Raw genomic sequence first — 72,089 nt, 5'->3', positions numbered from 1 at the left:
TGCAGTAATTCAGGCAAAAGGCGCCCCAACTAAGTCTTGAGTGCTGTACATGCTCATACTTTTAATTTTTATACTTTTTAGTTGGCCAAGATTTCTAAAAATTCTTGGCCAATTTCTTTGTATTGGTCTTAAGTTATATTCTAATTTTCTGAGATACTGAATTTGGGATTTTCCTTAGTTGTCAGTTATAATCATCATAATTAAAAGAAATAAACATTTGAAATATATCAGTCTGTGTGTAATGAATGAATATAATATACAAGTTTCACTTTTTGAATGGAATTAATGAAATAAACTTTTTGATATTCTAATTATATGACCAGCACCTGTAGATCAATTTGTAAAAATAGGCATTACCATGTAACAGATCCTGTAACTGTTACCTGACTTCTATGTTTAAAGTAAGTGATAAATTTACTCCCAGCTTATAGACAATCAGTGCAATAATAAAATTGCTGTAGCATAATATATTGCTTCCACCTCCCTCTCATTGGCAAAGCCACTAGGAGGCAAAAACCTGCAACCTTGAGCCAAAAAAGTGTCACAGCTAATGCTAATGCATCCGCTTTGGCAATACAAATGGCTAAAGCTAACATTTCTATTTTGGCAGCATGATGTCAATGGAGGAGAGCTGGAGGATTTTGGGGCATTGTGGAAACACAGGAAATTTCTAAAGACTGACGGTAAGCCTGTTCTAAACCATGATAAAATAGCAGCATGTGTGTCTTTAGGTAACAAACGAGCTGATACAGCGGCAAAGGACACAGCTATAAGAATAGAGCCTTCTTTGACCTGTGTAACAGTTAACAATGACTCATTCACACTCCCTACTGATTCTCTTACAGTCATGCAAGCTTTTGCGACAGCAGAGGAGAAGAAACAATGGGTGAAGACCGAGTGCAATTAAGAAATTAATGAAGTCTGTGTGCAGACAGGTTTGTCTTGGGTAAAAGCACTCCCCATTGTGTTTATGTACATGAGAATGAGAAAAAGAACATCTAACTCAAAATCTAACTTGAAATTCTGTTTGGCAGGCCAGAATCCATTGAAGTGGGACCAGAACCAAGACCACTGCCCTCTACAGCCTTGTGTGAAGAGGACATGCTAAACTATTGTCGAAATTTGTCTATTGTTCTCTCTCAGATATCTCGCAGGTCAAGGACGCTCTGCCCAAGCCAGCTAAAGGAGTCTTGCATGATATCAGGCCCAGCAATTTCGTGGTAATTAAGGATTTGAGAAGGAAGCATTGGAAATCTAAGAAGTGGAATGGCCCGTTCCAGGTCTTGCAGATAAACACAGTTGCGGTAGGTACACGAAAGTCACTGCAGGAAGGTTCCAGCACCAACTGGGGAGACGCTACAGACCAGTAAAGTGATTGAACAGCTGCCCCCTGGTGATCTATCTCCCGTCATTTTCTTTATTAACTTATAAAGAAAAAATTAAATTTTGATATCTTTTTCTGAACTTCTAAATGTGCGTTCACACCAGACGTGTATGAAGCGTTAAGCGAGTGATTTACATGTTAAGTCAATTGCAAAGACGCGATAGACATCCTGCGGCACGAATTAAGTGTTTCGGGGCATTTGACTGCACGTAAATGATGCAAATTATTTACAAAAATTAGAATTGTGGATAAACTTTAAAATGATATATTCATTTTTTAACATTTAAAGGGAAATAACAGAAGAAATAAGAATTTTGATTCTTTTACACATAAATAAGACGTACTAACTAAAAGATAAAGATGCTTATTACAACATAAAGAGCACTGGATACAATGGCCAGGAATGTAGTTAATTGAAACCAATTCTGCAAACGCATCCTATTGTTTGCCATCAATGAAGATGTTTATTAGTTGAACACCTGCGTGTGCTTTTCAGTGAACAATTCCACAGGTCTACACATCGATTTCATTTCATACAGATAATACATTTTTACAACCAAACAGATTGTGCCGGATGTGTAATAGGTGATAGTCTTATTAACCAATTGATGTATGCTGATGACTTGGTTTTTCTGCCCCCTTACAGTTCTGGGCTACAACAGTTGCTTTGTGTATGTTCAAACTATGGTGTGCAGTAATAAATGTAATACTAAAACGAGTGTTGTTATGATTGTTAAAATTAAAGAGGATTGTAAGCAAAATGTCCCCTCTTTTTATTTAGGTGACAAATTATTAAACTTGGTTAATAAAATTAAAAACCTGGGTCACATTATTAGAGATGATTTAAATGATGGTGATGTGCAGCACCAGTGCTGTAAGTTATATGGACAGGCAAATATGTTTGGCTAGTAAATTTTACTTGTGCACTGATGATGTTAAAATAGAACTGTTTAGAGTGTAATTTATTTAATTTTATTTGTCACATTTATGGTGTAGTTATATACATAAAGCTAAATTGAAAAAGCTTCAGGGTGGCATTTAATCACACATTAAGAATTCTGCTTAAGCTCCCAAGGTGTGCAAAGTGCAAGCCAAATGTTTGTATCTAGTGATGTTCCTACTTTGCATGCTGTGTCAGGGAATTATATGTATAAGTTTTATGTGTTGATTATGTGATTCAAGAATAGAATCATAATTGTCTTAAATTATCCCACATTAAGTGACACAAGGTTTCCCTCCTTGTTCTGGAAGTATTGGAATTCAAGTTTGTATGTTTTTTATATAGTATTTGTTGTAAAAATAAGATTTACATACAAACATACTGTCATGTGTGTGGTGCGTGCACCGTGAAGCAGGTCGAGGAGGAGCCAGAGGCGAAGACAGAGATCCGATGAGCTAGGGGCAATAGGGAGGATCCGGAGGGCAAAGGAGGAGCAGATGGCGCCACAGACAGAGGTGGAGTGGTGGTGATCTGGAAGGGCCGTGGTGGAGCCGGAGCGACAGAGGGCCGAGGTGGAGCCGGATGGAAGGAGGAGCCTGACAGAGCCGGTGGCATGCAGGGGACAAGGTGTAGCCGGAGGAGTGGAGTACCGAGGCGGCGGATGGTCAGAAGGACAATGGAGCCCGGCGGAGCTGGTGGACTGACAGGCCACTGTGGAGACGAAGGAGCTAGGAGTCATGGTGGAGTTGCTGGGTCGGCGGGCCGAGGCGGAGTCAGGGACTCCGAAGCTGGAGGAGGAAACGAGGGATCCTCCAGCCACGATGCTGATGGAGACTGGCAGACCCGTGACGATCCAACCACACAGACGGTGAGCTCTGAGGGTGAGCAGAGGGGCTGCCAGGCAGCAGCAGCAAAGGGGCAGAAGATTGCGGTGCTGAGGTGAAAGGAGGATTTGTGAGCGCCAGGGTTTTTAGGGATGGTTTGTGCTGCCCATACACACCACAGCAGACAAGGGAACAACCTCCGTGGTCGCAATAGGACAGATAGACAGTTCACAAGATGGTGAGAGAAGAATGGGCATGTCCACATATAAATTCATATCAAAGTTTATAAAATCCCCAGAATCTTGCTTTCCTGGCAGCATGGCTCTTCACTACTAGGCTGTTGCGCTCCCTTACTTCATCCACTGGCGCGTGCTCTGTTGCCGGCTCTCACAACCTGGTCTCAGACGTCACATGAGGCTCTGGCTCTGGGGCTATCATCAGCTCTGTCGTTCTCTTTGACGATGGCTCATCATTCTTGGGTTGGTTTGTTTATCTGTGTTTGGTGGTTTAACGTGGCAGGCTCTGACTCTCCGTCTGTGGTGGGCTCTGACATCAGTTCCATACAGCAGGATGAAGGCGGTCTTCCTTGTCCACAGTCAACAGTGATCCACAGGACATCAGCACACCCACAGGGTTTTTCCTGCATAGAGAATTTTGAGGTGGCCACCTACACCCAAATTTTGTACCGCCGCCTGCTGGTTGTCGACAAAACTCAGGCAGGCAGTCGCATGCAAGGATTACTGAATTGCTTTCATTAGAGCTTTTAGTTCATATTTGGAAAAAATACTGAATATTTTTATACAAGTTTACTTACTGATATTTCGTTACACAGAATCATAATTTCTATAAATTTTCCACTGATGTACGGGATCTGATGAGCATTAACTCATATTACGCGATCATATCTCTGTATGAATGAATGACGCATGGTTCTGTTTACTACACACACACTGAAGTGATTTCAGCATCTGTCGTCTCACTAAATGAGGACATAAATACACAAACAACATCTCCAGAACTGCTCTGAGAGTCGCTTCATGAGTATTTTACCATTTTAAAACTAGTATCATATGATTTACACACAGAAGGTATTCACGGCAACCCGTCAAAATAAAAGTCTGGTTTACCTTGAATACATTGCAGCAGAAATATATGACTATTTTTTCAGTAGAATGTACGTACAACTACTACTACTAAAATTATTAGAACTTTATTTATAAGGAATAATCACACAATATTTCTTCCATGTTTTAATATATGACTATTTTTTCAGTAATTTGTTTCCGCAAAAATAAAGTTCAATGTTCACTAATTTAAAGATAAATTAAATTAATGTTTTATACCTTCATTTGATAACCAGAAACCAGATACACAACAGAATTTCTGAGGAAAAATAAAACATTTCATAAGGCTATTTTAAGAATAAATGTGAAGAAATTAAGTTGTTTTTATGCATTCAAATAATTAGACATGCTACAACAGAATTTGGTAACAATAAAACATGGTGAAAGAAATAAAATTAATTAATTGGACCCTAAACATGTCAATTTTGTCAAACTTTTTTAATAAACTAATGTGACATTGTATAAGTTCCATGATAGACATGCTTTTGATAATAAAATGTAATTTAACTATAAAAAGGATTTTAGAAAAATTAGAACAGAATTTTTGAAAACATGAAACAGGATAAAAAAAAAAAAAAAAAAACTAATTAATTAATAAAAATAGATTTCATAGGGCCCTATATTTAACCACACAATTACAATAGTATATGGTTTGTTTTAATGAGATTTGGGATGTTTTCTTAACAATAAAGAAAGTTAACATGAGAAATGCCATGCTGGTAGCTTAATCTAAAAACTATAAAGTTTATTACAAACAGTCGAATGCTGAATTTAAGTGAGATTTGAGTAACGACTTTTCTATTTATTTTATAAAAAGTCTTAGCTTGGTGCTAATGTTAGCTCTAATGCACCTGTTTACCCTGCTGCGATTGCATTTCATGATGTATCAGAAGAATTCACCTAAGGTTGTAAGAAAATATTTTGTTTTCTAGAAAGACACTTTAAGTGGATAAATGTATATTGGATCAATGCAGGGTGGACCAGGAGACCATAAGGAGTGGATAAAGATTTTCAGTTTCATGAAACGTTTAACAACCTAATGTTATATGTTTACCTATATTACAAAAGGGCCCCTTTTAGCTGGTATGTGTTTATTTAATTTCATGTTCAGCAGCTTTGTTTTTAACTTTAACTTTAGAATTGTCATTTTTTTTACAATCATTTAATTATTATAGCACCTAAAATATGTTGCGTGTAAAAAAAAAAGTGTTTTCAGCCAGTTAAAGGGTGAGTACATAGTGTGCACATGATCAGGATGGTACCACCTCCGCCTCATTTGAGACCCAGGAAAAACCCTGACCCACTCCAAAAATGTGGCAAAATTCCCCCAAGCACCAACACCAGACAACCGCGTTCTGCACTCGTCGTTCAGGCTAGTCTTGTAGAAAGTGCAGAGGCAGTAGTCCGGGTAGTGGGTAAGGTTGGTGATTTCCATGAATAGTCTCGTATGATCCTCGAGGGAAAGGCTCCTCTGCCCCAGCATGAGGAAGCAGGCCGGGTCATTCATGACAAGAGGAGAAAAAAACTTTCAAAACAGAAAATAAAATAGAGTAATGGTGGCACGTCCACATGCAGTGGCTTCTCTCTCTCCTGTCAGAATGGTGTTTTCATGTTTTTTGTCTTTGTGAGTGCGGGAACTTTTGTCTGCTCCGGAGGCCTACACACCATCACCGACCCCCAGTACTGCATCTCGCCCACAGCGGAGGTGTCACAAGCGGCGGCATGAGAGGAAGCAGAAGAGTGGTAAGCGTGGAGGTATCCGGGCTAGGCTAACGGCTAACCCTCACAAGCCAGCTATCCCCACCATCATACTGGCTAAGGTGCGCTCTTTGGACAATAAACTGGACTACATCCGATTACTACGTCAACTCAGAGGACTGTAAGAGACTGTTGTGTTTTTGTGTTCATGGGAAACAGGGCTCAACAACAGTGTTGCAGACTGCACCATCCAGCTCGATCAGCTGACATGCTATCGAGCGGGAGGTAAATCACATCACTGAGGTAAATTACACAGCTTTGTGTTTACATCAGTGATGCGTGGTGCCACAATGCTGTTGTGGTCTGCAAACACTGCTCGTCCCTGATGGAGTTTATGATTATTAAGTGCCGGCCATTCTATCTGCCGAGGGAATATTCAGCCATACTGCTCGTTGCTGTTTACGTTCCCACCCCAGCTCCAAGAACAACAGGAGTGAGGCACTGAATGAACTGTTACTAGCACATCAGTGAGCAGCAGACAGCCCACCCTGATGCTTTTCTCATCTTGGCTGGGGACTTTTTGACCACGCAGACTTAAAGAGTGTTGCCCTAAAATACACCAACACATTAATTTTCCAACAAGAGGTAAAAACATTTTGGATTTTTGTTTACACCAACCAAAAAGGAGCTTAATGATGAAATGATGAAGTTGATAGGCAATCTAGGTGTGAGACGGGGCACCACAATGGTCCGAATATATTAGCAGACCAAAAGAATAATGTTTAGCACAGAACCATAAGTTAGAGTCAAGTATCATGTTTGCAATCTACAAAAGAACCATAATCAGTCCTTTATGGGAAGTGTGAATGTCTCATAATCTGTAAAACTTTAGCATGATTACTTATTGTGATAAAAAAAAATATCTCTTTCTGGAGTCAGTTTGTTACTTATTATATTAGTGTTCATTTTATTATATTAAACTGGATGAATTGTTACACCTTTTTATATTTTATGTGGTGTCCTGATTACTTATTTAAAAAACTCAAAAAAAGTACCCGACAGAACCTCGTGAATTCATGTGCTACGGTAAATGATGACATTAAATAGAATTTTTTATCATAAACGGTAATTAGAATTAACTATTAATTAATAGCCTAATTAAATGCAACATTTGACATAAACGGTCAAAACAGTTTATAATTATCGTACAAGACTAATTGTTTTCACTACCATAATTTGTAACTGGAACAGTACACAAATATGTAGTATCTTTATACCATGGATAAACACATGTGGCGTACCGTTACTTGATAAACGTTTATGACTATCTTTTTTTCCCCACGGATTTATCACTGAACAAATATCCTGATGTTAAAGGCAATAATTATTCATTTCAAAACTAGAATTACAATCATCTATCAATTAGACATCATGACAAAATGTTTAGTGATCATTTGAACACTACTGAAGGATTCATAAGGGCGCAACACTTTCATTACGCAGTAATCGCGTAAGCGCGTCTTCAGTTAACTTACTACACAATTACGTAACATGCCACGCAAACCAGCAAAAGATAAGAAGGCAACAGAGAAAATTTATCTGCATCTAATGATTTATTACCCTACATTCTAAGAGAGACTGGTTTGTTTTTCTGAGAGACGGAGGCGACGCAAACGCGAGCTGTTTGAGTGGTGAGCGCGCGCTTATTTCCAATTCATTCATGATCTCATTTCGAGCATTACGGTTTCAATTCTTGCCTTTAAATATATACAAAATAATAGACCGTGTATGATGTATATTATAGGTGGATATTATTCTTGGCCAAGCTCTGATTCTCGAGAGCGCATGGAGAGATCCACATGCTTGCGTTTGCTGTGTGCTCTTGTACGTTCATAAGTATTACATCATTCACGTTCACAAACGACCAACACTCTTATTTCATAGACTTTAGGTCTTGTATAATTTGTGGGCTGATCCCCTGGATCAACTGTTATCTAGCAAACAGCAGAGTGTGCCGCCGCAGACCGAATATTCAGGCACATATTCTTATCCTTTATTTCGTTTTATTCCGCCCTTAGCCGTGCAATTTTCGACTCGTTCGGCACACCCCTATAATTACAATTACGAATATTTTAATTTTACCTAGTCACAGAAGAAAGTGATAGAAGTACAGCTACACTCAATATTGGTAATCCTACAGATCAGTGCGGTGGAGCCAAACTGGTCAGTCATTATGAGAATGCAGGCTCGAGTAGAGTAGTCGATGAGTTTTCACAGACAGACACCGCTAAGTATATGGTAGTATCGTCACAGACATCACGCTATCGACACGAGATCTATTACCCCTAGTATGGTGTAACATTTGATTAGAAACAGGTATTATGGTACTTAAGCTCCTTATATCTTTACTCTTTCCTATTTCATCGATTTCAGTGGCGTTGGAAACATAAACTTAAATCTCTAGTGATGTTTCTCTGCATTGTTTTTTGTGCATAACTCCGGGGTCGTCGACACCAAGCTTCATTGCTATTCGTATTTCTTTTCCAGAAGTTAATGGCTCTCGTGCGATGATCTAAGATGCTCTATATCTGTCAGCTCGCTATTCGGCACTCTCGCAGTGTTTCTTGTTGCGTATGACTAGGCCGAGATATGTTTTCTTCATTTCCGTGACCTACCGTTATGAACGAAGAAAAAAAAATACCCGTCAAAGAGGTGGAGTGGCAGAACACACCCACGGCATTGGGTAACGCATTCAGGTACGCAAATAGAAACTCAAAGGTGTTTAGGAGCCGAAACAAACTCCCGCCAGAAAGGTTCAGCGGTTGCAGTGAGCTGTTGTGAAACACCCAATGCCGAAACGAACTCAAAACAAACATTGCGTTTCGGCCTGATGTTGTTCGTTTGCAAATGACGTCATGACCAAGTCATTCTTCGATAGCGTTTGAAGTATAGCGGGGCCGTAACAGTCATCACTGTCCAGCCCAACCAGAAGCCGTGGCATGACAAGGGGAGGTCTACAGACTCCTGAAGACGCGGAAGGCGAACGCTGCCTTCGAGAGCTGCGAGATGAGGTAGGGCTGAGGGACAGCACAGGGCCCAAACCTGTCCTGCGGGCATCACGCGAGGTCATAGAAAGACAGTACTCCAGGAGGACTGGCCCATTCAATACAGTGACATCGAGAGACACCCAGTAGCCTGTGGCAGGGGATATACAACCAGTACGAACTACAAGCTGTCCCCACTTCAGACCCTGTGACAGTCACCATCTCCTTCCACTGCAAGTGATCGAAGTTGAACGCCTTCGTTTGCTCACTTTGAGGCACAAAACCGCCTCTGCTGCACAGACGCCACCTCCTCCACGCTCCCTCCACATCCTCGTCCGGGCGACCAAAGTGATCTCAATGCATCATGCAAGAGCTCCGCTTGGTCCTGTAACAACTATCTTCCTGGGGCGGTGACTCGACTGAGAGAGAACTGCTGCATCAAGAACATCACTTATGTCTTCACAGACATTTTTGCACCATCTCGACTTAGTATCAGGCTGGTCTCAGGCCTGTATGTCACATATGCTTCAAAGCTACACACGACATTCCAAGTACTTAACGAAGAAAAAGATAAGCAAGTCTCAGACGATTAGTCCCTGGCACAGTGACTACCCGTCCAATTGCACTTACCCCTATTTCTCATGCAGTGCGTTTGAGCGAGCCTAGATGCATGCCAAACACATCAACGTCTATCCTCCCCCCCTCCCTGGGACACCTTCCGGTTTGCATATCCAGACCGCTGCTTTCCGCTCGAGCCGATGATCCCACTCCGGCAATACCCTCCCAAGTGCAGCACTCATCACATCTAAAGAAAACAAAAACGAAGTCAGACAGAATGCTGTTCATGTGACTTCAGTTCAGCATTCCACACAATCATCCCTCAACAGCTCATTCAACAAAATGGATCAGGGTGGCCGTCCCGCCTACAATACTGCGCTGATACAGCTGGCTGTTCTGACTTTCTGAGCTGGAAGACCTCAGCCGATGCGGATTCGGCAGCAAACACATCCAGCACCATCACACTGAACACTGCAGGACCCCCAGGATTGTGATGCTGAGAGCCCCACCCTCCTACTTCACGTCTGCTGACCCAACGATGTCTGCACACCGGCACACAACTCCAACCTCTTCGTTAAGATTTGCAGATGACACTTCTGTATGAGTCTCGGTAGCAACAGAATGATGCCCACAAAACTACGGGAACTGCCGATGGTGGTGAGCCACCTGGCCGGGCGTGGTGCTGTGACAGCTATCTCTCTCTGCAACGTGGAGAAGACGAAGGAGAGGGAGATTGTTGTTGACTTCAGGAGAGTGCACACTCAGCATGCTCCTCTGACCATCAACCAGTGCGTCTGTGCCGAGGGCAGGAGTGCAGCAGCACCAAGTTCCTGGGTGTGCACATCACAGAGGAGACGACCTATCTCTGTACCGACAACACTGCAGCATTAGCCAAGAATGCACAGCAGCCATCTTTCTCTCTTCCTCCCTCGCAAACTGAGAATGAGCCTAGACCTCCTAGGCCCCATCATGTGCCCCACCTTCTACAGAGGGACACCTCATCAAACACCGCATGATACTGACAAGCTGCAATCACTGTGTGGTATGGGCGCCTGCAACAAACTTCCTGCCCGAACGAAGACCCTTCAACGCCATAGTGAAAAGCAGCACGAGAGAGATCGTTGGTGTCTCCCTCCCCATCCCTCCAGCGACATTTAATGGAGCCAGTCTAAAGCCCGTAAAAGCCCTGCTGCATTGCAGCGTGATCCCAACTATCACCAGTCCACACAGCTTCTTCAGTCTGCCCTGCCTATCAGGGGAGGAGAATTGCGGAGTCTCAGGCCAGGACCAGGCAGACTGAAGGCCGACCCCGGAGCTTTATTCATACAGGCTGTTCAGAGAAGCTGAACTCGCCTCCTGAACCCCACCGTCCACTCCCCTCATGCCCCATGCACCACTGAACTCTGAACCCTCAGTCCCAACTCCCCGCACCCCCACAGCTCCCATAGTGTAACACACTGGTCTTCATAATCATGACGGAATGCACCAAGACAATTTGGTGGCACCATTGGTCTTAGTCTCACTACCTCATTCAACCAGCATTAACTGACCCATTCATTCAACCACATCTTCTTGTCAGTTTATAAATAAACGAACTGCTCTCTGAGGATTTTTGACACACTTATTCCAGAGTGAATGTAAACTATTTTGCACTAAAATCATTATATGTGCACTGTGCTTTACCTTAATTGACTGCGTTTGCACTCTATCCTACCATGTGGCCTTGTGCTGCTATTTACTTATCTTTCTTTTTTCTTTTACAGACCATATTGACCTATTTGTATATTTGTATAGTTGTACTTTAGATATTTTCATTATCTGTAATTGCTTCCTACACTTCTTCTCTTTAACGTATTGATACCTTCTTCTAATGTTCTATCGTTGGTGTATTATCTGCTTAGTGCACCAAGAAAGGGTCTGAAAGCTCCTAGCGCCCAATTTCAATTCTCTGGCCCATGCTATAGCTACAGTGTAGCATGTGCCGCAAGAGTTGAGCAATAAAGCCCAGAGTTGATCTTAACTAAAATGAGAGAAAACGCACAGCTAGTCACAGCAATACTCTCTGTCACAGTGTGGTGCCCGATAGGAGCAGACGATAGTTCTTTACAGAAAGCAAGAAGCCGAGGTTCATCACATGAAGGTCTTTAATAATACGACTATAAGGGTTACTACAGATGAGATCCCAACCGGACAAGGCAAAGCACTGAACCTGAAACACACTTCTTATATATCGGGTGCTGCTGACAAGCGACAGACAGACGGTGAGGAGGCATCAACTAATAATGACAAACAAAAAGAACAGCGTAACAGAACCAATAATTTTTTTTTCTTGGGGGGCAGAGAGGGCGCAACTAGAAAACGCAACAAAACAGTCCATAACTGCTGGAACATACGATTTTTATGTTTAGATATTAATCTTATTTTTTACTTTTTACTTTTGAGAGATAAATCTAAGGGGTCTGAAAATAGAATAAATAATAATATACTTATTTAAATATAAGTGTTGATATTATCTAAATTTTATATAGGATATAACTATCATATATCGGGGTATATGACAGTTGGTAATTAAACCTGTTAAATACAGTCCCAAACATAATTCTAAATGCGGACAGTTTGAACATAGCAATTGTTTTGAGGGAAATTAAAAAAGAAAAAGTATTTATAAAAATGTGCAGATGACACTTACTTGAAGAGAGTGTAGTAGGGCTGACAGTATCACTGGCTTCACTCACTCCCACTTTACCCACTATCCTGTAGCGGATAAGGTACTGCTTTTCAGATATCAATCCAGTCAGTAAGTCTTCATCAGCTGTGTCTACGACAAGCCACTGTTCCTCAGCTCCAGAATCTGCTTTCATCTGCTTGTACTCTACTCTATACTTCACTGTTTCTCCAGTTGGGGACTTCTGCAGTTTCAGGGACACAGTTTGGTCCAGAACATTCTTCACTTCTGGTGGGGGTGGCTTGGACACGGGTTGGAACTGTGTATCTGTCAGATTTCCTTTTTCATACAGATAGATCGAGGAGCCTGGACTAGAGGAATCAGAGATTGCAGAAATAATGAAGCGCATTCTCGTTTCATCTTTATTGGTCTCTGAAAAACTTCTGAAGTGAGATACGTTTTGTCTCATTTTTGAAGTGGATTTATGAGGGTCGAATGATTTTTGGACAGGAGATGTCAGGGAAAACTTGTTTTTCCCATCTAACTCTTTAAAGGGATTAGATTCTAAAAACTCATTCAGGGTTGAAAGATATTCGTCTTTATATTTCAGAGATGTGAAGGTCAAGCACACCACAACATCAATATCAGGGTCAAGGAGGCTGAAGAGACGATCTGAATCTTCAATTTGGATCCCCTTCAGTGTCTTGGTGTAAACACTCAAGAGGTCAAGTTGTAACTCTGTGTCATGTAACCACTGGTTAAGTATGCTAGCATTAAAAGAGGAGCTGTAGTGGATCTTCAGGATGTCTGCCAGTGACTTTTCCTCCATCCCTCCTCCTCGAATAGCAGGCAAGACTCTGGCCAGTGCTTTCTGGAGCACCATCTTGTAAACGCTAAATGAACCCTGAAATGAGTCCAGCCTCTCTTTGATGTCACTGAAAAAATTTACCATTGGTCTTCTGGACAGGTCTTTGCATCTCCTCTCTACTTCTCCCAGCTCCTCTATTATATCTTCAGTGTTGGAAATAAGACGTGTGCTGATATCTCTCACCAACCGAGCTGCTTTTGAATCCAGTAGAGAAAGAGGATAGAGCCAGACTTTTACTGGCACTGCATTCTCTGGAATCTCCCTCAGTAGAGAGGGGAGCTTCTTGTACACCTCTAGGGCCTCCATGTATGTGGTAGGGTTCTGCTCAAGATGGAAGTCACCATGAAATATGCAGGTGATATTCTCAGCAATTTTCTTTTCATCATCTGTCATTTTTACCATGTATGTGGTAGCAATGGAAAATGCAGGGATCTTCTTGACCATGACATTCAGTTCTCCCTCAATCTCCTGCCTGTTTTCATCTTCTACAAATGACCGATCAAACACCATGAAGGCCTGAGCTCCGTACAGCACAGCTGTGACCACATGAGTTGCAGTTTTTTTCTGCTCAAACACCTGAGGGTAGGTGAACTGGCCCAGATGAGTCATTGTGAGTTGTTCGAATCTTGAAGTTTCACTGTAATGCATTGTTACTCTGGACTGTTGATTTGAAGATTTAGTGTTCCGCAGGTACTTGGCAGATCCTCCCACCTCAACTAACCCTCCCAAAAAGCTGGCTTTCAGGGAAGCACTTACATCCAGGAGACTGGACTTATCAGAGAGAGAGTCCGAGCTACTGAACTTTAAATCTGTCATGAGCTGTGGACGACTGTCCAGATCTTCACTCAGTGATTTCTTATCCCACAGAGTAACACCTGAAGTGAGAAACAATTTTAACAGTTACGTATGAGCATACAATGTACAACTGAAGTAAAAATGCATCCTGTATTTGTAAGAAAATTTTACACTAATTTAATATTTGTGTGCTTAATTTTATTCTCTCAAATTGTCTATATAAGTACTTTTGGTAACACTTTATATAATAACTTTAAGTTATTAACAAAAAATTTATTGACAGTACATTAGTTAATATATAGTCCTTTAACTACAAATATGAGATAATGTGCTTGTCAAAATGTTTGCTAATGTACTCATTGGACATTAGTTAATAATGTTATAAAGCAGTCTCTCTTTAATAAAACACACACATTCAGTGGGTTTGCTTCTTAATATCCCTCCTCGTTTCCTCGATCCTCTGTCCTCCATCCCTCCTCGTTTCTGTTCACTGCTGTGCACTTTGGATGGGTTAAATGTAGAGCACCAAATTATGAGTACTTGGTTGGCCACCATACTTGGCTGCATGTCACGTCACTTTCACTTTCATCCTATGACCAGGAAATTGATCGAGTGCAGCCATCTTGAAAGACATCTCAGTTCTCTTAACTGCACCACGAGGAGGCGAGGAGTGAGAAGGCTTCCTGAGGAGTCATGAGCGAGGATAAAGCTAGGAGCACAAAGTATATCCTTTGTGGAAGTGTTTTTTATTGAAAAACCTGACGCACCTATAAATTCTCCTCCCCTTTCACATCTGCTGTAATAATTTATGAAAAATTCACGTTCAAGAGATATTCGAACACACACATACTAAAAGTGTCCGACAAAATATGGAGTTGAGCAATGGAGTGTCATTTAGAAGTCTTTTTTGAGTTCATTTTGGTGAAATTTCAAAAATGTGCAGTGCTGTGGGGCTCCATTTACATTTACAGAGGTTACTGTGGAAACTGCTCTTTCCATAAGCGCCACCTACTGAAAGACAGTGGATCCAGCCTGGGAGTTGATTTACAACATCTGCTGTTTTTGTTCAGACCAGTGCAACTTTTTTTGTTGTAAATCTTAGCTGGTGTTTCTGGAGCAGTTGAAATGCCTATAATGAATACTTTTTGATTCATCATTTTCCTATATAAATAAATCTCAAAAAAAAAGGCTGAAATGTGAGGTTTGTCATTTTATTAAAAAAACTTTTTTTTGTCAAAACTTGAACATTTGAACATGTTATGTTGTCACCCTAGCATTATGTTTGTTTGTTTAAAAATCAGTTTCTGTTTGACATAAAACCTGTTGAAATTACTTTTTAGTGTGTTTATCAGCATATGTTATTTGTTTAACAGTTTGACCTGTTGAAATTATTTTAGTGTGTTTATCAGCATACTTTGATATGTTTGCACCGATAGCTTGGTGGGCAGCGCGTCTACATATAGGACTGTTGCGCTTTGGGCGGTCCGAATTTTGAGTACTGGCTTGCGGTCCTTCCCCAATCCTGCCATACTTATGTCATATAATCACCATACTTGCATTTATGTATACTAAACTTTGCCAACAAAAGTAACAAATTAATAAAATAATATTCCTTATGGAATGACATGCTCTGCAGCAAGATGAAAACATCTCAACTTTTCAGAATGCAGCAAGCGCACCGCAGGTCATGTGACAAGAACAAATCAATCAGCTTCATCCTTTCCGTAACAACTAGGGATGGGCCATACCACTCATTTCGTTTTCGATACGATACCGATACAGTTTTTAAAGACCATTATCATTGATACCAATACGATACTTCTAAACTGAACTCTTTAATTATGAAATGTATTAAATTACTAAAAGTAAAATGGGTAGTTATCCACTTAACTTTATATTTGAAATGTATTTTAACATTCAAAATGCCTTAATTGCAACTTAGTAAGTTATTTTTGTTTACACATGGTTAAAATATATTTATTGTAGTGGTAATCATGGAAATCTACAAATACTAATAGTTGAACTACGGTTGCTTTAGTAAAACAATGGTTCCTTTTCAAAAGGGACTGCCAGTGACAAGCTGTTACATGCATAAAATGCAGCCTTTTTATTCTGACAGTGTTTGATTTATACTAACATTACAGAATAGAACATGATTAATATGAACTTTTTAACATTCAATTTAAATAAATGTAATTGCACAAATGTAGACTACAATTTCAGTACATTTATTGTGAAATAGCTCAAACATGTTTTTCTGTCCTCTGATAAGAATTTTTCTGTGATTGATTGGTTCTGTCTTGCAATATTTGCGTGTGTTCAGATGAGCAGGAAAATAATTCTATTCTACACAATTATTCACTAACATAGGTTAATCATCCAATTCAATGCATATTGTATGAATTTTTTTTTTTTTTTTTTTGTTAAATAAAATCACTGGTAAATACAACACCTTATTATCAATATTTCTTATTTGAATATTAATACTTTCATTACTCAAATCTTGTGTGTCACGGCACGGTAGAGAGCGCCATGGAAAAAACAGGGTCTGGGTCCAAGTGCAGGAAAGCACCTTTCTTTTAATAAACAAAAAGCCAACAAGGCAAAACAAAATAGGTTCAAACTCGGTGACAGCTAATCAACATCACATACATAACTAGAAACATACTAGCACTCGAAATACAATTCGCGATTCACAATTAACAATTAATTCAGCCAGGCAGAGTGGTAAGTGAGAGGAGAATATATAGTCCTTGACAATGGGCAACACCTGTGTGTGTGAGTATGTGACCAGGTGTGTAGAGTTTGGGATAAATGAGTCCGGGAAAATGTGAAATGGCACCCTCTGGTGGTGAGAGGGAGAAAACACCGGGTCCGGACTTATGACAACATCATTACTGATATATCAATACTTCAGGATCGATACGCCCATCCCTAGTAACAACACTGAAAGCTCAGCCAAAATGGAGGAGCAGCTGATCATCGCTGTACAGAGATAGCGGAGCTACTGCAAGTGATTTTCAGTACTGGAAATCCATTTATCTTTTCCTGAAACTTCTGTGTCGTCATGGAGAGCATAGGTTCATGGTTGCTTAACAATGGCAGATGCCACAGGTGTGTTAAAGGAGCCAAGCTGAAAAGCATGTCTGAATAAAGTCTATGATCACCCTGCTCGCATATTAAATTTTATCTAGAGTCATTCTTTCATCCATTAAATTTAAAAAGCATTTTGTGATGTTTTATTAATAAGAAGTCAAGTCAGACTATTTATTATCCATTTAGTGAGAACTTGATTGTTACAAAAACAGTAACGTGTTGATTTTAAATCAAGTTCATGGAATAGTCAGTTAAAAAGCATAGTTTATATTGGGTTAAAACTGAGACTAAAATAATGAACAATATAATGATTAAAAGAGTGGTAAGACAAACTCAGTAATCAATACAGATACAGTAATCAATGCTGGAGTATGTGAATGTGTGTATACTAAATTGTCATCGTCATGCTTATGAGTATAGAGTTTGAGCATTACTTCCCTGAATCTGTTAAAGCAGTGCAATCTGATTCTTTACTGTTATTTGTTATACCTACCCTCTGTGTCATGTAAGAGAGAGCACCTAATCTGTTCACATTTATTTTGTTTTAGTATTTAGAGCGGGACACCTGTTTCAAGAATAATGTGTCCAGTGACATGTATAGTATTTGCAAATACATTTACATTATAATATATATTGTTTTGATTCTTGGTTAAAGAAAGTTGTTACAGTAGTAATAGAGTTTCAGCGTTCAATATGTGCTGAGTGAGTTCAGGTGTACAAAAAGTGCTCCCAGTCTAAATGTTTTCATATTTCTTACAGAAATAAATGTTGTACCAGTGACGAGCACCTCCTTATTCTTAACAAGTGTAACAATATTAACCAATGAGCTGTTAAAATTTTATAATGTTTAATTAATATAATTATTAATGAAAATCATTATAACATGTTCCCATACTTTTTTTGTCGATTTAAAATTAGTTTAATTAGAAACAAAAAGCATTTTTTAAGTAGGTAAATCACCTGGAATGAAGGAATCTTCACGGCAGTCATACAGCATACCAGGAAACAGAGGTCTTCCTAGGGCTGCCATTTCAATGGGTTTTGATTCCATGTCTGTAGTAAAAACAAACAAACAAACAAAAAACAGCGTTCTGATTTGAATGTCAACCAACATCTTGAAGGCTTTGCTAAATAATGCATGGATGGACATTTAAAGAGAAGTGACTGCTTTGAGTCACAATTTTTTAAATGAAATGGAAGGGAAAAAACTCAGTTTATAAAAGAAAATACCTTTTGTACGTGTGGACATGGCCTTAAAAGCCATGAAACAGGAGGTTGTTGTAACTCAAGCATACACAATGTCCAAACTTCCCAAAACTTCACGTTTAATAACAGGGCTGCCAACTCTCTTTTCCTTTCACTCGCTTCCTCCATCCTCTCCTCCCAGGGCACTGTTAGCTCCAACAAGATAACCTGCTTTGATGTTACTGAGAAAAAGAGAAGAAGAACCATCAATGGGGTCTAAGGCTGGTCTCCACTATGTCTCGAGGGGAACTTTGAGTTTGCGAAACTTTACATGGAGTCCACCCTTAGCTGCCAGTCACTGTTCCCAGCAGGCCTGTCTGAACTGTTGGTTGGGAAGGTGGGGGTTCTCTCCTCTTAAGAACAAAATTTTGCACCTTGGTGAGTTGTATGGCAGCTTGCTCTGATTGATGGCAGTAAGTAGTGGACTCAACAACCACTAGCACTTGGTCATGGCGCCAGCGTGGCGGCCTTTACAAGTGCTTTAGGACAGCTGCTGAGGATGTGTTGTAGCGATCCTCTTCCCTGGCTTCACAAGAAGCTACATGCGAGGTCCACCTTGCCCCAACAAAGGGTGGATGGAATGGGCAAGGTGTCATAAAACTGGATAGAAATTTGTTGTGCAATAGGGCTGAGGCACACACACACAGCTCTGCCCATGAAATCTTTCTCTCCATGGCATCTTCCCAGCATCTAGTCCATCGCCCCTCTTGCCCTCCAATCCCTGGCATCTATGGCTTACTGCGCTGCCCCCTCGATCCCAGCTCACCACTTCTTTTTTGGACCCAGGTCCGCCCAGCACCCTTACCCTTCAGTTTGTTATAATGAGTTGTTAGGGGTGCTTCCCAGTCCTGCATGGCCAATAGCCACCCCAGGACCCACCAATTCCCCTTATGGCGCAGCCGTGAGTTCCAGCCTGAGTCCACACAGCTTCATGCTGCCCTCACTTTCTGCCAGTCCCTGAGCCTCAATGCCTGGCTTAAGATACTCTTGGAGTCCTTGGGAATTCCTGTGCTGAAGCACCTCCCCGCTGCTCTAGTAACCATGAACTCCTACGCTGGGAATACATTGATAGAGTAGCGGTGGCTTGTTCTGCTTCTTGCCATGAGGGGCAGTGCTGCTCAGCAGACTTCTTGGCAAAAGCCCAACCACCATCCAAAGTGAAATTACTCCACCCTCCTCTCAAAATCCAACACCACTGGGAGGTGGAAGTCTTACAAACAATGGGCACTACCATATATCCTGGAGGTAGGATTCCATTTTGGTATAACCAAGCTTTGAATTTCCCCGGTAGGCCTGACTTGTCAACTGTCGTCAGCCATCTCTCCGGTTGTTCATTTTTTGCCCTGATAGAAGCGGTGCCCTTAAGAGAGCAGTCAAGGTTTCGAAACGCTACAGGCTTCTCTGTGACTGATGGAATGGGGTACCTTCAGGGAGAAGTGTAACTAAGGTATTTTTACCTTCCCTCTCTTTGCTACATGGACCTGGTTTTTCGACGAAATGCATCCTGCATGAGTGGTTGCTTACTCTCTAAGCCCTGGAGAGAATCCATCTGCATCCTGGGACTGCTACAGTTAGCTTACTGTCCAGGTCATCCATGAATCCCCGATGGAGGGCTGGCCGGATCCCTGAGACTTGGTTTTTGGGGCCTCTGCATTCCGGTTTACCGTATTTGTGCTGTTCATAGCCAAGAAAAAGAGAATCACTGACACGGTGCATCCAGTGATGATCCCTTTTTTTCCAGACGATGCCGTTCAGTATGTAACTTTGCCAAGAAGTGAATCTCAGAAGTTAAAGTTAAAATAATCCATTATGAGGATCTTCATGCTGCTTTGGAATGTGATGTCTCCCCCCAATGCCACCTCCACCAGCTTGTGTGGGTATTGAGCCATACGCATTAGCTGAGAATCCAGCCATGAGTACAGCCAGGTTTCCTTTCCCTTCACGAAGCCTCTCTAATCAGTTGTTGTTAGCACCGCTACATCTGTGTTCGAGGGCACCCGGAACCCCTGGGATCCCTCCCTTCTCCAATAGAGGGGTCAATGTACTGGTTCTTTGGGGTGTAGTCTGACAGCCGTTGGGAAGAAGGGATACTAAGAGAATATCTTCCCTCTCGACGTTTAACATCGAGGAGATGGTCCTAAACTGTTCTATAGTGGTTGACTTCTTCCTTCGGAACCCACACCCCCTTCTGCCGATCTCCCACATTGTTAGACAGCTTCCCCCTCACTCCAGATGACCCTCAAGATCTTCCACCAGACGATGCAAGAGCTTGGGGCACCTCTTATACACTCAAATATGGTACACCATTAGGGTCCTGGTGCTGAGCTGGAATTTAGTAGCCTTAACCCTCTAAAGTCGACATTTACCCATACGCCGCTTATGAGGCATTTTCCCTGATAAACCGAAAAACTTAAATTACACTCTTCTAGCCTTTGATCAGACAGATAAGAGCAATACATCAATCAATCTGTAAAGAGTCTACTTTTTTGTATACAGACATAATTACAACAAAACTTTGTGCACTTATAAAAATAAAGATAACAAAACAAGTGAGTGCTTGTCTGCAGCCTTTGTTGCGCTTGATCTTCGTATACAAATAAGGCCATTAAATTGAACTTTCAGAATCAAAAGTGAATACTCAATCTAAGAGATATGAGAGAGATATCTATAGAAAGCCTGACATGCCCAAATTCTAAACTAAAACAAGTGCTGCTGGTTAAAGAGTCTTCAGTGATAAAGCGCAATCCATATGAAAACAACGCCATGTCCGCTTTTTTCACGCCTCCTTCATTATCTTCTAATGCTTATCGATCGCCAACAGCTTAATCTACAAACATTAAAAATATATACATTTATTTTGTCCTCACATTCTTTCTGTAACTCTTCCCCTCTCAGTCACACAGCTGACTGAATGGTCATTATGCAGCTCATTATGCAGGGCCTGTCTTCTCAGGTGTGAATCACAATGATATTCATGATAGTTGACGCCTACTCGCATATTACTTTTTACCAACAAAAAAGTGTTTTAGAAAATTTAAATCAATATATTGTTTTCTGTAAGTGAGTAAACAAGATGATTTTCACATAATTTAGAAAGAAAAATTCTGGGCTACACAGCTCCAGTTCTCGAAAAAGTCCCGGGAACCAATCTTCTGTATGTGTTTTATTGCCTTATTCAAGTGATTTAACATTTTTAGTTTTACACTAACCACGCATAAAAATTTTTTTCTCAAAAACACAATCATGTACATACATGCTGCTCACATATTATTATAGCCCAGTTTGTGCTGATTACAGTGAGATTAGACTTTAGCCATTTAGATATTTATAAGAAACTGAAAAAAAGCACAAATGTCAGGGCATGACAAAACTTCTCCAGGCCCCAAAAATACCCGTAGACTGGGTACTTTGATGTTGAAGTCAATGGTTGGTGTAGGTGGCTGAATTAAGGGTCAGAAGGTTCGGAAGTTCTGGAACCCCGAAGTTCTGCCAGCCCTGGCTTCATATCCTCGGTTGCCCCCTTGAACTGCCTCTTCAAGAGTCAGAGTTCCTGTCACAGCTGTGCAATCTTCTCTGCCCTGCGGTTCTTAGAGTCTGGTTTTGTAGCAGCGTGCTTCTCTACCAAGCCAAACCTTTCGGTGGCAATGCTGGTTATCATGGTTGTCATTGTTTGGAGTTTTCCTGTCTGCCATTCCCTTCATCGTAGCTTCCAGGATACCCCAATCCACATCATCATCAAATTGCTGCCACTCACTCCCTTTGCTGGCTGGAGGCCACTTAACCCGCTGTTGGTGTTGTGGGATGCCTGGTGCTTGGGCTTCCGGAACGGGGAGGTTCTGAGCGCTGTGGGGTGATTCCCGGCTCGGCTCCTCCTGCATCTCACCAGGTCTTTCAGTCTTTAGGTGTTTGCATTTATGAAACAATATGAACCAAAGGAATAAATGTCATTGAAACTAATAAACATTTTAGTCTAAAGATTCTTGGCATGGTATCTTTTCTGCAATGATGAACCAGCCATTAGGGACTTGCATGTGGAAAGCTATATCTGATTATAATGTGACGAAAGCATCTTCTAGTTCTTATCAGCCCTACTCTAATTATAGCCCTAATTATTTTCTCGCAGATCATATTATTATTTTCACCAGACCATAATAATAACAAATTCTCAATTGATAATTAATTGTTCTTTTCTTGCAAAAATCATTGTTATTTGTGAACGTAGGCGTTTGAGCCAGGCTTTAAGACCAAGCGGAATCCTCCGTCAGCTGCTCCCGCTTCACAGCGAGCGACTCGCGCTAACTGACCCAGCTTCACCATCCGCGGTTTGATTTTAAAAAATCAGTTTGAGGTGAATACAACTTATTGATCATGAGCCCAACATTTTAGCAAGGCAGGAAAACATTCATTCAGTCCACCTGAAGGAAGACGTATTTTCATTGTAAGTTAATGCTGTTAAATAGAGAGAGAGAAAAGTACACTGAAAAAAAAACAACCAAAAAAAAAAAAAAAACTAATGACCTCATTATATTGAAGTACACATCCAAACACCAGAAGCAACCTACACTCTCTTTAAGTGTTCTTTCATTATAAAGTATGCATTTTTATCATAGACCTTCAGGGTTTTTTTTAATACTAGATTCAAATTGAATCTCAATACTATTAAACTGACTTTAAAATCTCAAGGCGTTTATAAGTGCGTGTTAAATAGCCTAAATGAACTTGATCTTGTATAGTAACCGAAGACCTTGATTGCATGTTACCATGAAACTAACAATTTGTTTTTTTAAATGAACAATTCCTGTATAAAATGGGACCCCAACCTTTATATCAAACATTTTTAAATCATCCACAGCTGAGCAACGCGGGAGACAGGTTCTGCACCAGAACGCACAAAGTGAATATGCATCCACAATTTTTAGGGGGAGGCGGCTTTTTTGTTTCTTAAAATAATTTACAGAAGCAATGGAAAAAAAAACAGGATAAACACAAACACAAATCTTGTAAATAGTTAACAACATTGCCATGATTAACCCACAGTGACAAATTTTAACCGATTAATCACCTATTTTCGTTTGCTGCATGTTTTTTAAAAACACGCTAAAAACAAATAAAATTTTTGAGAGGAAAAAATGTCATGTATAAGTCGCATTTTATTACATTCAGAAATAATAATGACAGGCCTAATAATGTTATAATGTACCAACAGGATATTTTTAGTTCCCCTCACTTTAAAACAAATCCTTTAAATTAAACCATCAGAACTGAACATTAATTAAAAATACATCATTCTAATGGATGAATATAATTGCAGAATATAATAATATAGGCTTAGCTGTAAACAAAAACAACAACAAAAAAAAAAATAATAATTTAAAGCGAAACAAGGTAAAGTTGGGTTTACCTCTTTCATTCGGGACAAATCCAAACATTTCCATATTCGTGATGTTGTCCATTTGAAGCTAAACTATTATTCATTAGGTAAAATAGGCTTTGTAGTTCACGCGTGTTTCAGTATCGATGAAAAAAAAAATCATAATTAGCAAAAATATGAAAAAGAGGACCGCTCCTCGCCCAGGACGGCACGGTGAACGGCTGTGCCGTTCCCTTTGAATATACACGCGTGAGGAACTGGCGCGATCAAACAGCTGAAACAGAAAATACTAAATTTTTGGTCACACAGTAAAGGAATAATTTGAAAATGCAAAGTGTTAGCAGTTTGAAAAATCAAGAATAATAACAGAGTTAATTGGAATTATTTCTAAATGCTGGGCCGTTCCTTTGCGCCACCTGGCGGTAGTTTCGCAAATTTTAACACGTGAATGACTTGCAGACTGACCTGCGGCGGCGGTACACATGGCGGTATTACCCATTCTGGTTGTCCACCAACTATAAATATAAAATATAAAACAAAACAACCCCCCCCCATTGGAATTCTCACTCCAAGTTGAACTCAAAAGTTGGCAGCACTGTTTAATAATGGTCCTGGCCTAAAGACATCTACATGGCAGTATTCAGTTATAGTCATAGCACCACCTGCCGACAACGGGAAGTTTGGCACATCAGAAACTTGATGTGAACTTGGCCACATTTCTCCTGTTTACCCACTTAAATGCGCCATCCGTTTGCTGAAAAAAATCTGTTTGCTTATAGCAGTACTTGTAACTGTATAGAAAGAACACAAAGTAACCCCAGTTTTGCACTGTGTATGTTTGCGCCATGGCGCAACTGGTAAAGCGAGTGTGCTTGTGTGGCAGCGACCCAGCTTCGATTCCAGTTTGTAGTGTTTCCTACATTACATGTATATATGCCTGTTTCCAGTGTGTCCCTGATGGTCTCCGGATAAGTGAGTTAGCTGGTATGCTGGGGGTGTTGGTAATAATAAACGCAATTTCATAAACTGTGCTATTATTTATAAAGATTAATTTATTGCATTGGAAACACACAATGATGATGCCGTTAGCACACTTCAAGTTTACTTTGAATGCCATTACAATGTGTTTTAAAGTCACCAAAAATAAAGGATAGCATGACCGCAGTTTGATCTCAGACTGTCAGTTTGCCATCTTACGTCACCTCCCCTCATCTGCTAAACAGTACAGTCTGCAGGCAACTTTTTTGACAACACTGACAACCCTTCAATGTGTGGGTGAAGCAGCTCACTCAAAGACAGCAGTGATGTCCTTGACAAAAATTCTCTCGCCATCCTTCAGCAACAACCACTTTGTTCTCAAAAGTTGTCCCACTAACTAGAGGTCTGATCTGAGGTCAGGTCTCGTCCAAAAACAGCGATGACGGTGGTGAGGTCTGTGTCGGGGGAGTGTTGTCACAAGCAGTGACCTGTGTAGTATTGCATTCTAACGCCTCTGTTTCACAATATAATGGGAGAACTGTGCATGTATCTGTACACATGTTATAAGCCCTGTTAGCACAGTTATTAGCAACAATATTTTGGCTACGCCCACCATTGCAAAGACTCGTCTCATGTAAACAAAGGAGATAGCAGGGCACAATCTGATGTCAAAGGTGATATCAGCATGCACTCTGACATGACAAAGCCAAAACACGACAACACTGCAACCGGATTTTCTGGAAATCTTCACCATGGCAGGAGTTTTCAAAAAGGTTCCGTTTCATTGACCTGATACAGCATTTGCATTTGGACGAACGGGCAAACTGCATAGAAAAAGCTGCGGTTTTGAAAATACCAGTTTTCCTGTGAGCAGGGCCTTAGACACCTCTATGAAATAATGACCTCATTAAAACACTAGTCAATAAAGAGAACCAGGTGATTCAAATAATAATATATATATATATATATATATATATATATATGCAACGAAATGCCACAAACCATTTCAATTTCACATAGTTTTCTTTTTGTTAAGAAGAAAATACTAAACATAATAATTAAAACATCTGAGAGGAAAAAGGGTAGTCTTTGAATTACTATAATATTCAAATCATCACTTTTGTTGTTACTGAAGTAATGAGCCCTGCACATGACATAGCCGCGCACATCGCGTCTTTTGCATGCTCAGGTTGGTTATTCGAATGTGGCAAGTGCCTACACTGCACACTTCTGCACTGCATTACGGCTCTGACGAGGTTTTGTTTCGTTGTCCATGCAATAGGTGCAGATTTATGTTTCTGCCAATCGGTTCCCACTGCATAACACGCACTTGTAATATCTGAGAGAGAGGGGGGCATAGATTACAAAAAGATTAGAAAGCTAGTTAGATTTTTTTATATATAAATATATATAAGTTTAAATGGCGGTAGCCTAGTCCATCCCCTAAGCTCACAGAAATTAAAGACTCAAATGCCTCATACCCTACTATCTATTATCCACAGAGGTGGGTAGAGTACCCAAAAACTGCACTCAAGCAAAAAAAAAAGTACTCATAGAAATATTTACTCATGTAAAACTAAAAGTAATAGTCTAAATAGTTACTTGAATAAGAGTAAAAAAAAGTATCGGATAAAAAAAACTACTCAAGTAGATAGTTACTAGTTACTTTGGATCATATACTGTAGTCTACTTTTATTTAGATATATAGATACAATTTAAGTAATGTATGTGTGTGTGTATGTATATATATATTATATATATATAATCATCAGCCTTTACGCCAGTCTTAAATGTCATAATCCTTCAGAAATCATTACAATATGTTGATTTACTATCAATGTTTTTTTTTTTTTTTTTTTTAGCTTTCTATTCATCCAAGAATCCTAAACAAACTGTCACAGGTCCCAAAAAACTGTTTCCAGCGCTGGTAATAAATCAATATATTAGAAAGATCTCTGAAGGATCAAATGACTCTGAAAACAGCTGATGAAAATGATTTGCATCACTGAATAAAATTATATTTTAAAGTATATTAATTATGTATTATATATGTATAAATAACCTCCTTCTCACACGACGGCTAAGTTACCGAACATCTGAACATAACGAATCAGATGGAAGAAGATCCGTCAATGTGCATTTGTTTTGCAAAATGTAAACAAATGTATATTTCTGCAAGCGTAAACATTGTGGAAATATCAATATTAATTGTGTCTAGGCGAAGGCATTCCTCCTGGAACAGAGTTAACGCGGGTTTGGAGGGTATTCATTTCATACTCTGTGAGAGCTTATTTAATTTAAAAATTACACATTTCCGCCGGCTCAGCGTGTGACGGGAACTGAACGAATCATTCAAACTGATTCGTGAACCAATTCACTGGTTTGATTTAAAGCTTTTGAACAGAATTGACTCAAAAGAATGAATCATTCGCAAATGGGCATCCCTCATTGCCAAGAGAAAAGTATTTCACGTTTGGAATAAACTGAAGCATTTATAACTTGTATTGAATTAAGATAAAGTAACGAGAGGAGCGTGGCCCACAGTAACAAAGTAGAAGCACAGTTTTTTCACTAAAAATGTACTTAAGTAAAAGTACCCATCTTTAAATATACTCCAAAAGTATTAGTTACCCAAATAATTTATTCAAGTAAATGTAACAAAGTAAATTTAACTCGTTACTACCCACCTCTGATTATCCACTTAACCAATTACATCCTGACCTAAATATAAAGACTGAACTCTATCATTTTGCTGTCTGTAGGTTTTGTATCCGAAGTTATCATATCTCAAAAAACGTTAGCAGACTGTGAATTATTCTAATCAGATGATAATTCAATTCTGCCTCCCTCTCTGACTGTGCGTCAGAGCTCCCGCATTCTATCACGGGATTCTCCCTGGCCTTCGGAGAAAATAGTGGCGACTCTAGAGGATCTAGGTATACCAGTTAACCGCAACCTTTCATGTGAAGAACTTTTCACATTGGCTTCCAACACACTGGCTAATGTTCCACCCATGGACACTAATATAACTCCTCCACCAGCCCAACCCAAAACAAATTGGCCATAAATGGACTGCCAAGTCTTTCTCACCTCTTCAAGTAAAGAGATCCAAACTCTCTGCGCCAATGCCTTTGCCTTCATCTTGTCAGGACTGCTTCAATGCGCAGCTCCTTAAAGCTGTCCAAGGACTCACTGAAACTGTTAATGTTTTCGAAAAATGGGAGCGTTTCGAGTCCGCCTACTCCACACGTTCCCAGATTACCTGTGCCCCCGACGTCTTTAGCTTCCTACTCCGACCCGCTGCTTTTTTCACAACCTTCTACAGCACCTTCCATATCCTCAGGTGCACCAGCCCTCGTTGGATCTATGGCTCAAACTCCTCTTCAAAACCTCCTCCACTTAATCTTCATCTCGCTTCAATCTCTCCACGGCTGTTTCCGTGCAAAGTTTTGGTAGGCAATTTGTTCCACTTGCTGCTGTTACGGTGTCTGCAAATGTGCAATATGATATAATCCAAGGTGAGAACATCAATTTCACTGCACTTCTACTTCCATCGCCAGCAATCGATCAGCAAATGGTTGACTGTGGTGACGTGGCAGTCTTTCTTAAAACATCAGATTCCAGACTGCAATGCAACCTCTCATTTGGAGAATTTTTATAGTCTTCGGTATTCATAGAGATATCCTGTGCCACATCTTCTCAGATCGCAGGGAAGAATTCAATCTGTACCTGGCTATGCTGGCAGATTTCAGTCAAAGGTATGGCGGTACATTGTTCTATGAATATCATAAGTCCTTTGCTGAAAAACCTGGTTCATTCATTACACAGCACAACACTAGATTGGACTGGTCCATCACTGACTCAGAACATTTGGTTCGAAATTTTGGAGGTCAAAGAACTCTGGTCTGTCAACTCTGCAGCTCACACGGACACTCTGCTGCTTTCTGCCCTAAAACTCTCCATTGAGTTTCGCCCAATGTTCATGACGCTGTTCCTGTGTACACACAACTCGATGTAAAAGGCCGTCCTATTATTGAATTTTTAATGGCATTCCTTTATGTAACAATTACAATGAATCTGTAATTACTCCAAATGTAAATTCTCGCGTGTCTGCAGCTTTTACAAGGACCTGCACCCAAAATCTGTCTGCCCACGACGATTCAGACCCTCATCATGAGGAAAGTGGCATGCTAAGAAAAAATTCTGAATGGTCACCCCTCTATTCCCATCAATGTAAAAACACTCTCTTGCTACCTTTCCTCTTACCCCGATTCGTCCTTCGTATATCACTTAATTACTGGGCTTTCTCAAGGGTTTCGGGTCGGGGTTCTTTCCCCACTGTCTACCTCTTATGTAGCAAAAACTTGCAATCCACTCTAGCTGAACCTGACATAGTTTCCAGTCTCCTAGCTAAAGAACTAAATAAAAATTATGATATCAGCCCTTTCAATTATCCTCCTTTTTTCTCTTTTCAGATTAATTCTATCATCATAACTACACAAAAATATTAAGGAAAAAAGCACTTGATTTTCAACATGTCTTCACCTCATTCCAACAGTGTTGCAAGCGTTAACGAATGCATTCCCTTAAAACCCATCTCACTTTAATACACTTTGGTCCACGACGCTATATATCTTATCAAGCTAGCAGGATACGGTGTCAGGTTGGCTAAAGACGATATAACAGACGCTTTTAAGATCATGCCCATTCACTCCTCTGACTGGCCTCTTTTCGGGGTCAAATGGAAATCTAAGTTTTATTTTGCCGTGAGACTTACTTTCGTCTGCAGAAGTAGTCTACATATTTTCAATTGCCTGTGCAAGGCACTGTGTTGCATCCTTTTAAACGTTTGCAAGCTCCCTTTCTATACTACATTTACTTGATGATTTTCTTCTAATAGATTTTCCTGCTGAGCAAACCCTTACGAAAAAGAAGTTTATTCAAGTGTGCTATTAGTATACTTATTTTAAACTAAAAATAGGAAAGTATGCTTTTAGTTTACTTTTTTATGTACTTCTCAGAAATGGGCTTTATGTACTCCTCAGAAATGTACTTAAAATGACATTTAAGTATACTTGACTTATACTTACAAAAAGTCTGAATATATTTGAACTATACTCCTAGAATCTGTGTTTTCATTATTATACGTTAGAGGGCACTAGTACACATCTGCACAGAATTTCCAAAAAAAACACAAGACAGGAAGAAGAAAAAAGAATCAACAGATACTAACACATGTAATCTAACACGATCATCTGACATAAAACAGGATCAAACTGTAATGCTATGGAGTAAAATGTCCACCGATGAAGAGGTAATAATTACAGTCAAGCTTTGGGGTGTTGATCGACTCCATCTACCCTTTGATTATCATTCTGAATCCAATTCATAATTTTTTTCACCTTTTTGTTCAAAATGTTATTTCTTTATTTTTTTTTTGAAACTTACTCACATTAAAGTGTTTAAAAAAAAGAATGCATTGAAGCTAGAATAAAATGTTTTTGTTTACAAGCATACCCTTTTCTTTTTTTGGATGTTTTGTATGTTCAGATATTCATATAACAAAATATATGCAAATTAAAACATAAATAGGGACATAGTAGTACTTAAAGAAAACTTATGAGTATACTTGCAGTATAAAACTACTAAACTAGTAGTTTACTGAGACTATAATTCAAAGTGAACAAAGTATTTAATTAGTAAACTATCAGTATACTTATAAGTTCACTTTTAGTATAATTGGAGTACAAACTATAAACAGAGGTAAACTAGTTGTGTACTCAAAGTTTACTACTTTTATACTTAAAGTATACTTAAAAGTATAGTGGGCCAGTTTGATATTTGATAACTGATATTTGTATACTTGCTACATAAAGTATACTTAAGAATATACTTGAACTTTACTTAAGTATACTTAATAAAATAAACTTGAAGTATACAAATTTTTGGTAAGGGAAGCTCAGTGCTTGACACTTGTTCCCTTGTCAAACGAGAAAACCGTAGGCCTGTCAACATTTGACCCTGAAAAGAGGCCAGTCAGAGGAGTGAATGGGCATGATCATAAAAGTGTCTGTTATATCGTCTTTAGCCAACCTGGCGCCGTATCCCACTAGCTTGATAAGTTATATAGCGTCGTCGACCGAAGTGTAGTCCACATTAGGGCTGTAAAAAAAAAAAATCAAATTTCGAATATTCGTCGAATATAAAAATCCACATTTGAATGCAAAAACGTTGCATTCAAATTTTAGGTGTGCGTTAAGGAGGCTGCTTTAAGGCCTGGCCCGGGTATACTTCATATTCCGCTCCGTTCCGTCTTGCGCCCAGCAGTGTCCGCACAGCTTTCAAAAGCACATCTCTAAATCCAGTACTTCTAGAAAACTACAGACCGGTATCCCTTCTTCCTTTCATTGCAAATACACTTGAGCGAGTTGTTTTCAAACCAACTCCCTATGTTTCTTGTACAGAACAACCTCCTGGACAGCAACCAATCTGGCTTTAAAAGTGGCCACTCAACTGAGACTGCCCAGCTCTCGGTTACTGAAGCCCTGCGACTGCCAAGAGTAGCTTCCAAATCCTCAGTACTCATCTTGCTGGATCTGTCTGCTGCTTTAGACACAGTTAATCACCAGATTCTACTGTCCACCTCAGAAAGATGGGCATCTCTGGAACAGCACTCCTGTGGTTTAGGTCCTACCTCTCAGGTAGATCCTTCAGGGTGTCTTGGAGGGGTGAGGTTTCTAAGTCACAAACTTCTTGCTACTGGGGTTCCTCAAGGCTCAGTACTTGGACCACTTCTCCATCTACATGACGTCATTAGGATCTGTCATTCAAAAGCATGGCTTTTCCTATCACTGCTATGCTGATGACACTCAGATCTACTTCTCATTCCAACCAGATGATCCGACTGTAGCTGATCACATTGCAGCCTGTCTGAGTGACATTTCTAGCTGGATGAATGACCATCACCTTCAGCTCAACCTTACTTAAACAGAACTGCTGTGGTTTCCAGCTAACCCAACGTTTCATCACAACTACTCAATACAGCTGGGTTCGTCAACCATAACTCCTTCCAGGACATCCAGAAACCTAGGAGTTGTGATGGATCATCAGTTAAGCTTCACAGACCATATTGCTACAATGACCCGGTCCTGCAGATTTGCCTTATACAACATTAGATTAGACCCTTCCTGTCAGAGTAAGCCACCCAACTTCTTGTCCAAGCTCTTGTTCTCTCCAGACTGGACTATTGTAATGCTCTCCTGATGGGCCTTCCTGCATGTACCATCAAGCCTCTCTAACAACTGATCCAGAATGCAGCAGCGAGGGTTGTCTTCAATGAACCAAAACTCCTCTCTTCCTCATCAGGTTACCCTGGCTACCATTATCCTCTCGCATCAAAATTCAGGTACTGATGCTTGCCTACAAGACGACGACTGGCAAGGGCACCAATATACCTAAACTCACTAGTTCAAACTTATGCGCCCTCCAGAAGCTTGCTTTCTGCAAGGGAACGACACCTTGTGGTGCCATCCAAAGAGGTTCAAAATCACTCTCAGAGACCTTTTCCTGGACTGTGCCCAGCTGGTGGAATGACCTCCTAATCTCAATATGAACAGCTGAGTCTTTACTCATTTTCAAAAAACATCTAAAGACTCGTCTTTTTCGCCAGCACTTGACCAACTAATACTAGCACTTACCTTTTCTTGTCTATCCTATTTTTGAAAGAAAAAAAAAACAGCTACGGGTTCTGTACTAGACTAACTGACACTTTAGGTTTTGGTCGCATCTGCTCAATAACTGGAACAGCATTTCACATTTTAATTATTCAGTGATGCAGCCCCTTCTATTGGTTTTGGGGGATTTTTTTCAAGAGCACTGGTTTGCAGAAAAATGGCCTGCGGGTTTCTCATCTTTGACTTTTAATTCTCCATTGACCGCTTTTTATGAACTTTACCCTATAGTCATTGCCAGTGTTCTCTGGGGTTCAGTTTGGACACGTAAATGAATTATGATGCTTTGCGACAATGTAGCTATGGTAGATATTATTAACAAAGGTCGCTCTCATTGTCAAGCTATTATGTCTATACTTAGAAGTCTAACTTGGCAATCAGTTATTCATAATTTTATTTTTTAAGTCATTCATATACCAGGGCATTCTAACATTATTGGTGATGCTTCTTCCTCGCTTTCGTTTATAGGCATTCAGATGCCATTGCCCAGCAGGGAACAAGGATCCAACACCATACCCACCTTTGCACAAAATAATTTTAAATTAGGATCCCAGCTCAATGTCTTTTTAAATTCTGCCAGCTTTTGCATCAAGTGACAAGTAACACCATTACTATCAAAGCATACAGTTCCACCTGGACATGGTTCACAGTGTTTTGTTTCTCGCTCGAAATCCCTTTACTTCCAACTACTTATTCTTAACTGTATGTGCATTCATATGGCATGATCATAAAAGTGTCTGTTATATCGTCTTTAGCCAACCTGGCGCCGTATCCCACTAGCTTGATAAGTTATATAACGTCGTCGACCGAAGTGTAGTCCACCTTAGGGCTGTCAAAAAAAAAAAATTGAATTTCGAATATTCGTCGAATATAAAAATCCACATGTTGAATGCAAAAAACGTTGCATTCAAATTTAGGTGTGCGTTAAGGAGGCTGCTTGAGGCCTGGCCCGGGTATACTTCATATTCCGCTCTGTTCCGTCTTGCGCCCAGCAGTGTCCGCACAGCTTTCAAAAGCACATCTCTTAAATCCAGTACTTCTAGAAAAAACTACAGACCGGTATCCCTTCTTCCTTTCATTGCAAATACACTTGATGCGAGTTGTTTTCAAACCAACTCCCTATGTTTCTCTGTACAGAACAAACCTCCTGGACAGCAACCAATCTGGCTTCAAAAGTGGCCACTCAACTGAGACTGCCCAGCTCTCGGTTACTGAAGGCCCTGCGACTGCCAAGAGTAGCTTCCAAATCTCAGTACTCATCTTGCTGGATCTGTCTGCTGCTTTAGACACAGTTAATCACCAGATTCTACTGTCGCCACCCTCAGAAAGATGGGCATCTCTGGAAACAGCACTCCTGTGGTTTAGGTCCTACCTCTCAGGTAGATCCTTCCGGGTGTCTTGGAGGGGGTGGGTTTCTAAGTCACAACTTCTTGCTACTGGGGTTCATCAAGGCTCAGTACTTGGACCACTTCTCCATCTACATGACGTCATTAGGATCCAACTACTTAATCTCAACTGTATGTGCATTCATAGTGTATTGTTTTGATTCAAGTCATTTGCAGATCGCCACAATTTGCAAAATGCTGGCCGGTATACAATTCCACGCTCGGTTTTATAATCTTAATTCTCCAAGTCTTTTTACTTCACCTTCAATTAAGCTACTACTCCTGACAAACTACTAGTTCCTGACAAACACTTACCCATTATGCTCGGATTACTGCATAGATTTTTCCTTGCATGACGGTCAATTTTCCGTATTATTAAACACAATCTTAGATCTCTCGTGTTTTTAACAGCATTCTATGGTAGGGCTTTATGCGTGTAAAGGAATTTGCCTCCAATTAATATTGTTTCAATCCCATCTTTGGGCTTGACTATATCTGATTTACGATTTTCACCTCTTCATTTAACTCTATTTATTAAATGCTCTAAATCAGACACTACTAAATTGGGCATTACTATTTCAATCTCTAAAATTAATTGCTTTTGCCCCTTATGCATCTATGCTCCCAATCTCTTAGAGTATGTCCTCGCACCTCTAGAATCTCGCCTTAATTATTGCTACCTAATGGTTATCCTATGACTAAGTATTGGTCTAAAACTCACTTAGCCTAAGTTTTAACTTTCTGCGGTCTTTTCCTACATTTATACACTGGGCATATCCTTCCGACTTGGAGCCGCCACCACAGCAGCAGAAAGTGGTATCCCAGAAGCAACTACCAGAATGCTTGGCAGATGGTCGTTCAAGGCATACAAGATCTTACTTCAGATCTGACTCCCGAAACGTATTGAATTGCTCGACAAAACTCTCTCGGCTACAATCAAGGTCTGATTTCATCGATAGCTACTTTGTGGTGGTCTTCCATTAAATTTTCTACATACGAGTATTATCCCTTTTATTGTTTATGCTTATCGTCGCCAATTACGTAACAATTGCCTTTTCTTATCCCTCAAGTACGTCGCTTTAGTGATTGCCTATTGAGGCATCTCACAAGCAGCTTATCGTTGCGCTTAAATTAATTACAATGTTTTCTAATTTCAAGGCAATCGCTGCCTTTATATTGATTTTCTGTCACGGGCTCATCACCGGCCTCTATATACTACACGTACATGGTTTTGTAGTCTGCTCAGCTATAGTCTATCAAGGCTTTCCATCACAGCTAATGATGAGGCTTATAATGTGCTTTGATGTAATATTGTCTAAGCTCTAATACATTTCTTTTGCTTCACTTTTTGCCCAATATTGTCTAACGCGACAAGATGCATGGTGCCTTTCGCGGCTTCGTTTACCCGTTTCATTTGCATCATATAACATGGCCATACGCAGCCCTCATGATTTGCTTTTCGTGCTCTATTCAAGTTTACTATAATAACCTCACTTAATCATTCCTGCTTGTTCTTACCATTGAGATACTGGTTTTATTTTCATCCTACAAGCTGTCTTGCAGTTCCATTTATGACCATTCTCTTATTTTTCAGGTTTCTCCTTTTAATGATGCTAGTAAGAGATTTGGTCTTACATTTAATTTTGGGGGTAGGCTCCAGTCTTGCCTGCATCACTAGGCAGGACCTGCCAGAATGGCTTATGGGCCTATGCCCAAAGATTCATGTTAACCGTGAGAACCTGAGAACCCTAATCGAGGATCTTCATTTAATTATTTAAATCATCATATGATGCCTTCTGAGTCTTTATTGGTAGAAATGCTGCCTTCTGAGTCTTTATTGGTCAGTGATACTGTGCGTTTAGTGGTTCGTGTTAATATTTTTTTTTAAGTTGTCAATTATTGAGTTGAAGAAACTAATCCCGGCCCAAATGAAAAAACATTCAAACTCATTAAATAAAGTAATTTGTATTCATAACTTAAGATAAATGGTTAAACAAACCATCGTCATAATCATCTTGGATAAGTTTCTTCCATTTACGTTTTGCAAAAAGCACCCAATACTGGCAATGTAAAAAACGGGCGTTTCAGATATGAAAATAAAGAAAAGTGAAGTCTTCATCAACTTTTCACAGAAACCGTAACGGACCCTAAAGGGGTCATATGATGCTGCTAAAAATAACATTATTTGGTGTATTTGGTGTAATGCAATGTGTTTAGGTGGTTTTAAGGTTCAAAAAAATAATTTTCCATATAATGTAGAGACATTATAGTGTCTCATCTATTATAGTGCCCCGCATTCTGAAACGCATAAATTTTTTTACAAAGCTCATCGATTTGAAAAAGCGAGGTGTGCTCTGATTGGCCAGCTATCCAGTGCGTTTTGATTGGCCAAATGCCTCAAGCATGTGACAGTAATGTTACGCCCCTTAATATACTGTGATGCCGTCTCCCAGCAGGACGAGACTCTGTCCAGCTGTTCTGCTCGAGCACATCCCATCATCGGTTCTCTTTTAGTAGTTCAGTCAATGTACTGTTAGGAGTAACTGAATAACTCTGGATATTGGTTTATTTCGCGTCAAAGGAAATGCATGTTTATAAACTGAAAAACTTAAGTAATTTGTGGATTAGTGCGTACTGGAGACGCGAACTGTTTCAAATGATTCAGAAAGATTTGGTGAACTGGTTTGACCGATTCATTAAGAAGATCCGGTTATATAGAAAGATTCATTCGCGATCCGCACATCACTAGACGAGACAAAAACAATAAAACCCATTACAAGTGAGGCATTTGTTGCATCCAGTGGGGCCATAATTACTGATTATAATGACTTATACTGTCTTTTTATGCGCTGTGTATTGGCTACATAAACAAAACCATGTCTGCATTTGTGATCTGAAAAACAACAAACAACAAGCCTACTCTACTGCTCAAAACTCGCATTTGATTCATCATTGGCAAATTATTTAAATATAAAAAACATACCTACAGGCTGTGAGTCAGAAGCGCAAGACTGTCCTTGCAAAGTTTGAACTGCCCAACTTTATAGAAACAGCCTTTGTGCCACAGACACATTGTAGGCTACTGGTTCAGGAAACAGTCCTCGTCCTCCAAAAAATGCGCTGCACACATCTGAATATTTGGGTTGAACTGTCCTGGAACAGTGTTGAAATTCAGCTTAACCACTGATTTCTAGAACAGTTTCTGGAACAGTCTTATAATGTTTTCATAGTTAAAATACATTGTTGTAACGTTGAACGAAATGTTCTCATAACAACGTTGTTGTAACATCTTTATGATGTTATTTTTACTTGACTGATGTTCTCATAATGTTGAGCGAAAACGTTCTCATAACAATGTTCTTGTAACGTCTTGATGTTATTTTTACTTGACTGATGTTCTCATAATGTTGAGCAAAAACGTTCTCATAACAACGTTCTTGTAACAGCTTTATGATGTTTTTACTTGACTGATGTTCTCATAATGTTGAGCGAAAACGTTCTCATAACAACATTCTTGTAACGTCTTTGATGTTATTTTTACTGACTGATGTTCTCATAATGTTGAGCGAAAACGTTCTCATAACAACGTTCTTGTAACGTGTGTTTATGGTGTTATTTTTACTTGACTGATGTTCTCCATAAATGTTGAACAAATACATTCTTAAAACACAATTCTGGGAATGCCTTCATTTTAGAAGTGATGGGAACAGAAATACGAATGTGACCAGTCCTAGACAGCATGTAGTAAATCAGGCCCGAGCTCGGCTGGCCCTCAGCATCGGCGAGTGTTATCCGGGCTGAGTATGGCCCACAGCTCGTTCTCGCGCATTTTTTTGTGATGACGCCCATAAGCACTGGGCCCGATTCCTGTTCACCGTAAACGGCCCCAAGTCGGGCTGTAGAGTCCGGGCCACTTCGGCAATGACTCGGCTCGGTTCAGTAGATGGTTACATTAATATAGAAATAATTAACATAAAAACTGTTTTTAAACTTGACTTAAGATCTTAAAACAGTATCTTATAATGTTAATTACACGTCTTACTGTCGGTGAATTTGTCAAAAACAAATTATCTGCAATGCTTAAATAATAATAATAATAATAATAAAAAAAATAAAAAATAAATAATAATAATAAGGACAGAACATTCTCTAATAATTTATAACAACAGCAAATCTATAGTTATGCAACGCAGCAGGTCATTCTTATATAGGGTTGCTTGTATGTATATTACTTGAACACCGCTTCGTTGCGCTCTCAGGTGATTCATTCACCTTCAACACTCATGCCCGCGTGGTGCATGTAGACCTCTGATACCACTGTGTCTCGTGTGCGTCCGCCATGTTTGAGCGGGTGTGTGATCACAACACAACACCAATGGATTATTTCGAAGAGATATGGATGTATGACTCACTTCGATAAATCACTTCTTTGAGAGTACACATCGTTAGCCATTTATTTAGTATTGAACTTACTTAGCGCAGGGTCGTTATACATGCTCAGAAGACGACTCCGCAAAAGATTCACGTCGCACTGGCGGCGCTGCATGGGCACTCGCACGCTTTGGAAACTCCTTTCTTGGATCGAAGGATTGTTTGTTTAGTCGCGTGTCGTCTAGACAGTGTTTACGCTGCAGAAGACTGACGAGCAACACTACAGACATCCACCAACAACAGATGAGTGCGCAATCTTGAGTTGAGCAAGACCTTTCGATTGGTGGTCCAGCATGTACAAAACAGACAGGTTTTGTTTTGATATTATGTTACGCGTTTCCCACAGTGTCTTTCTCATACTATTACCCTGTCTACAATAGCAGCTGCTAACAATCAAACATAGTTTTCCCCCATATTTCTGTCGAAGATGAGTGTATGCGTGAAGCGTTGTTTAAGTTGTTGTCATAATCGGTCGTTTTGTTTTGCAATATCTCTCGACTAACTACGGATACAAGAAGCTAATAAGCTAGTTGCGTGTAATTTTATCTCTGAGAATGCTTACTGCGTCATATTAGCATTGCAATTCTGTGTCTGCGTGAGGATCATCTGCAATGGCGGCTCTGACCTGCTTTTACTGATGCTAAATGGTAAGTCAGGACTATAATTCCTCTACAGATCTCATTCATCTTCTGCCAAAACACTGACTTACAACACAAATTTCAGTCAGCATCACAGTGTTCATCTCTTTACCTTTAATTGCTTCTTCACTTCAGAATGTAGAGACACACAGGAGGAACTTGGGGGGAAAAAAATTATTATCTTAACATGCTACAAAGTTTTGTTACTATTTCTATAGTTTGGTTTTTGTACTATACCAAGAGAAGTGGTCATCGCTTGAAGAAATGGCAGAACATTACTTCCTGAGATACCTGTGAACACTGAGGCAGTGGTGGAGTCCAAGCACTGCTAGCATATTTTCAATATGAATTCTTAGTGGTTACTATATATTACACGAAACTAACTACTGGTTATAAACAATGGAATATTATAAGCCCCACGAGCTCAGTCAGTAAATGCATTAGAAACAAACCTCGGCTTATGAAGGTAATATTTACATAAACTGTGCGCAAGTAGAAATAAAACATTCCTGTACACAATAAACTGTCTCAATATAGAGTGCTAATTCACTTACTAAGTTCCAAGTGTGAACATCATCTTGTTTATACTACTCTCTGACTGCGACTAAGGAGCTTATTAGCCATGTGAGAATAAGTTCACGCTAAATGTTGAGATCCAGTCATTCACCATGTTATTTTTCTGCAGTAACTGCGGTAAATATTAACGTGAAGAGACCTGGATCAACAGCGAGCCTTGGATAGATCTATCGATGACTCTCTCTGCTTCTAGCTATTTTATTCAAGCATTTTATTGCAGGGTTCACTGTTATTTTTTCCTGCATAGCGATGCCTGGTTAAAAGTGTCCAGTATTAATTGACTGTCAGATATCATAGATGAACCAACATTTCTCCTCAGGTTACATTTGTCTACCACTAACCTGTGAGCGTTGGGTTTTTTTCTGGCCAATCTCAAAAGAAGATGACTTTTGAAGGAAATGCCTGGGAATCCAAACCCAACAAGTATTTGTCTGGTTATGGACAGTATGAACGGAACGTATATGATTTTCATTATTGGGGTACAGACTCTCTTGAATTATCTGGCTACATCACAAATAATATCTGCTAGGTAGGCACAGCCACTTTTATTGTGCTTTCAATGCAGTCCAATGCTGTACGAGAGTCTGTCAAATACAGGTACATTTGCTACAACATACATTTCTTATGTAGTTCACATTGACGCATTACGTTAGACCTTACTAATAGATACTTGTATATTATTTGCTCTTTACAGGTGCAGAAATGAAAAGCTCCCAAACAAAGATGTCATCGGATTAAGATGTGGAAAGACATGTTATCACTGAAACCATAAACTTGAGTGATTGAAAATTGGCAACAACCAAGAAAAGTACTCATTGTTTCACTCCAGAAAATGATCCATGGTCATAAGTTAACAAATAAAAGTACAAAAATGTTTTTAATTTTAAAAACTTTGCCATTTACTAATGTTTTAGTCTCAAAACACCAAGTTTTGGTGTCTCTTTACAATAAGGTATCATTAGTTAACATTAGTAAATGTTGAAATTAACATAAATAACAATGAGCAATACATTTTGTTACAGTATGCATTAGTCTTTGATACTGTTAAAAAACAACAACTGTTCTTTTTTAGTTCATGTTAGCTCTGATCCATTAAAAAATGTCAACAGGCACAACTTTTGATCTTAAAATGTATTAGTAAATGTTGACATTAACTAAGGTTAAGGTAAATGTTAAGTATTTGTCATGTTAGTTCATGTTAGGTAGGTAACTAATGTTACAAATGAAACCTTATTGTAAATTGTAAAGTGTCACCTGAGTGTTTATTGTTTATACATGGTAAATTATTTATACGTAAGTATAAATAAATGCAAGGGTAATTTCGCTAAATGTTGTGTTTTTATATATATACTTCATGTATAACTTTTCTTTTTTTGCTGTAATTGCATGTAAATAAATTGTTCTCATGCCAACTTAATCCAGTGAGTTATTTACTTTTAAAACGCGTTTATCATAATGAGATGAGTTAGGGTTAGCGGTAAGTAAACATTTTGGCAGCGGATCAATTTTAAATGAAAGATTTAAGTGAATAGTAAAGAAGATATTAAAAATGAATCCGGGCCTCATCCAGGGCGCTGTACACTTCAGTGTTGGGCCGATTCTGGCTCGGATGCAGTAGCGTCGGTTTTCAAGATGACAGAATGGAATGTTTCTATAACGTTCACATAAACCAAGAAAAAACATTACTAATACATTAAAAAAATGCACGTTTCAAACATTTAATGAACATTCACTAATAACATTTTCATAACGTTTTCAAGATGATAGAATGAAATGTTTCTATAACGTTCACATAAACCGAGAAAAAAACTTTCCTAATACATTAAAAAAATGCTAATTTTAAACATTTAAAGAACATTCAGTAATAAAGTTTTCATAACGTTTTTAAAATGGTAGGACGGAATGTTCCTGTAACGTTCACAGAATCCCCACAAAAAATGTTCTTAATACATTAAAAAAACTTGCTGTTTTCAACATGTACAAAACATTCTGAAATAATGTTTTCATAACTTAAAGGAAATGTTAGTAAAACGTTCTGACAACTCATTTTTGTTAGCTGGGTATTTTTGCTTTCACAACGAAACATACAGCAATTCTACAGTGGCAACAGAGAGAATAAAAGTTACACCTTATTTCTTTGCGTGAACATTTGGGTGGCATAATGCAAATCTTCCCACATACTGACATAGAGATGTGGGGGCGTGTTAGAACGAGCCGTTTTAGGTAGGAGAGGTTGACTCTTAACTTTTATAAAGAATATCTCTTTGGATTTGATACATTAGTCTTTGCAACTTTACAGATCTTCTTTATGCACCAAGAGCTTGTAACACTCCATAGAGAAAGGAAAAATTTATATGAAACAACGCTGATGTCCATCTTTCACGACGCCTCCCTTCATTATATCTAATGCCATTTCCACGCCTCGCCGAGCGCTTATTCAGATTATAATGTTTCACTTGAAGCTCACGGCTTGTAAACGCCCATACAGAAAAACAAAGCAGCAGACCACCGCAAGTTTTTTTTTTTATTTTTACTGTTTGCTTCACATGAGTGAATAAGACATAATTTCTACCCCAAGGGTTACCAGGATTTGAGTTTTGGATTTCCTCAGAAAAGACCGAAGCGCTTTTATCCAGCAGAGATCACAAACCATGAGTAAGTTTTTTTATTATTAGATTATATAATGGTATTGGGTATCACATAAAAGATGTACACATTTTACTAGTTTAGACTTTTTCCAAACTATAATTCTGACTAACTGTATAATCAAGTGAAACAGCTACTGCAAGTTTCATTTAATATCATCTAAATGTTCTACTGTACTACTAGTATCAGTGACCATCACAATAATGTTAATAATGTAGTTTATCATTTAGTTTATTTGAGAGCACATAAACAATATATACACTTTGGAAATGCTAGTTATGTGGATGTTCATTTATATCATCCAGATTTTCAGTCCATAAGAGACTGCAAAGAATGTCTAGATTTTAATGGAACGTATAACTGAGAATCATCAGCGTAGAAATTAAAAGAGATTTTATATTTGTTAATTATATTACTAGGTGGAAGCATGTACAGATTAAAAAGTAATGGCCCCAGAATGGACCCTTGAGGAACCCCACAAGGGAGAGAAACTGATGATAAGGAAAACTGGCCAATAGCCACTAAAATTTAAGATATGACTTAAACCATGATAATCCTGTATCCTTGATACCTACCCAATGTTCAAGGTGTGACAAAAGGATGTTGTGATCAACTGTGTCAAAAGCAGCACTTAACCACAGTCAACAGCAAGTAGCAAATCATTTATCACTTTTAACAAAGCCATTTCAGTGCTATGATAGGTTGCGAGACCTGATTGAATTGGTTCAAATATCCGTGTCAAATTTAAAAATGGAAGTAAATAGTTTATTTGAATATACTTTAAAAATAATTTATTCCTGTAATGCAGAAAGCTAAATTTTCAGCATCATTACCCAGCCTCAGTCACATGTAACACATCTAGCCTATCATTATGATCATTTAGGAAATCATTCTAATATTTTGATTTATTATGAGTGTTGGAAACAGTTCTGCTGTCTAATATATTTGTTGAATAAAAGGTTAAAAAAGAACTGCATTTATTCAAAAAAAAAAAATTTACACATATATTCTAATAATATATTTTCTTTTACTATCACTCTTTATCACTTAACACATCCTTGCTGAATAAAAGTATTGATTTTATTAAAAAAAAAAAAAAAAGAAAGAAAAAATTGACTGACCCCAAATTACTGACCAGTAGTGTATATTGTTATTACAAAAATATTTATTTTAAAACATAGCTTACTTTTATTCATCAAAGCATTCCTTAAAAAGTAACACCGGCTCTAAAAAAATAATATTAAGCAGCAGAACTGTTTCCAACTTGATAATGAACAATCATATTAGTTTGACTTCTTAAAAGATCATGTGATAATGATCCTCAAAAAATTAGTTTTTGCATCACAGAAATAAATGATACTTTAAAGTATAATAAATTTAAAAAAAAGTATTTTAAATTGTAATAATATATATCACAATATTAACATTTTTTTCTCTGTATTTTTGATCAAATAGAGAGGCTTATTTACAGAAGTAGCTTCAAAACATTACAAATAGTAATGTTTCCAAACTTTGGTCTGGTACTGTATATATTTTTTAGTAGAAAATCAGAATATTAGAAGGATTTTTTGAATGGATCGTAGATTGAGTAATGTGATGCTGCGTACCCATTTCAAATGTTTAAAGTCAGCTTTGTTTGTTCCTTCTACCAAACTGTTTGAACTGCACACACACAAGTGAATCTCAAATTAGCCTGTGATGGGATACTAAATATATTCAAAATAACCTACAAAACATAAAAAATATAGCACATTTATTTTGTCCTCACATTCTTTCTGTAACTCTTTCCTCTCTCGGGTCACACACCTGGCTGGAAAGGCTCATTATGCAGCTCATTATGTGGGTCTTGTGTTCTTCAGGTCTGAATCACACAAATATTCATGATAGTTGACGCCTACTCACATATATGACTTTTTTACCAACAAAAGTGTCTTTAGAAAATTTAAATCAATCTATTGTTTTCTGTGAGTGAGTAAACTACAGATGAAATTATCACGATCCTTTTATGACACAAAAGTTCACAAGGGACTACAAGGTCTTTGCTTGACAAAATAGTCTTGTGAACAAAGATTCTGTAATCGTGTATTTTATGACAACCTTATTTCAGTGCTTTTTAAAAATTTAGGCTTTTACTCCACCACACATAAATGTTTTTTTTTCAAAAACACAATCATTATCTTACATCATTTACATAGTGTATCTGGAGCCCCTTGGTACTGATTTACAGTTGTTATGAGACTTTAGCCGTGTATCCTATTTATGCAACTGCAAAAGCACACAGTTCCGGGACTGATCCCAAATCTTCTGGCAAAGGCCCGTACAAAATTTCCCTTATGACCCTCGAGGTTTAAGAGTCTCTTTACATCGCGTTAACTTACGGAGTTTATTTTTTCAGTCAACGGAGTAGCTTAAGTGGTAATTATATTCCCGTCGTTGCGTACCGTTAGCTTTGCTGAGAAACATGTAAAGTGTCCCGTTACTACAATTTGCGATTGAATAATGCGCAAGCTCCTGCTTTGGCGTACCCATCAGCTGCCTGGAGGAGGACAGGGGTGGGGATGATGACAAACTGTTTGCAATATGCGAGGATGAATTGGGTGGTGGTGGGTGGGTACCACTTGCTCACCACTGTCTCACTGCACGCTCTGCTACCACTAAGCACAGGAGAGCCTTCAGCGAACAATGGCAGACGAGGCGGGATAATTCAACGGTCGGCATCTCAAACCTGGACGTACCGCCACTTACTTCTCCAAATTAATTGAAAAATAAGGCTAGAATGTTTTCTGTAACAGCACGCTAAGCCCAGGAAAAACGACTTTATCCACGTATGCCTCAAGCAACTTCAAATCTTATTAACCACACCTCACATCAAAACACATGCTAACACTACACTTGTTGCTACTGCTGCTAACCTCAACCCCAATGGCAGCTAGCTTTACTCCAGCGAAGGAGACAGAGTCCACTCTGTTAAAACAAGCAACGCTCCATTTTTCGGAGTCAGCAAACAGGGGACCAAGCCTAGCTGAACACATTGATTGCAAGGTATGTTGTTGAAAACATGCTCCCCCTGTCCACTGTTTTGGGGGTGGTATGATCATTCAGAGCTATCCTTGCTACAATACCAATTCGAGGCAGGAGGAGGAAGGGTGGGTTGCCCATGCCGAAACACTTTTGCTAAATTCATAGACAGTGAATACGAAAAAAATGAATATTGAGCTCAAACAAGTCATTTTAGGAATTAGAGTACATTTGCAACTACAGCAGACAATCTGGACTGCCCACAATAAAAGTTAACTGGGCTGGTGACAGAACATTGGCTCAATCCCAAATAACATGTGGAAAGAGGGAGGAAAAAAGCAGCTCTTGTCCTGGCGACGTTTAAGGGGGGCATCATACTGTCATGAAGCCATTAACGATGCTCTAACATGCAACTTATGATAATGGATGGTGACGATGTTGTGATCACTTTGAACCCCCACCCACCCCCCAAGAGATGTGCATCAAACACCACTAAAACCTGATTCCATGCAACATGTGTTGACAAGGGGCTCCTGTCAAAATCTGCAAACAAAGGCTGTTTATAGAAGTGCTACTGCCTTATGGAAACCCAAAAAAGACTAGTCGCATCAGCATATTGGCTATGAAACAGCTGATGGAGTTGGTGTCAAAAAAGTGCTTTGGTACCTTGTAGGCAACATTATGGAATTACCTTCTATGAGGCCCTGGCTCGAATCTGTGAACATGAAAATCCATGTAGACCTAACCCCATTTCCTCCAAATTAGGGACTGACAGCGATAAACAATGAAAGGGAACACCCAGTTTCTTGAAAGGAGTTACTGTACTGCGATGAGAGCCCCTTACAGTTTGCCTTTTGGATGAATACTTTCAGGGAGAAGACTGTTTTCATGGATCCACTGATTTGTGTTGATACATTACATTTTAAGCATATAGTCTTAATCAATGTAGGCGATCAAAATCAGATTTGCTGATGTAACTGCGGAAATAAAAGAGGCTATACCTGCTGCAGTAAACTGCTTCCAAAATTCACAAACTTCACTGGCTGCGGGTCAACAGGAGTTAAAGGATATAGGCTAAGCGCAAGTTTGCTGGACGCGACAGAATTGTCACTCGAAGACCACAGCCCGTCCGGTCACATCTTCCCATCTGTCCACCTCACACCGAGTTTAGCCAAAGAGAACGATTTTATTCCTCCTTTGAAACCTTCCTCTTCAGCAGAAAAACAGGTGGCAGAACTAGTATTAGATCTTCTTCAGCCAAAACGTTTAACCTCTGTGTGGATTTCTCTCTCTTCAAGAAAATTATCCACTACGTTATAAATTGGCTGCTACGGCCTCTGTTTCACCTAGCATCCTCTCCCTCCTTTAGGTCTTAACTTTGAGAGACATGTTCAGCCTGAGGCAAAGCTGTCTTCTCTCTTGAGAGAGAAACAGCACTGCGCAGGACAAAAGACTTTTGACAAGCTTCGTACCTCCTTCCGGTTACAACCAATGGTTTATAATGTGTTAGATGAGTGAGGAGTATTTTAGTATAGATTAATGGTAATTGTTCTTTTTTCCACTGAGAACGAACAACATGTTAATCTACATTAGAGAGTTGGGGATAGACAAACAATGTTCTGCTTTATTGTGCACATAATATAAAGGTACAGAGATTTGGCACTACTTAATTGGCCAGTTCGTTCCTTTTGTTTTTGCTTTTTACACACAGTTTACATTTGTTTGTCCTTAGTTTTTGCACTCTGGATGCCCAAGTGTGTGAATAACTGAATATGTATTTATTTTCAATATTGAATTTGTATTAACTTTACTGAATATTTAAGAGTTTGGATAAGTGCTCTGTTTATTGTGCCGAGTAACATAGGACAGATACAGATTTTAAATTGCCACTATTTAAGGCCAGGCCATTTTTCCGGGGTTGTTGTGTCTTATGTTTTTGCACTTGAATGCAAAGTGTGTAAACATTAAGTATTTTTCAATATGTTAATTTGGTTACTGTACTGAACTATTTTAAGAGTTGGATGTATTGTTGCAAGTGGGGCACTAAATACTCTCAGTTACAGATATTTGCAACTAACGGCCCAACTTTTTTCACTTTGTTTCGTTTACCCACGTGTACATGTTGTGTGTCTTAATTTTGGCACTTGATAGTTTGAGTTCTTTCATATATTTATTTTGTAATAGTGGTTTATTTCTATGCCATTCATAATGGCATGTTCTGCCAATCATATTGAGTTGTCAGAATAAATAACCAGATTTCTCAAATACGTGTATAAGTGTTTGTTATCTTCAATCAGTTTATAATAACATCTTTTTGATAGTAACGATGTTATAGAACGTAATAGCGTTATAGAACATAAAAAAATAATGTCACAGTTATACTTTGCTGAGTAGAATAATTAATAACTTTTCCAATGTGGCATACTTTCTTAAGTAACTACTTATTTTTTAAATTTGTAACTGAGTAACTAATTTAGTTACTTTTTGGAAGAAGTAACTAGTAACTGTAACTACTTTCTTAAGTAACTAGTTACTTTAAAAATTTGTAACTGAGTTTAAATTAACTTTGAAACTTCTCTATATAAAGCCCAAACTTATGTCTCTTCTAACTTATGATCAACAACTCATCTCCATTCTTTTGGTCTTCTTCAACTATAATAATGCGTTATGGCTCATGACCGTTATGGAATGCGTTTCATATAAAATAATATGGATACCAGAACACAAAAGTTAATCATGTTGCTGATGATGATAGACTGTGTATGGTCTACTGCTGTGATCTGTTTCAGGCTTACCCGCGTATCATAGCTATTTTAGAAATGATCTTCATTCTAATAACATTTAGAACTTACACATTCTAAATGAGAACATTGTGGGAGCTTCAGCCTGCCTTTTGCTGTGCAGGTAGAACAGGCGGACGTGTGTAGGACAAATCACGCAAAATCTATCTTTAAATGTCATAAAATCATTTGAATCACAGATAAGATTGACAATGAAATTATAGGGTGTCAAATAACTCTTGATTGCTATCTGGCGGCTGCATGCTCTAGCCTACGGAGAGCAAGATTTTCGTGTGGTTTCGGCACACATGTTTGGTGAGTGCGCGACGCACAAAACTAAGAGATGTGGCTGGTGGGTACATCATTCATTCTTATGTTTTGTCTAAATATGTTTGTCGTTTTATTACACATATTGTTTGTTTTTATTTTGAATCATTGCATGTTTACAAAAATAGTTTAATTTGTTTATTCAGATGCAAAATGTGAAACTGCGTCTTATTTGCAGTCATATCACTTTATTTGGGGGGGTATGATATTACATTTAGCATATTTTACTAACCTGTTTTGTATATTATTTATTTAATGCATAAGTAAGTCATTAAAACAAGTTTTTTTTTTTTTTTTTTTTTTTATGACAACGACATGATTTACACTCCCAAGTAAGTCATAAAAATAAATATTTTTTTTGTTTTATGACAGCGACATGACTTTGTTGATTAACAACAAATGGAGCGTAAGTGATAGTTCTGGCAGGCCATGTTAGTCAAGCTTGCATCAGCTGCCACTCAGCTGATCCACATCTACCTATAGAATCATGACAACAATCATAATTCCCTTCATAAGGTCCCTTCAGTCATTATTCAGCAGCTATTGCTTCGCTCAGGAACTAATCACCCACCCTCCATCCCCCAGCTCCTCCTCTCATCCTCAGGTTAGAAACTTGGCAGTGAGATATTAATCGACCACCACATGAATCATGTTGTTATAAAATAATCACATAAAACCAGTTAATGGTATCTGCTACAGTTCATCATTGAATGTTGCTGTCTCGTGTCTTACCCTGGGGGAGGGGGGGTTAATTCTTTTCTATAGCTCCAAGCAAACACTACCTTGGCCATCCAGGCAGCCTGCATTGATAGGAGCATGGAGCGTTTTGTCCAGAAACAGAACCATTTTCCCCCAACCTAAAATGTTATGCTAATTGTAAGTTATACTTGATGATAGTGTTCCTGACGAAATAATTGATCAATGCATTAGACTGGCTCTCGAACCGTTTAACCATACGATCATTTTAAAAACAGTCAAAAATACCTTCAATTTTATAGGTTTATCATTACATCTGTTTAGGATGTAGACTGCATGCTAAAGATTTTAATGGCGATCCCACACTCGTTGTGTTAAACAATGAAAGCTCTGTTGTGTGTTTGAGATCAGTTTTCTAGGAGTCTGTGTGAGTTTGTGCAGCTTGAGTCTGAACTGAAAAGGAGGCATTTTCCCTTTCGTTGTGTAACTGAAAATCTAAGATAAGTTTACTACAACCTGACCTGCAGCTCAACACTAGTGTACTTTACTCACCATGTAGATGTTCTGCAGTTGAAATGCACTTTAACTGCTGTTTCTATGTTTGTGTTACACTTTCATTGTGAACCAATGCTGTAAGCAGCTCAATATGGTGAAACATGGTGAACAGAGTTGTCGACTCATTATCAATTTAGTCAGCTGCATGGCAGGGGAAAGAACTCAAGTAGCAAAAAAATAATCCAAGAATATTTTGCTGCATTGCTTCTGGTTATTTCTATTTACTTTTAGTTGGTGGGGTAAAATAAGTGATTTTGGTGTTATATAGTATTATGCATTAGTGTTATATGCATGAAAGCACAGATTATGTGGTGAATTTATTATAAATCATTATGATATGAAGCTATTCTGTCCTACTTTTCCAACTTCACACTTAATGGATCTATATTTAAAAGCAAACAAACTTTATAAAATTTATAGGCACTTTTATTTTTGCAATGGGAGTTTTCAATATTGAGAGTTCTTTATATTTCTATAATTCTGTTGTTCAACACCTACAGTGAACTGAAGTAAAACGTAGAAGTAGAAATGCTGGTCGTTGTATTAAATGAGTATGTTATAGAGCTCATCGTATAGAACTGTCTGCAGACACATGAAGATGTTGAGTGATAGCACTTTTCTGTTTGGCATGAACTTTTCAGTCAGAGTAAAGAGTGGCATGATGAGAAAAACTGAAATCACAGCCTCCACAGTGTAACAAACAGTAAACTGGAGAAACAGTGATTTCACACGGTGTGACAACAATATCAGAATGATCAGCTCTCCATGATTCACTGACAAAGACACAACTTGAGTCATGACTGTTTGTGATCACTCAACATCAAAGAGAAGTTTAACATAAAATCATCCCCCCAAATGACTTCAGCACAAAATCGAAATTAACTTCTGAGAACGTACTCAGAGGGAAAGGTGACGCAATGATACATACATAAGATGACACTCATACATGACAAATAACTAAAGAAAGATCAAACCACTCAACCTCAAACAATATTTCTAGATATTTCTGTTTCCTCCTCTGAACTGTTGTGTTGAATAGCTGCTTTGAATTTTCTATACTTACTTCTGTAAAAGTGAAACCTGCTTCCTAGTTTTCTTTCAGGAAGACATGAGATACAGAAGAATGACAGTAAGAGATCAAAAACACAACACACACAACAACACATACACATACACACACTCACACTCACACACACACACACACACACACTCTCTCTCTCTCTCTCTCTCTCTCTCTCTTTTACACACACGCACACACACTGATCTGGTTCCTTATAAAGATGAATTCTCAGGAAACTGTACTGCTGTAGTTGCACAGATACTTCAGTGTTATTTCAACTACATATTAGGGATGAAGCCAAAGCTGAACATTCTGACAAATAATGGAAAAGATACACAGTAGTTTCATGTGCTTGCTGGTGAGAATTAGGTGTTATAGATCATTTGAACAGAAAGTGCACAAATAATTATCTGAAAGATGCTGGATGCCTACAGATTCATCACTTGCTTCTTACACTCATTGTGTTCTGCTGTACTGATGTTAAGACAGTGGATTTAGTCCCTAATCAATGTGCTAACTCGTGCTGCTGCTGGGTTAGGAGAGAAATGTCTTGCATTTCTAGGTGTGTAAGGCATCACAATACTGAACACAGATTTAGTAACACTAACCTTCATTGTTGAAAATTAGTTTTGTCTTTCTCTCTATTTCAGGAAGTGAAAGAAGTCACATGAATTCAAAGAATTCCTTTTTGCTGAGTTTCCCAAACTCAGACAAGGTGGTGGTTTTAAACTGCTCAAAATTGCTGGAAACACTTAAAGTCGTCAGCTGAGCATCAATCCATGTCCCAGTGAGGGCTTACCACATCAGACACTTGACATGATCCCACAAACCCAGACTGGTCATGCCTCCTTTTCATTCTAGCACTTCAGAGAAGCCTAAATCTAAAGCCTGTAAGTTCCTAATGTTAAAGCTGTTGTTGCCTTCTTAAAAAGTTACTCAGAATGACAGTCACATCAGAGTTGTGTTAAATACTAAAATCATCTCCTCTGTAGATACGTCCAACCTGGAGTAGTGAGCTAGCTGGACCACCTCAGAAAATGTGTCACATTCAGGAGTTTCCTTTTTCACGTATCAAAGCTCATAGTGATGAACGTATGAGTGTATTGCTTTATACTTGTAAAACATCACGTGTAACACGTGCCATAATAAAAATATCTGAGGGACCCCTCTAAATATATTATTCTTTTTTCTTTTTTTACTTCTAATGGAAATTCCCTAGGTATGTATTTGAGTGAAGTTATTTTTTTGCTTCAGTCTGTGAACTACTGACAACATTTAAAAATAAAAATATAGTTTATTTTTACATTTACATGTGCAGTAAAAAAAAACTGGGAGAAACACAGGTCAAAATAACAGATAGATGCTCTGTATGTTTTTCAGACCTCAAATATAACAAAGAAACACAAGTTCATATTCACTTTTAAGCATACAAGGGTTACATTTGGTAAGAAAAAGTTCAAAAAAATGAATATTTCATGCAAAAACCTTGACTTTTAATCAGTTTTTCACATGTCTTGTGGTTGTATTTGTACCCGAGGACAAAGCCACTAAATGTCTAATGCACATTCCTTACTCCTCAAAATAGTTTGCTCTTACCTCTGAGATCCGGATCTGTGATGAAAAACGTGGAATCCTCCCCGGGCCCACAACTGCTCAGCTGAGGTCTTGGGCTGCTTGTAAAGCTCGTCGAGGAGCGTTCAGTTTCAGAATAATATGGTACTCATAAAGAAATTACGAAGAGGACTCCTTCTTTTAATAAAGATTTCGCACTCACCATTTGTTCATGGCTTCGCTTTATTAAATAGACAATAACTCCATAAGTACAATAAAAAATGAAATAACAGCGAATAAGTCTTCACCATCAAAGTGAGGCCATGCACACAGCTTTCCTCTACGTTTTATAGCCTTGCATATCATTTGCATTTCTTCCCTGCATTCTCCCTTATTTGGTAATCACGTGTATTCATACACAAACAGAGTACATGACCTTTATCACATCATGACCTTTATCACATCTAATACAGAGTGTCAAAAGTTCAAATGGGAAGAATACAGGGGCGGGGTCAGCAACAAATGCTAGACATAAGATGGGGGGGGGGGGTCTGTAAGGGGATGGGGGGGGGAGACTCTATGCATAGTTACAAGTATGTTCTGTTCAACCACAGAAATCACACCTGCATGCACAGCAAAATTAAAACAGCTTGGTTACGTTTTCATCTACCAAGTGTATTGGAAAATGTTTCACCCTTTAAACAAACAACGCATATAGCAACTTAAACCACAAAGATTAATTTTGGGTCTGGGGGTTATGAGGGCTTATTACAGAGAAGATATTGCTTGTAATAAGTGAAGGGGTGCGTGACGTGACATTCAGTGAAAGTAGGGAGTGACCATTCAGGGCCAAGTTTGGTGACCCATACTCAGAAATTGTGCTCTGCATCTTCATTTACCGCATCCGAAGTGCACACACACACATACGCAGTGAACACACACACACACTGGAACACACACACCGGGCGGCAGTGGGCAAGGCCATTTTTTTTTTATGCTGCGGCGCCCTGGGAGCAGCTTGGGGTTCGATGCCTTGCTCAAGGGCACCTAAGTCATGGTATTGAAGGTGGAAGAGAACTGTACATGCACTCCCCCCACCCACCATTCCTGCCGGCCATCGAGACTCGAATCTCCCAACCCTTCGATTGGGAGGGGCTGTCTCTAACCATTGGCTACTAAATCCCCGGAATTGATTGTATTGAGATTGTATCCACGGACTTTTTGAGTTGTTGTTAGGTACATATTTTGCATGTTCTTACAAGAACCTCCAGCCGGGCCCCAAGATCTCGTTCTTGAAATCTCGGAACTAAGGCAGGGGGTCCGGGCACTGGGTAAATTATTGTTGGCGGAATGTAGGAGAAAGAAAAAAAGAACAAAAAAAAAAGAAAACCGCCTGGGAATCACCACCAGGGGAGGTAAAGCACTTACGACGGAGGAGGGTACACGAGACACTGATGCTGACCTTCTCCGAACAGACGAGAGAAGACCACAATTCACCCTTGTGTGTTGCCACGCAGGATCTGACTTACAGCAGTACACCACAGTGCAACAATCAATATCAATTATTTTTTAAATATTGTTAGATTTCAACTTTTTCAACAGGTGGTAACAAGAAATAATAAAATATGCACCTGGAATTGTAAATTACTGTAAAGAAAAATATGTGCAATAGTGAGAATTCATTAAACATTTTAACAACTCTTTGTTTACACATGCCTTTAAATTCAGGGATAGGGCAACTCCAGGTCAGCTGGAGGCCCACTATCCTGCGCAGAGTTTAGCTTCAGCTCTCATAAAAACTCGCCGTGCCTTAATCTATCTTAGTAAACCCCACACAAAACTGATGGATGTCTTATTCAGGTGGGTGCTTTAATTACGGTTTGGAGCTAATACTCGCAGGACAGTGGCGCCCTCCACTGACAGCCGAAGTTGCCTACTCATCCCTGCTTTTAACCCTCTGTCCAGTGGTTTCTCAGCTCATAGTCGTCGTGGGCCCCTCTACCAGATATTTTAGATGCTGCTCAAGTCAACTCACTAGAATAAAACGCCGTTAGGCCTTCTACATCTTTCACAATATTTCTGTGTCAGGTTGTCTCCGACGATGGTGTTGGAAACACTGCTCTTATAGTGATGTTGTAATTATGGTGATTGTCTTGCTCTGATAACAACAGGGTTTAGTTGTACGTGACGACTTTTCTTCTGTCGTTTTGTCAAAGCCTTCTGCTTCTGACAAATAATGAAAAGATACACGTATTTTCATGTGCTGCTGGTGAGAATTAGGTTGTATAGATCATTTTGAACAGAAAGTGCACAAATAATTATCTGACAGATGCTGGATGCCTACAGATTCATCACTTGCTTCTTACACTCATGTGTTCTGCTGTACTGATGTTAAGACAGTAGATTTAGTCCCTAATCAATGTGTTAACTCGTGCTGCTGCTGGGTTACGGGAGAAATGTCTTGCATTTCAAGGTGTCTAAGGTATCACAATACTGAACACAGATTTAGTAACACTAGCTTTCATTGTTGAAAATTAGTTTTGTCTCTTTCTCTCTGTTTTTCAGGAAGTGAAAGAAGTCACATGAATTCAAAGAATTCCTTTTTGCTGAGTTTTTCCAAAACTTCAGACAAAGGTGGTGGTTTTGAATTGCTCAAAATTGCTGGAAACACTCAAAAGTCGCCAACTGACCTCAAATCCATGTCCCAGTGAGGGCTACCACATCAGACACTTGACAGATCCACAAACCCAGACTGGTCATGCCACCTTTTCATTCTAGCACTTCAGAGAAGCCTAAATCTAGAGCCTGTAAGTTCCTAATGTTAAAGCCGTTGTTGCCTTCTTCAAAAGTGACTCAGAATGACAGTCACATCAGAGTTGTGTTAAATACTAAAATCATCTCCTCTGTAGATATGTCAACCAGACTGCAGTAGTGAGCTAGCTGGACCACCTCAGAAATGTGTCACATTAGGAGTTTCCTTCACGTATCAAAGCTCATAGTGATGAACGTATGAGTGTATTGCTTTATACTTGTAAAACATCACATGTGTAACATGTGCCATAATAAAAATATCTGAGGGACCCCTCTAAATATATTATTCTTTTTCTTTTTTTACTTTTAATGGAAATTCCCTAGGTATGTATTTGAGTGAAGTTATTTTTGCTTCATTCTGTGAACTACTGACAACGTTTAATATAAAAAAATATAGTTTTTATTTACATTTGCAGTAAAAGAAAACTGGAGAAACAGGTCAGAATAACAGATAAGATGCTCTGTATGTTTTCAGACCTCAAATAGAACAAAGAAAACAAGTTCATATTCACTTTTAAGCAATACAAGGGTTACATTTGTAAGAAAAGTTCAAAAATGAATATTTAATGCAATAACCTTGATTTTAATCACAGTTTTCATATGTAAGTTGATTTATTAATATTTTATGTAAAAGCCACTAAATGTCTAATGCACATTCCTTACTCTCAAAATAATTTGCTCTTACCTCTGAGATCCGGATCTGTGATGAAAAGACGTGGAATCCTCCCCGGCCCGCAACTGCTCAGCTGAGTCTGCTTGAGGCTCATAGGAATGTTCAGTTCAGAATGTTATGTTACTCATAAATAAATTACTCAGAGACTCTTCTTTTAATAAAGATTTTCACATCACCATTTGTCATGGTTTCGCTTTATTAATAGACAATAACTCATAAGTAATAAAAAATTAAAATAACAGCGAATAAGTCTTCACCATCGAAGTGAGTCCATGCACACAGCTTTCCTCTACCTTTTATAGCCTTGCATATCATTTGCATTTCTTCCCTGCATTCTCCCTTAATTGCAACAAATGCTAGCATAAAAATATCTGTAAAGACCTCTTATGCATAGTTACAAGTATGTTCTGTTCAACCACAGAAATCACACCTGCATGCACAGCAAAATCAAAACAGCTCGGTTACGTTTTCATCTACCAAGTGTATTGGAAAATGTTTCACCCTTTAAACAAACAACGCATATAGCAACTTAAACCACAAAGATTAATTTTCGGTTGGGGTTATGAGGGATACACAGAAAGATATTGCTTGTAATAGATTGTATAACTAATTGCTTTTATGAGTTAAGTTGTATTGTAAATATTTTGCAGGTTCTTACAAGAACCTCCAGACAGGTTAAGCACTTACGACGGGGGGTTAAAAGAGACACTGATCTGACCTTTACTAACAGAGAGAGAAGACACAATTCCCCTTGTGTTTCCACGAGCGTCTGATATACAGTACACACCACAGATTCCATTCAATATCAATCTTTTTTAATATTGTTAGATTTGCACTTTTATGAGTGTAACAAGAAATCATAAATATGCACTGAATGTAAATTACTGTAAAGAAAAACATGTGCAACAGTGAAATTCATTAACAGTTTAAAACATCTTTGTTTACACATGCTTTAAATCAGGGATAGGCAACTCTGGTCCTGGAGGGCCACTATCTTGCAGAGTTTTGCTTCAGCCCTCATAAAAACTCACCTGCCTGTATCTATATAGTAATCCCGAAAACACTGATTGCCTTGTTCAGGTGTGTTTAATTAGGGTTGGAGCTAAACTCTGCAGGACAGTGGCCCTCCAGGACCGAAGTTGCCTATCCCTGCTTTAAACCCTCTGTCAGTGGTTCTCAGCTCTAGTCCTCGTGGCCCCCTCTACAGATATTTTAGATCTGCTTAAATGAATCACTAGAATAAACTCATTAGGCTTCTACATCTAAAATATTCTGTCAGGGGGTCGAGGACTTGTGTTGGAAACACTGCTCTATAGTGATGTTGTAATATGGGATATTTCTTGTATGTATAAACAGGTTTATTGTACTTGATTTTCTCTTGTCTGTTTGTCAAAGCATCTGCTATATGATTACTATAATATTATTTAATCAGATGGTTCTGGACAAGATAAACTGGCCTACACAGAATGAAGATGAAGACAGTGATGTATCTTTTTACACACATTTATTGAGAATGATAAGTTTGTGTTTTATTATTTCCTTACTATAAAGCTCTATAAAGATAAATATATTACTGTAGGTTACAAGACTGGGTGTAGGTAAAAAGATTAGGTGACTAACTATAGTTTTTCTTCTTGTAATTAGGAGCAGTTGTCCTCCTAATTAAAACAATTAGGAGCACCTTCTGATCAATAATAAAAAATTCTGATAAAAAATTTGCCTTCCTAATACAAGCTGACATTCGAATCAAAGTGATTTCAGGGACATTTTCTTTTTACCTTTGTAAATGCATTTTTCTTATTTTATTAAATGCATGCAGTGTTTCCTAGGATTTTTTCCAGCTGTGGTGGCAGGACTATTTCTCATGGACCACGCGTCCTCCCCACCCAAGAATCACGTGCACTCAGAGTTTTATTAATTTTAACAAAAAAAAAAAAAAAAACTCTAGTAAATATTAAAATAAGAACAAGTAAATTAATGACAAACAATAGCACACACACACACACAAAACGATAACAAGAAATGTTTTGAGTCAGGTCTAAATAAAATATATTCAGCTGTAAAATAACACTGGATAGTCTTCACTGTATGATGAAAGACAGCAGAAGGTTTATTTAGGCAGATACTGTTACACAGGGCTCTATGCTTGCTTTTCTTTTTAGGAGCGCTTGTCCTAATTTAAAAGAATTAGGAGCACCTTGTGATCAATAATCACAAATTCTGAACACAAAATTAGCCTTCCTAATAAGAGGACATGTGACTCCTTAAAGTGTCTTACAGGGGTATTTTCTTTACCTTTACAATGGCATCATTTTCATCTTGTCAAATTCAAAAAATTGTTTATAAGTTTTTAACATGTCTGTTTAAAACAATATAGTAAGAAGTAGCATAAGACAGATAAGTTACCAATCATATGAAATTAGTATTAATAAAACATTTATTTGTATGACAGAGGGTGCACAGAACACAAAAGTGGCTTGTAGGTACATTTCAGAAGTTCATGTAAATTCATGTGGAAATTCATAGTTTTAAAAGTCAAATTTTGAATACAGAAATATTAAATGATTAAAAATTATATTATAAGCTAAAAATGAACTGAAACTGCCAGCAAGTGGCGGCAAGTCACTGATTTGATCACTGAACCATTCATTAAATTGATTCGTTTGAACGGCTGAATCATTCAGCAATGAAGCAAGTGACTGTCTTTATGAATGAGTAATCATGAATCACTGACTCACTAGATTAGTTCAAAAACACACTTTCACTGAATGAATGAAACTCAGCTGTGTTTGCTTTTAGAGATGTGCAACAGCTGAGCTGTTACTATATTTATGAACTATTTTTGTTGATGAAATAGAACAAAATCAGGTAGTATTTGTTTATTGAACTGTTGTATTAAATCAATATCACATTTGCAAACTCCTTTAATCATTATTGAAAGCCGTCACAATCTTCTTATCGCGATCTGTGCGCACACAGAAAATGAGAGCGCTCGAGTGAGTTCTCAAGACTCAAAAGAAACTGCAAATGATACGTTCTGTCATCACCAGTGTTAGAGCCCTGCACGGGCCTCAGATTCCCGTCAGAGTTACTGGCCCATTTAGATGAACGGCCCACACACAGGAGTGAACACACACACAGATGGAGAAGTGAACACACACACACACGGAGAAGTGTGATAGTAGGAGCAGCTCAAGTACTCCTCAGTTGTGGTTTTGAAGGTCATTGACTCTCCTCACCTACAACTCAAACTCATAATGAGACTCGAACCCATGACTTTAGGATTACAAGCCTGACATTCTAACCATTAGGACACGACTGCAAGTCCTCAAATAAAAGAACATTACCTTTACCTTAATTTTCAGTGTGTTTCTGTTATTCATGAAAGTGATGTTTGTAAATCAATTTCCAATAATTGAAATCTGAGATCTGGTAACTAACTTGTTTATATTATAATTTTACACAAATGATATGCTTAAAGTTAATCTGGGGAAATATAAATCATATTTCATTAATGTTTAGAAGAAATTATTTCAACCATTTTAATAAAATATTTGTCTCAGTACTTTAATGAAATTCACTTTAAACAAATAAAGCTGAACTTTGATTTATTGGCTTTATGTAGATGGTCAAATCTTCCTGCAACCACAAATTTAATTTTGTTCTATAAAATCTGAGTGTGAAATATTCATAAGTTCTTTGCAGTCCTGTAATTTGGAGATCAAGATCAGTTTTGGTCTTTTGTCAGCTCTGCAGTTCATTCAATTCATTTCACGAACGGGACTTTTATTCTGCTCTGGCGGTGTGACGTCATAAGGCTGCGCGCACTCACGCGTCTGTGATTCGGCTGCAGAAAGGTGTGTGATTTTAATCATTTAATGTGTTTAAATCGATACAACTACTCCGGAGAATTGTGTATAAAACTTAGAAATGAATTGTTACCGACTGTGTTACTGTAATACTTTATTAAGTGTTATTAATGAAGGGTATTGTGTGCTTGTAAAGCGCAAGAGTAACAGAAACGCTGCGTCTCATCTCTCTCTGAATCTGAATCAGTTCATCATCGAGTACTTGTTTTCTTTTAAAGTGCCTCAGCTCTTTGCTTGAATTTACAAAAATGTGAATTGTTTGTCGTGAAGACAAATTCATTTGTAATATTCTCGTAAAGGATGCTCGGTCTGTTTAGTTTTGTCTGTTTCTAGAAGTGAACAGGACAGAATCTCACTAAATATTAATCCTGTGATCAGAAAAGAGCAGATTTAATATGTGGTTACAGAGGGTTTATCTCTTAAAGGTTGTGCTCTGAAGGTATCTCTAACACATTTATCAGAGAAGTGCTTGACGTTAAAAAGAGTTATTAAGTGCAGTAAGTTTCAGAAAACAACTCTTTGGTGTCTCTTTCTTTTTCCTGACTGTTCACTTTAATCCTTTAATCATGTTTGAACTTCCTCAGACTATAGTTTTTGTTGTGGTATATGAAGAAGTACTTAAAGTGTATGGATAGTTAAGTTATAACGATATAAAATTAGATTCATTAATATTAATATTTTTTGTATGTTTACATTCGTTAAAATTACATTTTCTGATTTGTGACATGACTTTTTATGTAATGCTAAAACACTGCTGGTCTCTTTCAGAAGTTACAGTGACTCTTTCTTTTCCAAGAAACAATGTGAAACAGATTGGTAATATATTTTCATTTTAAAATATAATTGAAATAGATTTTACACACTTTAAACAATATTGTATCACATATTGAATATCACATTTTTTAACAAGGTATCGCATATCACATTTTTCTGTATCACTAGCATTTTTGGGAAGATTTATCCTTGTATGTCAGAGAGAACTGGTTAAAGTTGTGATTTGACTTCAAAAGATGTTTTATTTTATTTTGAATCAAAAAGTATATCTGTAAACTTTGTTGAATCTTATGATTTTATTTGGTAAATTTCGTATCCATAAAAGTAAAATAAATAATTCTTAGCCTTGTTTGAAGGTTTTTATGGTTAATTTTCATTAATATATAGATTCTATAAAATGTATTAATAGTAAAACATTAAATGATACAATTATATGTGCTAAAGATTTTAATTTATTTAAAAGGGATCTTATATTTGTTGTCTTTTGGAATATTGACATTTAGTTGTTTTTTCTTTGTATTCTTGCCAACTTTATATCTGTATAGATCTTTGAATTTCTTGTTTTAATTTTACATGTTTTTATTTTGTTGTAGTTTTTTCATTTTTAAAAAAAAGTTAGTAATGGTAACTTTTATAAACCATCTACAAATGTTTCATCAAAGTGTAATCTATTAAATATAATCTACAAATCAGTAAATACCAAATATAATCTTATTAAAAATATTATCCTTTTATTTGAATTTTTTCTCTCTTCAGGTGATTTAAGTCCATTATCTCTCTGACTGACTCCCTCACCAGTGTGCAGAAACTACTGAACTAGGGAGCTGATTGAGACGCAGACAGAGATTTAGTTTGGACTTATTTTTCTGCTGTTAATTATTCTCATCTTAAACAGAAAAACTCAACTGTGATCCACCATTATAAAGATGGCCTTTATTAAAGAGGAGCATGAAGACATGAAGATTGATGAAACATTCAGAGTCAAACATGAAGATACTGAGAAAGAAACAGGTTGGTTTTCATTCTTAAAGCTGAATTCACTCATTTGATCTAAAATGTCACAAAAATGTCCAGCTGTACTGAAAAATAGTACAGAAGTAGTCTGAACAAAAGAGTTATTAAACCCTCAAATCTACTTCTGAATTAAAAACAATGAAAACCCTACGTTTCTATCACTTAATTATGCAACAATATCTATCAAACACTTTATTTTACATTTTTATTTAATGTGAAATGTGAGTTATTACATGTCTGTAATTATTTTTTTCTACTTATCCTTAAAAGTGCTTTACTAACATTAACATCCCTGAACATAAATAATGTTTAAAGTTAATCCCAGTGTTGGGCAGCAGCTAGCTACAAGTAACATAACTACATTTTTAGCAGCTTATCCAGTAGCTCAGCTACTTTTAAAACAATGTATCTTTTCCAGTAATAGACTGAAGCAGTACAGTATCTTCTTACAAGGTCATATACTAAACTGGTGCATTACCGTCATCTTTTGGTGCTGTATGTCACTCAGCGTCAGTAGTAAATAGGGATGTAACGATGCCAGCGATGTAGCGAGCTGGTTGAAAACCGATATAAATATGTGACTATTCAAATCAGTTGAGATTAAATGAATTGTGATACCTTGCAGTTGAACAATGTCAGCATCTTCTTCTGAGATTTACCTTATTTTCATTGAACAATAGCTCTAGCTTCATATAGTCAGTAACGAAAGCTATTTACATAATCTAAAACACTCTCTGATGGTTCAGAGGTGTTCCATTTATCTGCCAAGACAGCAATAAGGCCTCTGACAAGGCCCCAATATACTTCAAACAAAGTTTGTTTTCATTATTCGTTTGGGGGTAAAATCATTTTGAAAAACCTAACCAATGATATACTGTTTCCCAACATTCCGACACCCCCGCACTGCTGGAGGCAAGGTGTTGATTAATGTAAACATACATGTGTTGTGACGCTTGTACTTATCTCCCTAAACAAAACAATGATGAAACGATGAAGTTTAGGCAATCTAGGTGTGAGACGGGCACCAATGGTCAGAATATCATAGACAAAAGAAAGATTAGCAGCAGTTCAGAGTCAATTAAAATGTTTGCAATGCAAAAGAACCATTCCATTTCCCATAATCAGTCCTTTATAGGAAGTGTGAATGGCTCATAGTCTGAAAACTTTAGCATGATGTCAGTTTGTTACTTTATTTTATTAGTGTTCATTTTATTACACTGGATAAACTGATACCTTTTGGTGTCATGACTTACTTTTGATAAAAACAAAGATTTATTATTTTATGTTCGTTTGGCATTTCATTTGTTGTATACCATTTAAATTTGCTTACTGAAAGAACAACAGCAGCAGTGTGGTGTAACATTTATTTGAAACATGTATTTGGTACTTGTTACCTTATATCTTTACTCTTTCCTTTCATTCTTTTCATGGCTTTGGAAAACTTGTCTCGGATGTTTGTCTGCATCGCCTTTTGCATAACTCCGGGTTGTCGACACCAAGCTTCATTTAAATATTTTTCTAGAAAGTCTCTCTGCGAGCGATTGTACAGGTGCAGATATATTTGTGCCAGCTCAGCTATTTGACACTCCAGTGTATTCAGGAGACGTTCTATGGTCGGACCTCTGAAGAATGAGATACGAACTGGGGAAAAAAATGGCACGTCAAAGAAGGTGGAGTTTCAGAACATGCTCACCGACTGTGTAACCGCCACGGACCAATGGAAGCTTAAAGGTGTTTAGGAGCCAAAACAAACTCCCCCAGAAAGTTTGCTTTGGTGAGCTGTTTCAAACTGCCGAAACAATCTCAAAACGAACTTTGTTTCGACCTTGTTTTGTTTGAAATTACATCATATGAGTTCATTCTTCGAATAAGGTTGAAGTATATCGGGGCCTTGATGCTCTATTGTAACTTTACAAATAACATAATAACATATAACATCCAAGGGAGTCCCTCTTCACAGTCACAGTCAAGTTCGACACGGTAGGATCTCAAAAGTGACTTCAGGGTTTGGTGGAATTTTGCTAACGCCCCCTGACTCTGAGGATGATAAGTACTTGAGATGTTATGAGTTACTTTAAGTTGTTTCAGGACTTTAGAGAAGTATTGAAACATGAATTTCAAGCCTTGATGAGTCTTATCTTGATGCCATGTCTTGTTACCACAGTAACCAGATGTTGTTAGTTTGAAAGTAGTTCATTTAACTCTTAACATATAGTTTTCTTGTTGGATGAGGATAATATCCTTCTAATATTTTAAACCAGGGATGTCTAATTCAGTTCCTGGAGGGTCACAACACTCTGCAGAGTTTAGCTTCAACTCTAATTTAGCACACCTCAGTCAAGGTCTTCTTTACTTGCAAACTAAAGGTAGGTTTGCTGCAGGTTGGAGCTTAACTCTGCAGGACTGTGACCCTCAAGGAAAAAATGGCAAATTTGGCAATTATTGACTTCTCTTCTACTGTTGCTGTTAAGAAGATGTTAACTTGTATTTATCTCTTTTCGCCCAAGATCTGAAAGAAGAGAGTGAAGAACTGAATGAAATACAAGATAAAGATCAGTTTAAGAAACACGATTTCGTAACTGGACAAAAATCAACAAGTCACTCACAGATTGACACGACACAGAATTTGACACAAAAAAGACCTAAAAATACTGGAACTAGATGTCATTTCACCTGCCAACAATGTGGAAAGAGTTTTGATCAACAAGGAAAACTTCAAGTCCACATGAGAATTCACACCGGAGAAAAGCCTTACAGCTGCCAACAATGTGGAAAGAGTTTCCCTAAAAGGGGAACACTTAAACGGCACATGATAGTTCACACTAGAGAGAAGCCTTTCACCTGCCCTCAATGTGGAAAGAGTTTCAATGATCATGGAAACCTTAAAGTCCACATAAGAATTCACACAGGAGAGAAATCTTTCACCTGCCAACAGTGTGGAAAGAGTTTCATTCTAAAAAGTTACCTTAAAAGGCACATGATAATTCACACAGGAGAGAAGTCTTACCTCTGCCATCAGTGTGGAAAGAGTTTCAATGAACATGGAAGCCTTAAAGTCCACTTGAGGATTCACACAGGAGAGAGGCTTTTCACCTGCCAACAGTGTGGAAAGAGTTTCAATGAAAAAGGAATCCTTCAAAGGCACATGAGGATTCACACCGGCGAGAAGCCTTACAAATGCCCTCAGTGTGGAAAAGGTTTTACCCGAAAAGGAAGCTTTAACAGGCACATTAGAATTCACACTGGAGAGAAGCCTTTCTCCTGCCCTAAATGTGGAAAGAGTTTCACACTCAAAAACACTCTTAAAGACCACATAAGAATTTACACAGGAGAGAAACCTTTCAACTGCCAGCAGTGTGGAAAGCGTTTCATTCAAAAAAGATACCTTAATGTCCACATGAAGATTCACACAGGATAGAAGTCTTTCCTCCGCCATCAGTGTGGAAAGAGTTTCAATGAACATGGAAACCTTAAAGTCAATATGAAGATTCACACAGGAGAGAAGTCTTTCCTCCGCCATCAGTGTGGAAAGAGTTTCAGTGAACATGGAAACCTTAAAGTCAATATGAAGATTCACACAGGAGAGAAGCTTTTCACCTGCCAACAGTGTGGAAATAGTTTCAATGAAAAAGTTAGCCTTAAAACGCACATGAGGATTCACACCAGCGAGAAGCCTTACACATGCTCTGGGTGTGGAAACAGTTTTACTCAACAAGGAAGCTTTAAAAGGCACATGAGGATTCATACTGGAGAGAAGCTTTAAACTCTCACACACTGTGTGGAAGAACTCAACAAAACTAAACCTTAGCTATCATATGAACAGTTACACTAGTGAGAAGCTGTTTACATTTGATTAGTGTGGAAAAAACTTCAGAAATAAAGTAACTTAATGAGGCTTCACACTGGAGAGAGACCTTTCATGTGTCCTCAGTTTGAATTGTGTATCACAAATCAGAAAGAGTAATATCACAATACCTGAGAAGGGTCTGGCTGCAGACTTGCACTTGCACTCTCAGACTTGCATTTTCAGACACTTGTGCTTCCGCTAGCGACGTCACTTACAGTCTTTGTTTTTTTATTTTGTTGTATTTATTGATAACTTTTTGTTTGAATCTCTCAACATTTTACAACAAGTAGCCAGGTGGTGAAAACTTTGCGTGTTGTGTTTATTCTGGGCTCACCTGCTTGCCTGTACATATTAGTTATGTATTTTAATGATTTAGTGTAGATTTTTGTTTTTTGTTTTTGTATTGTTGGTCCATTATGCCACATTTTGTGGTATGTGAGGAAAATACTACAGTATATACATATTCATTATATTAATGAACTGTATATTTAATTTGATTATTTTAATAGCATCTTAATACATTAAGCCATGTTAAGTGTTTAGGTTTTTCTACGGGAGGAAAACGCTTAGTGAGAGACTTTGCGCAAACGTTCATATTCTGCTGTTCTGGCCACTTTTTATTGTTTTCTTTTTTCTTTGTGGCATGACCCTGTACGTTATAAGTACTAAATTAGTTTTTAATCGTTTAAATCACCACCACAGCGTCTTGTTCTCCATTGGCAACATGCACGATTTGTGTCGACTGCAAGTGTCGCAGGTAGCGGAGGGTGCAAGGAGGGATTGCAAGTGACATTGTAATTTAGTTTCTTTTTTCTTGTCTTTGCCACCTGGCTACTGTTATAAAATGTTGGGAAATTCAAACAAAAAGTAATAAAAATTAAACAAAATAAAAAATAAAGACTGCTAGTAATGTCACTAGCGGAAGTGCAAGTGTCTGAGAATGCAAGCCTGCAGCCAGACCCTCTTGCAATACCTGGGTGCTGAATTGATTTTTATTCTATCCTATATATGTATTTCTACAAAGGTATTGAATTATATTGTGATTTTTGTTTGCTTTTTTTTTTTTTAACACTGACCATGTGGGGAAAAAAAAAGTAGAATTCATACAGGCCTGTATGTAGATGTATAAGATTGAGTTAATTATTAACCAAAAACAATGAATCACATTCTTTCTGAGTGTTTATTTCAGGAGCATCATATAGTATTGTGTTTTAGTTCTAGTTAATGTTCCCATCCAATTGTGGATTTTAGGTTTGTTCAGTTAGTTATCTTTCCAGTTTTCCTCCTTGTTCTAGTTTTTCCCCACCAGTCACGTGTTTACCATGGATACAATTTACTAAGCGCACCTGTTTGTATTTAGTTTTTTTCACCTTGTGTGTCGTTTAACGTTGATCACTTTCTCTCTCTCTCCTCTCTCTCTCTCTCTCTCTATTGTCTGGTATTGTTCATGTTTATGTTTGCAATTTGGACTCAAGTTTGTTAAACCTTTGGAGTTAATTATAATAAATATTACCTTATATTTGGCAAACTTGATTGTCCTTTGTTCTTCATCTTGGATAAAAAGGTGAACAGAATACCAGACCACACAAATTGAGTAAATCATGGACTATTTGGCCATCACTACAAGGAAGGAAAGCCCAATTTGAGGATTTTGTAGGTCACTTCTTGGAATTGTGCCATCAGTTTTTTTGGAATGAGTACACTATGACAACCCAGTCTCATATAAAAACGTACCCTGACTACGTTGGTCCAAAGTGCAAAACGTAGAGGGGTTACAATAATGGCCCTTGAATTGTCTGCTGTACGTTTTTTTGTGCCTAGTCTTTTCCTATGGGTTGGCGTCCAAGTCACGTGACCGTTCAAGATTCCGAACCGTGACGAGCAACCAAAAAACCTATGGCGGCACAGTTCTCTCATTTTTAAGTGAAAAAATCTATATTTTGAGTTAGTTTCTGTTGATGAAAAAGTAAGTTGTGAGTACTTTTCTAGCGAGAACTATAAATTTGATTTTCCATAACTATTCACTCAGTGGAATTTATATAAAAGCCTTCGCTTGCTCGTTGTTGCGAAGATTTTTTCAGATCTCGCCAGAAATCACGTTGAAACTGACAACGTTTGGTTGCTATGGACGCTGCTATTCGCCCTACCCTAGCTGTAGGGCCCCAGATTCAACATAACTCTTCCTCGCAGCGATTTCGCTCGTTCTGACGGCATCTTCAAACCGCTGCCCACACTATATGCGTTGCGTCGTGACGTTGGTATGTTTGCTGAGCACCCCATTAATCAATCACCTTCTCACACCACGAACGCACCGCACGCCCGCACACCACACACACCACAAACAAACCCACGACACACACACACACTACACACACTCACATTGATCCGTGGGCAGCGGGATGAACCATAATGTTGACAAAGTGACGCCCTGTATACGAAGAAAAGAAGAAGTACTTTTAGGTTATCCAGTTCTTTAGTTACTTGTTCGTTTCAATTTTAACTATACAGGCCGTGTTCCAATGTAGTGTTGATGAAGTTGTCTTCATGGAATATTCGAGTGCTGCCCCCACGTGTCTGGTCTGTAGTAATACCCATGATCTATAATTATAGATCAGTTGGTAATAACTGATTTTCTGGTGCATTAGCAAGTGTTTTCTCGGGCATGGAGGTGAATTAATTGTACTGTATATTATTTGAAGTATGCATATCTATCTATCTATCTATCTGATCATCTAGTGGGACGGAGAGACTGATCTGTCAAGCTTTTGTAAACAAACAGCATGTGTTCTCTGGTTTGCTACAAAGTACGTGCTGTCTTCAGGCATTTTGAAATTTTTTTTAATATACGCTGTAGGACAAACATGACACATAACTTCTGGCACAAAACAATGGGATTGAACATTCCGTAATTTTGTGGTGTTTCGCCTCAGTCACCCCACTTGATGGCGGACAAGTTTCCCACTGTATAAAAAAGAGGATGTTATTAATTTAGGTCGTTTACATCAGCATGAATATAATTCAAAAACTCAAACATGACAAGGTGTTAAGGGCAATGAAGGGAACATGCAAGCACCCCTTCATTCAGTAGGTTTTATATAACTATACAGTTTATCATGGGTAACAGTAAATTACCTGCCTATGGTAATATTTTGGTTAAGGTTTGAATATGCATTACCTATTTGCTGCACAATATTAGTCTTGAAAATTTGCTGCACAATATTAGTCTTGAAAATATGGTCATGAAAGACCTCCCCTTTTGCTCAGAATAAATTGGTTCTTATGTCCAACATATGTCTCTCAATATCAGTCATGTTTATCTGCCTTAAAGGTCCCATGGCATTTATTATTTAATTGCTGACTGCTTGCATGTGAAAAGCCAGCATTAATGTGAACTCTCTCGAAGTGTGCCCAAGACACGTCCGACCCGGATCCACAGCCGCCCCAAATACAAGCTGTTGCTATTACTTTAAGTTTGAAAGTACTCAAGAATTAGGCTATTACCAATCAAAACTATGATAAATTGTACATACCAGAGGGAACAGGGCTCCCATTCCCACCAACTTCATTTGGATCCCCCTGAAAAAACATCAAAGTTAGGGGTTAAGGGGTTTCCAGTTGTTGTGGCTGCAGTTCCACCGAGTCCATCTTAATACTTTTAATTATGGAAAGCTAACCTTCTGCATTTTGCAGCGGATCAACCGCTTCCACTGGTGTAGTAAGGGTTCCACTCTCTAGGATCCCATGGTTACATTCTAAAAGAGCAAAAAATTACTGGTGAGTTTGACCTCATACATCTTCAATAATGAATTAAAAAACATGATTTTGACAGGCAACACATGATATATTCTAGACTTACGTGATATCTGGCTAAGGCAAACCAGAAATCACTGTATTTGAAGTCTGATTTGAAATGGTGAAATGGTAAATCTAAAGGAAAGCTTAATAACCTTTGGGTGATTTTTTGCCCCTCAGTTTCTTTCCTTGTAGACATGTCTGAGGCTTCTCGCAGAATTCTTCTGCTTCTTTTTATTTGTTTGCAGACATATCTGTTGATATTAAGGAAATGTATTGTGAAGAGCTGTTCATTCACAATGAATACTGGTTAAATACCTTTATTCAATAACAAATATTAATATCACATTTACAATTGGGAAAGATATCGATTGTAATCTTTTGCAGTGCACTCATTGAATGCATGAAATTGTTTTAACCATATGCTTTAGGGTCACTTCTTCGCATTACCAAGGTTTGTTAGACTACAGATGTACACACACACAATTGACCAATTGAAGGAAAAGCCTGGAAGATGGGGGAAAAACAATGAATGTAGTTCCGCCTACACATATTACCTTTATCCTAAACCTCAATATTGATGGAGATGTGTCCTCCAGACTGAGAATGTATTCACAGCGCACAGTGTCTCACAGATGATTTACTAAGTATGAAGATTTTTGTCAATCTGATTTCAATGGGTTTTTTAACAAACGCCACAATTTTCATGCAGCTGGGGTCAACTGTGAAAACGAAAATAACAAAAAACATAAATACAACGATTTGTTGCAATCATTTCAAAACCTATATTAAATTGACATACTGGGGCTACAGAGGGACAAGCTATCCGGAAGAAACCTTTATGTGTGTTTTTTAGCGAATATTAAACTCATTTTGAATTGACGATGGCCTGCAACACATACATCCTAAAAAAAAAAAACCCTGTGACAGGTCGATCAAGACTGCATGGGGAATGTCAGAAATAAACATTCCACAGGTGTGAACCAGTTCAAATTGGAAAAGAACCGGTGAGTTGTCATTATGATTATGCATAAATTAGGGAGGCAACTCCCCATCCATACCCCAGATTCTATAACCAAGTCATCCTTGGTTGTTAATGACTGAGCCCTTTCTGGTGGATGCCAATTAGTGAATTGTGGGAATCACTACAACTGTAAAAGGATATTAATAGTGGTCATACAGGATCACCTTGGACAAAACCCCAATTGTCCAAAGTTAACAATGTTACTTTGCATTCTTGAACACTTCATAATGGAAGTTGCAAATCTTTTTTTTTTTTAGCAGACGAGTGCTATTCCCACATAGTGAAATAGGGTTTTGTCGCTCTACAAGTGCTACGAGTGCTGTCCACATTGAATAGTTGTTTGGAAATCAATTGACGTCATGTTCCGGGATAAAGAGGAAAAGGACCCCCAGTATTGTTTATCATGCTAAGGATTCATATTTTGAGTTGAATTTATCACATTTATATACATCCTTACATGCGGCTTGGTTAAATTCTAAGGTAGAATGCGGGTCCTGTTATTTCTTGATACACACCACTGCTACAAGTATAAAACACACACATTTGCCATGAGAAAACAGAGCGGACTAGCCATGTCAACCAGTAAAAACACGGTGTTCTGTAACGGGAAGCAATACAATCCTTTCTAAAAATAACATCCATAACCACCTCATACCTGTTGTAAATCAATATTTTTGTGTGTAAACTTATTGATTTATTTGGTAGGTAGCCATGTAATAAGCTCGGGATAATGTATAGCGATGCGGAAGGGGCAAGTTGTTATAAGACGAATAACAACAACACCCCGATTCAATAGGCTGATTCAAAGTCCCGATCAGCCTGTCATGGTTTTGTTAATTCGCTATAACAAACTCAGCCTCGCTAATACATTAATCCCACAATTCCTTAACCAGAAACCAGCATATGACGGAGAAATTGTTACAACAACGCCATGTATTTTGAATGTGTGTGTCGTGTGCCACACTATACTGCAGAAACTGACATTGTACCCATGCTACACAGTAGACCTGAAGTGAATTTTATCACAGCTAAAACATGAGGCACCAAACACCTACAGCAAGACATTTTGGATGTGCAAACAGTGCTACTCCATCATCATTAGACTTCCTATATAGATATGAAGATGTCCTAGAGGAAGTGGCACATTGTGGACCCGACTACAACCAACCTCATTAATCAACACAACTGCCACTTGACCACACGTTTGTTTTTTTGCTTATGCATACTGTCACATCAAATACCCAAAACCATGTCAGAATATTTAAAAAATGTTATATTTCCCTTTAGTATATAAATTATTGAAAGGCAAGTTATATCCCCAGAACCTACATATTACAGTAGTTACTGGTGATGGAACACCTCATCGCAGTCCACAATCCACATACAATCAGTCACCACTGTAGTTTTTTATTTTTTCAAATTTAAATATCTATTTCCTTATTTAGACGTGTATTTATTTCAGTTTAAGAAGAGAGAGACAGAATATAAAATGTTTAAAACCATGTGTTTATCAATGTATAACCGTATTTCATTTAAGAAGGAAGAGACAGATTACAATAGTTTAACATGTTATACGAATCTAAGAAGGCCCATGCAAGTGATAAACACCATATACCAAAAAAAAAGCAAAACTAGCATTGGACTCATGGGGGGATTTACATATAGCTATTTGAAAAATAATCATCAGAACTTTATATGCGTTTTTTCTGCTGAGGTGGTTTCTGTTGATTGGGTTAGGATGAAGTTTAGAATTGATGGTGCCGAAAAAATAAAAAAAAAACTGGCACGGGGGGAGGTTGATGTTGGAATGATGGGAGGAGGACTGGTGATGGTCTGGATGGGATAGAGGACTGGTGATGGACTGTATGTGAGGAGGACTGGTGATGGACTGGAGGAGGATGACTGGGAGGACTGTATGGGAGGAGACTGGTTATGGACTGATGGGAGGAGGGACTGGTGATGGACTTGGATTATGACTGTTTATGGACTTGGATGGGAGTAAGGCTGTGTATTGACTTATGGATGGTAGGAGGACTTGGTGATAGACGAGATGGTAGGAGTACTGGTGTCAGGCTGGTATGTGAGGGAGGACTGAGCAGAAAATGGATTGATGGGAGGAAGGTGCTGGTGATGGGCGGATGGATCGGAGGGCACTTGGTGATAGGGCTGGATGGGATGAGGAACTAGGTTATAGGGCTGTATGGAGTAAGACATGGTGATGAGAACTGGATGGGAGGAGGACTGGTGATGGAACATGGACTGGTAAGGAGGAGGACTGGTGATGGACTGGATGGAGGGAGCA

The 72,089-nt window shown here is 38.4% G+C and overlaps 2 protein-coding genes across 3 annotated transcripts; one reads left to right on the top strand and one right to left on the bottom strand.

Moving 5' to 3' along the window:
- Nucleotides 1-10,740: 10,740 nt before the first annotated feature.
- On the bottom strand, nt 10,741-18,057 carry LOC122140909 (cytolytic toxin-alpha-like). Its single transcript, XM_042746199.1, has 3 exons — nt 17,957-18,057; nt 12,182-13,980; nt 10,741-10,821 (listed from the first exon to the last, which is right to left on the bottom strand). Exons 1-3 carry the CDS (start codon nt 18,045-18,047, stop codon nt 10,741-10,743), a joined length of 1,971 nt encoding a protein of 656 aa, XP_042602133.1. The 5' UTR covers nt 18,048-18,057.
- A 41,193-nt stretch (nt 18,058-59,250) lies between these two features.
- On the top strand, nt 59,251-65,220 carry LOC109064738 (gastrula zinc finger protein XlCGF7.1-like). 2 transcript variants are annotated; one of them, XM_042743806.1, is made up of 3 exons: nt 59,251-59,324; nt 61,006-61,121; nt 63,632-65,220. In XM_042743806.1, exons 2-3 carry the CDS (start codon nt 61,037-61,039, stop codon nt 64,540-64,542), a joined length of 996 nt encoding a protein of 331 aa, XP_042599740.1. In that variant the 5' UTR covers nt 59,251-59,324; nt 61,006-61,036; the 3' UTR covers nt 64,543-65,220. The 2 variants fall into 2 exon arrangements, with proteins under 2 accessions (XP_042599740.1, XP_042599733.1); XM_042743799.1 differs by having other exon boundaries at nt 60,867-61,121.
- The last annotated feature ends 6,869 nt before the right edge of the window (nt 65,221-72,089 follow it).

Source organism: Cyprinus carpio, chromosome A4 (assembly GCF_018340385.1).
Source record: "Cyprinus carpio isolate SPL01 chromosome A4, ASM1834038v1, whole genome shotgun sequence".
In the NCBI taxonomy this organism is placed as follows: Eukaryota; Metazoa; Chordata; class Actinopteri; order Cypriniformes; family Cyprinidae; genus Cyprinus; species Cyprinus carpio.
The sequence above is the reverse complement of the archived record's forward strand: the minus strand, read 5'-3'. Positions and strand labels throughout refer to the sequence as shown.

Excerpts from the sequence above, each read along its gene's own strand:
- LOC122140909 (XM_042746199.1), bottom strand. The coding sequence starts at position 18,047 with ATGGAATCAAAACCCATTGAAATGGCAGCCCTAGGAAGACCTCTGTTT. Across the intron at positions 13,981-17,956 it reads TGAAGATTCCTTCATTCCAG|GTGTTACTCTGTGGGATAAG; the intron begins GTGATTTACCTA and ends TTCTCACTTCAG. Across the intron at positions 10,822-12,181 it reads TTGCTATGTTCAAACTGTCC|GCAGGGCAGACTGAAGAAGC; the intron begins GCATTTAGAATT and ends CTCCCCTGATAG.
- LOC109064738 (XM_042743806.1), top strand. The coding sequence starts at position 61,037 with ATGGCCTTTATTAAAGAGGAGCATGAAGACATGAAGATTGATGAAACA. Across the intron at positions 61,122-63,631 it reads AGATACTGAGAAAGAAACAG|ATCTGAAAGAAGAGAGTGAA; the intron begins GTTGGTTTTCAT and ends TTTTCGCCCAAG.